We start from the raw sequence: 72,089 nt of genomic DNA on the forward strand, positions 1-72,089 counted from the left end.
TGGGTGCTCCAATGAGTACATACTATTAGTACATACTCAGTGCGCCCTGCGCCATTACGCACAGCGAAAGTGAAAGCAGAGGAGCAGACGGAGAGCCTCTGATGACAATCTCACGTCCTCAAACAAAGAGTGTGTAACTATCAGGATTGCTCCACTAGTTTGCATGTGAATGTTACTGGATAACTCTGTTGCTTTCTCTGCGTAAAGCACTGTTTACCATATCAATGGACAACAAAACGCATATATCATTTTGTATATATTGTTCAAAATGTGCATTTGTGTTTATGGTTTGAACCTTTTTGTTGTACAGTCTTTCACACAAGACCTCAAATTACCTTTATAAAGTGTCAAAACAGTTGTTTATTATAGTTTGCTGTGTCATTCACATTCATTCTTCTTCTACCGCTTAGTCCAATTAAGGGTCGGGGGGCTGGAGCCTATCTCAGCAGTCATAGAGTGCGAGGCGGGGTACACCCAGGACAGGACGCTAGTATGTCGCAGGGCCACAAACAGACAAACAAGCACAGACACACCCACACACACACCTACGGACAATTTAAAGAAAAAATTTATTTTATACCCATAATGCATTATACCCATTATGCATTATACCCATTATACCCATAATGCACTTGGCACAGCATGTCCACACTAAAACCTTAAAAATTAGCGCATTACTTTAAAACTAAAACATATATCTGATATTTTCACTTTATAAAACTTCAGACGTGACAGTAATTTTAAATAACTTGTCCGAAATTAGTTTGGTTAAAATTTGAACCATAAGTTAAAGGAGACCTGCATTGAAAAAAACGCAGTCAGATTTTTTGAACAAAAAATGACTTACATTTACACATAAGATCCTTCTGAATGTAGTAAAGTAAATCTGCAAGCCCAGATCTGTCATTCAACAGAGAAATCTTCATTTGAAAATGACAAATTTACAGCTAACATTTAGCCCTCCGCAAACTGTCCCTCTCATCATGGACACTGCCAAGACGTCACGGACAAGACCCTCTCCCAGCATGCACTGCGCCAATTGTAATTTGTGGATTTACATCAGTATGCATCTGCACCTTTTTCTTGTCTTATACGGAAGGATCTACTTTTTAAAAACTTCATATTGTCTTGCGGCACGTTTGGTGAGTACACATTTCTTTTATTTGTGCTTGAAAATTATTTTGGGGGACTTTTTCATACGCCCGTTTGATTGAATGGTGTCGCAATGAAAATCTGTCTTTCGCCTCCGGTACCATCGCGGGATATGGAGGCCAGACCCGCAAAGAATCCCAGTCATTAAAAATATATAAACCTCTCTCAGCATCCATGGAGCTCTGGGGCTCTGATTGCCGAGGCGTACGGTGCTGTGGATTTTGCCGCAAGAAGTCTGTCCTTGCAGCAACAGGTGTACCGGCCGCTTCGCATTAAAACAGCGAGCGTAATCTCAGGACTTGTGCCAAGTGTGCTGCAGCTCCATTCAGTAGACAGAGAGGTGATGCCGGTGTTGTGCGCTGAATCTGGCACAACACCGGCTGCAAAGCAGACACGGGCGGTGTGAGTGGCCCGCGTCGGCGGTTAACGAGCTCGTTAACGAGCCTGCAGACTTAATAAGCGCAGCGGAGGCAGAGAGCGAGAGAGGAAGAACGGCGCCCGCTGTCGATGTCGTTGCTGATCTGAGCACACAGATCTGTATCTCACATTCATTGCAGCGTACTTTTGGATGTTGAAACCAGGACGTGTATAAGTAACATTACTAACAGATAAAATCAATTTCAATGCGGATCGGACTGAAGGCGGGAGCGTCGTCTTGTCCCTGACGTCATGGAAATGATACGGACGTACAAACTGTTTTCACAGAGGGCTAAATTTCTCCGCTGAATTACAAATTTGGGCTTACAGATTACTTTACTGCATTCACAAGGGTCTTATAAATACATATCAGCTATTTCTTTCTGAAATCTGACCACATTTATTTCAATGCAGGTCTACTTTAAAAATGTATGCCTCTGGATGACTTGGGTGATATTGCCAGTGTATCAGTATGGGGTTAAAAGAAATGATTTTTTTTTTTTTTTTTTTTTTGATCAGGATGTGGACTGTCATTTGGAGGAGGTCCATAAAGTCCATGTGGGTCCAGAGAATCACCAGGATGAAGATGAACTCATGAGGCGGGTGGAGCTGGAGTTTCACAGCAGCATGACCTGTGAGCTCCAGGCTGAAAAAGCTGGGAAGGCTGTGAACGAGCACGACATCTTAAAGGACCAACTAATGGAGGTCCAGAGAAGGGAAGAACTGACACCGACAGCCATGGAGGAGAGACAGGAGGCGATCATGGAAGCTCGGAGAGCAGCGAATAAATGGATCCAGCAGCTGACGGATGAGATGGAAACTGATCTCATGGAAAAGGAGGCGAAGGTAGAACAGCTGGAGAAGTTGGTGGAGGAGCTTCAGCAAAAAGCAGCTGAAGCTGAGTCAAAAAACATGGTGGTAAGAGGATGATGACGGCTGGAGGCTCCATCCTGGTTGGAGTAGTTCTGGGCTTCCTGGGTCCCCTAATGGTTATCAGTGAGATGGTCTCTGAGGGTTCAACTCCATATTGTGGTTTTTATTAAAAGATCAAAACTATTATGACTCATTGGCTTTTTTCAAAAAAGCGACTGTGTAATCATACAAACCATGACACATATCAATCCTGTGTGTGTGACTTTGCCACGTTTGTCTGCTTCTCTGTATTTATTATATTTTTGCTACTGTATGTGAAGCCGAACATCTAGAACCTGCCCCAACACGAGAACACAGAAAAAAGATGAGGAAAAAGAAAATAAGACATTATTGCCTCACGAGATTGTAGTAGCAACACAGAAAAATTAAAAAAGCTAATATTAAGCTAGTGAGTCTCAATAATTTTACTGCATGATTAGATTTGGGTTTTTATTTTGTGTTCCCCTTTTTGCACTATATTGCTTTTATTAATAAATATACTTTATTTTTTTTATGTTTTATAGTATACATTACCATATTATACAAATATATTCCAATAATTAAGACAATATTCAGATTATTTACAATATAATACAATCAAATCAAATAATTAAAATACTATATTTATTTATTCATTTAATTATTTATTTAAAAAACCTGCAACAATCAACAATTTGATGAATATCGTATGTTAAAATATATAATTAATTATAATAAAAATGCAGTATTTAAAACGATGATTTATTTATTGAAACTAAAAACTGAAGCTATTTGCAGTATATGAAAATCGTAAATTTTATTTTTCTTATTGAAAACTGGTTGATTGATTCGTCGCCCTTACTGACCCCGCCCATTCAGCGCTATATCCTAGCAACGAGGATATCTCTGTTCTTCTTATTGGACGTTACCTGGATTTCCGCCATATTCAAAAAATAAAGATCCGTCCCTCCTGCGAGATTTATTGCTATTGTTTTAAGTCTTCTCATTTATACAAAACTCTTTGGTCTTCGGCATTTCAAATGGATCGAATCGGTGAAGAGTGCGGTCCCGTTTGGACGGCAGAGAAAGCGAAAAGCGCTCCGAACTCCAGGGCCCTGAAGAGGAAGTGTTCTGCCCAGGAAGAAGAGTCTCCTGTGGGGAGCAGCAGCGGCTTGAGACGGTGTGTCCAATTTTCCAATTTAGTCATTCTGAAGCTCACTAAAACTAAAACCTGAAGTAGATAATTTTTACTGTATTATACAGCAAAAATCTAAAATTCGATGTGCAGTGTATCACCGAATTTTAGAGTTTGTCTCTTAAACTTGCTGACTGTTGCTAATACGCTTTAGCAAGACAGCACTGTTTCAAATAAATGGCACTTCACGTCAAAAACGGGTTTTTTGTCACACACACAAAAAACTGAGTACTTGTATGTACATTAAACAAGCTATGAAATGCTGGAAAAGGTTTAAATATATGTTTGTTAAAAGTGTCATGTTGGTTGGTGTAGTTTTATAACATGGCCGCAAGGTGTCAGTAAAAGACTACTTAATTGCAAAGTGCAGTTAGTGTGATTTATTATTTATTTGTTACTACATAGTAATGGATGTATAATGTATGGGACAACTATTTTAACACTTGCTGTACTGTTTGATACCATCTTTTATGCTTCATGCAAAGACTATTTTATCTTTGTAGTATATTTTACTACCCAAAAATAGTTCTTTAAGAGTTACTGTTACTTTGAGAAAAATTAGTATCTGTGATTTAGAGACATTGCAGGTTTAAACGCTCGTGTGTGTGTGTGTGTATATATATATATATATATATATATATTATATGTGTGTGTGTGTGTGTGTTTTTAATGAATTCCAATTTCAGTTACAGAAGCAAAATAAGCTAATCAATAGAGTGCATGCCTGGACCTTTTATTCCAACCTGTTGACCTTTGAGCGTGATCTTAGTTTGTGAGTGTTGACCTCTCAAACTGTTGACTGACCTTCATATGTGATTGATGCTCTTTGATCCTAAATGCCGACCTTTGATTCTGACTGCTGATTGTATTTCTTGAAACACACCTTTGTCAATAACATCCCGCCTTTTGAAATGTATATTTCATTTCAGACTACCAGTCAGTTAATTTGTTGATTGCCAAACATAAATGACATTATGACTACTTGAATATGAGACTATAAATGGGGTGTTTTTATATGTATGTTGAGTCCCGCTCACAATCACTTCTCTTTGTCTTTTAAAAATAGTGTTCCTGACATCCTTGGCGGTACATTGAGAATATCCTGGTACATTTTCAGACTGGCAGCTAACACAATAATATTAATAATCAGTGTTTTGGGATAATAAACCCTTGGGGTTTTTGTATTGGACTCTTTTCAAAGCTTTTCCGTGTTGTGTGCCAAAGTCCCCCAACCCTGTCCAGTGCCTACTGTGTCTACAGACAAGCATGGAAAAACATCAACCAACATTTGACCTCCATAACTAGGCTGATGGAAAATAAAGTTTTGACTGCAAAAATAAGTCAATTTCCCCGCTGAGAATGTCATTAAATCCTGACCTGCCAGTGGAACTCTGGTTTGAGCAGTAGAGTTGCCAAGCATGTGCAGATTTAAACCAAGAGAAACGAACACAGAGTGTTCTAACAGTGTGCTCTTGGAGTGCTTGGTTCAGAATTTGTGTATCGTACCATTAGTGTCACACCAGGTGGGGTGGGCAATAGTTGTTTTAGCTGTTCTTAGGGTATAGCCTGCCCCATAACAATGCAATTGGATGTTTTTATTTATTTATTTTTTAAATAATGTGATATAGTTTAAGGGTGATTCTTAGACTACGGGCACTTATTATGTCCTTTGATCATATTGTATGCAAAACAGAAAATAGGGGAAATTTCACACTTTTATAGTTATCTTTACAATGAAAGTGTGCCTTTTCACCTTTTTTCAGCATCATTATATGCAAATATTGCCGTTTTGTGTTTGTCCCACACCCAGACTTTTGATCTTCAATGATAAAAATGAATGGTAAAAAAATGTTTTTTCTAATGTTTTAAAATATCTCTGAATAAAATATCAGTAAAATAATCAAAACATAATTGGGGTATTCAATGTCATACAACTGTTGTGATTTTTTTAAACAAAATGTAGTTGTCCCACACTACTGCCGTAATTTCCACCACAACACTGTAATGTCCCTTTAAACAGTTTGTGTGAAAGATTGTTTGGGTAGTTTCTGTGGAGATAAACAGTGACATCAGAGCACATGTATATAGTGCCAAATTACAACAAACAGTTGCCCCAAGGCGCTTTATATTGTAAAGCAATGGTGTGGTGGAAATTACATTTACAAGGCCAATAGTGCCCGTAGTTAAAGAATCACCCTTAAGTGTACATTCAAATGACAGACATCGTCACAGGTTCACCAGGATCTTAGGGTTCGCGTCCTGACCTGGAACCCCAGTTTGGTCGTGTCCAAATTTCAGGCCTTGTCGGTTTGCCTTATGTCTCAGATCTACGTCTGATAGCATAATCCAGTGATTCTCAACCGGGGTGCCGCGGCACCCTAGGGTGCCGTGATCGATCTTCAGGGGTGCCGTGGGTATTTTTCATATTCGCGATTACCGTGAATTATTTATTTTATCCACAAAGCATAAAACGACTCAGAATCTGATGTCAAACGTGCTGCAGCCTCGCTCTTGTCTTAAGGCGGGACAATAACAAGGAGGCTGACGGCCGATTAAAACAGTGCCGTCTCCTTCAAAAGCCGTCTAAAATGCGGAGCTGTCGGTGTGTGTGTCTGTGCCTGTGTGCGCGCCCGCAGTTAACAGGCTGCAGACTGCGAGGGAGGGGGTGGGTGAGGGAGATTCCTGAATGCAGGCGCGACACGTTCAGTGCGCAGCGAGCGCGGAGCAGAGAGGATTTTAACCCAAGTGAACGTTAACAAAACGGAAACATGAAGCTGCCTTTACTTCTCTCTGAACTTTCTCTAAAGGTGTGATTCTGCCGTTACCGTCCTGTTCTCACCATGTGCGCATCGTATGCTGAATTTATGAGATCTTGAGATGAAATAAATGGTCAAATATCTTTAAAAACATTTTTTTTAAAATGAGAATATATGAATGAACTGAGCCACAAAAAAAAAAACAATGTTCAGATGCAGAGATCACAAAAAGCAGGTGAGAACTCTGAACTTTAACAGCTGTTATTTTCCAAAGGTATTCATTTGTTCAATCTTGAGCTTAATGCAGTGTTGAAGCACAAAACGTGACTGATGAGAAGAAACAATTTCAGAAATGCAACAGAAACAACCACAAATCAGAAAAAGTTGGGACTGTATGTAAAATGAAGATAAAAATAAAAATGTTGCACCATTCCCAGTTTCTCCACTCACAGAAGCCAAACGTTCTTCCAGAGTTGTGTAATTATACTACAATAGTAGAATATAAAGAAGGGGAAAAAAAAGAAAAAATAGACAATATATTCGTCAATCGCAATTATTTGTCTGACAATTAATCTTCTCCAGAAATTCCTAATCGTGACAGCCCTACTTGAGATCAGAGCGCAAAATGCTTGAGGATTTTCAAAATGCATTGTTTTCTGTATCGATTTTCTATTGCGATAATTGGGTTTTGCGCAAAACCAGAGGTAATAGCATTATAATATTATTTTGGTTGGTGGTGTGCCGCAGGATTTTGTAAATATAAAAAGGGTGCCGCGGCTCAAAAAAGGTTGAAAATCACTGGCATAATCATCTGCACCTTTTTGAATCAGAGCTGTATGTTTGGTTCTTATGAGTATGTTCTGGGTTCTGAGACGGCCTCTATTGGTGATGCTTTGTCAACGCATGTATTTTTATGTAGTGAAACGTCTCAGGAGGATGTAGATGGGGGCGGGGCTGTCGAAGTTCAGTTTCAAAATTTGTCAGCCTCAGAAAACAAGGGCAGGGCAAACTGATGCTAATCCACTGAGTCACGAGCCACACTTTCTTAAATACCAATGTAACAGCTACATGAGAAAAATGGACCTTTGTCCCCTGCTTGGCAGCGGCGGCGGATGTTTAGCGAGTCAGTCATGTACTTGTTAGAATAAGCCCACATGTAGCAGTTATTAGATTTGAATATAGCTTATTGTGTGGGAAGATAAAATGGGAATTCCCACCAAGAAAATGTTTGACAGGAACATACATTCTATTAGGCAGTGAAAACCAAAGTCATAATCCACTGTAAATGAAAACCTTTATTTTTGTTCAATCCACAGTAACTGATTAGACAGAAGATTGTTTATATATGTTTTATGTGTGGAGCTTATAAAAATATGTTAAATATCTCATTGTATTGTAATTACACTGAATGTCTCAAGTTTGGTGTGTATTTTCAAATGTCATGTTTAGGATTTATGGTTTCTCTGAGTCAAACTGGCAGCATTCCCGGTTAATAGTTCACATCTTAAAGCATCTGTGGTTAAGCTGTGATGCAAATACCTGTCCTAGAAGGCCTGGTTACATTTAATTGTTGCATGCTTCCATTGCCTGAGAAGATTTACTCACATTTTGAACAGTGTGAGAATGTGCGTGATACTATAATAGTCATCAGATTGTTTATTTTGGTTAGTACAACTTCCAGGGGCTAATGTCTTTATGTGTGTCGATCACTCTGTTTTCCAGAATGACAGACTCTCTGGAAACGCTGCACATTCCATTCCAAGTTTCTGCTTTACCAATAGTACCCAGCTGTAATTCTCAGTAAACTGGTACAGTAACCCTGCATCCCGTTGCAGTGTAGTGCCGTGATGCCATGGATCATACTGTGCAGATCCACCTTGAGAACAGCCGAGGGGACATACTACTCTGATTGCCAGTATTCAAAGAATTACAGATTTTGAACAGGTGTGGGATTAACTCTTGGGACCCGATGTATGAGCTGTTGGAAACTTCCATCAATATGTGTGAAGTCTACATCTTGGGGAGAGGTTGGAGGTACATTTGGGGTGAGCTATGGGAGTTTGAAATACAGCATCAGTACAGTCACTGACTTACTCATGCAGTCTGTTTTACTGGGAGTCTAATCTACACCTTGTTGGCATTTCCACTGTCTTGTGCGATCAACGGATTCTATGTAATGATTTAGCTGAAAGATTTCTGTCAGTTAATGTTCTTTCATGCTTGTGCTGTGTCTTTTGTTTGGCTATAGCAGATGGTTACCCCACTGAGTCTGGTCTGCTTGGGGTTTCTATCTAAAACCAACAAACTGTGGTGGTGGGGGGGGGGGGGGGGGGGGGGGGGGGTTGTTCCGATATACTTACTCATGGAGTCAGTAGAATCTAAATCCTACTTGTGCATAGTTGTAGGGATGGAAAGCCTTGGAGATTTTAGTAATGGCACTATTGCATGGTAAGTGGAACACAATGGCAAATGGTACAAGTAATCCATGTCATGTGACATACAAACCGCCAATCAAATGACGAGGATCGATCCAGCCATTATATAATGGCAATGATTCCACATAAATTGAACTTGGATACTTCAAATACTTTGAGGCGTTATCAATGAGTGTAGAATAGTTTTATTGCAACATTTGGTCATGTTACGTAGTTAATATAACCCAAATCAGTTGTCCATCCATTTTCTAAACCAGATTATTTAGTTAAGGTTCACAGGTTTTGGGGGGGGTGGTTACACCCTGTACAGGCCACCAGTCTGGCAGAGGGCTGAGTCCGGCACATATAGACACTTGTAGTATGCAACAGTAAATAGTTAATATTGCATATGACCAATACTAATGATCACACAGACTACTGAGCTGTGAGTGTAGTTTGGTTATGAAGTCCTAACATAAAGGCTTGTGCGTACTGATCACCTCCCCTCTTCCTCAGACAGGTGCTTACATTTTACCCTTTGACACCAGGACACCCAAGGAGTGTCATGTTTGCACTCTGTCTTTAGCTGCTGCTGATATTCAACAACACATGTAGCATTTGTTGGATGTTTATCCAAAGCTCTGTGAGGTACAGCCTGGGTGGGCCTCTGTGGAGCTGGACCCTGTTACTGTGTGTGCACTTCACCTGTTCTCATCTTGTCAGCTTCTCACATTTTCCCACTCTTGTTACATTTTGTCTTCATGTCATCACTTGTTGTTTCCTGTCTTTGTCCTCGCATCACATATGACGTCTGTCATGGGAGAGGGATTCTTCGTCATTTTTCTTGTTAAATCCTTGGGTTTGGGGTTGTTGTTTTTTTTGTGCTCTTGATGAAGAGCATGCAGATAGTTGATATGACCGAGTGAGATGGGAATTGATGATCTGCTGTGGCAACCCCCTAATAGGACCAGGAAGAAATAGCAGCAGGGTCCGAGGACAGAATGTTTCTGCTGAGCATAGGCCTACACATGATTTGGGCCAATATAAACATGAAACAAAGTTCACCATTACTGTAGTGCACAGTATATTATTGTTCCCTGAAGAACAAGAGCTGCAGCTAATGCAGATTACGTAAAACATTCTTCTTGCACAGATACTATTTGGAGTGGAAGCATCATCTACGTACATGATACTTCGGAGAATGGGTCAGGATGTTTACACAGAATGTATGCGTTGCTGGAGAAATCATTTATGAAAGTATGATACACATACAGTAAATGCTAGGGATGTCCTGATCTGATTGCAGAGATCAGTACTACTCAAGTTTTTGAGTCATGGGAACCTGATTTATTAAACGCAAGTTTTGCACTCTGCCTCTGTGATCTAGAGCAGTGATTTTCAACCTTTTTTGAGCCGCGGCACCCTTTTTATATTTACAAAATCCTGCGGCACACCACCAACCAAAATAATATTATAATGCTATTACCTCTGGTTTTGCGCAAAACCCAATTATCGCAATAGAAAATCGATACAGAAAACAACGCATTTTGAAAATCCTCAAGCATTTTGCGCTCTGATCTCAAGTAGGGCTGTCACGATTAGGAATTTCTGGAGAAGATTAATTGTCAGACAAATAATTGAGATTGACGAATATATTGTCTATTTATTTTCTTTTTTTTTCCTTCTTTATATTCTACTATTGTAGTATAATTACACAACTCTGGAAGAACGTTTGGCTTCTGTGAGTGGAGAAACTGGGAATGGTGCAACATTTTTATTTTTATCTTCATTTTACATACAGTCCCAACTTTTTCTGATTTGTGGTTGTTTCTGTTGCATTTCTGAAATTGTTTCTCCTCATCAGTCACGTTTTGTGCTTAAACACTGCATTAAGCTCAAGATTGAACAAATGAATACCTTTGGAAAATAACAGCTGTTAAAGTTCAGAGTTCTCACCTGCTTTTTGTGATCTCTGCATCTGAACATTGTTTTTTTTTTTTTGTGGCTCAGTTCATTCATATATTCTCATTTTTAAAAAATGTTTTTAAAGATATTTGACCATTTATTTCATCTCAAGATCTCATAAATTCAGCATACGACGCGCACATGGTGAGAACAGGACGGTAACGGCAGAATCACACCTTTAGAGAAAGTTCAGAGAGAAGTAAAGGCAGCTTCATGTTTCCGTTTTGTTAACGTTCACTTGGGTTAAAATCCTCTCTCTGCTCCGCGCTCACTGCGCACTGAACGTGTCGCGCCTGCATTCAGGAATCTCCCTCACCCACCCCCTCCCTCGCAGTCTGCAGCCTGTTAACTGCGGGCGCGCACACAGGCACAGACACACACACCGACAGCTCCGCATTTTAGACGGCTTTTGAAGGAGACGGCACTGTTTTAATCGGCCGTCAGCCTCCTTGTTATTGTCCCGCCTTAAGACGAGAGCGAGGCTGCAGCACGTTTGACATCAGATTCTGAGTCGTTTTATGCTTTGTGGATAAAATAAATAATTCACGGTAATCGCAAATATGAAAAATACCCACGGCACCCCTGAAGATCGATCACGGCACCCTAGGGTGCCGCGGCACCCCGGTTGAGAATCACTGATCTAGAGGTTGAGACATCTGTAGTAGATGCAAGTAGACGACCTCTTTGGTGGAGGTAAATTCAAATTTCAGAAATATCAAGCCAGCACCTTGGACTTGTTCTGTATATGGTTTGATGAAGATTGTCAAAGTCCAGTTGTTATAGAATTTATTTGAGACACTTTGTTGCATGGAAAGCTTTAAAGCTGGCTGTTCTGGATTACTGCACAAGTATTTCTGCTATTGCTCTATATTGTTTTTCATATGTATAAATACTAAATTACAGTTGAAAATTTTAAAGAATTGGCTGTAGCCTTACACTGTTATTAACCAGGCATCAGGGCACAGAAGGGGAGAGCTGAGTGTAGATAAGCAGTTGTTATGTCACAGTAACAGGCCGACACGAGGACTTCAGTGATTCAGTCTTACGAGCAGCACTTGCCGGACTCACACAGACAGCAAGTGTTACTAAGCAACATTCTTGATGCTAATGCCTTTTTAGGTCCCACCATGTTGGACCCAAATAAATAAATTCTCAATATTATCAACTGTTTTGACATCATTTGTTATTTCTATAAACCAGAATTGGTTATGAAAGCTCAGCGGTGGAGGATTTGATTCACTGCGCTGAGTATGATTCATGATTGTTATATATTAGTTTCTTTAAACAATATTCCTTTTTGTCTTAACATTTCATCTTCTGTTTATGACCACTGTTGTATTCTCTACCTTTATTAGAAATGTTTGGGGGCACGGGTGGTGGCCAAGTGATTAGTGCACTTGGATTCAGTTCAAACCCCGCCCCTGCCGGTCTCTCCATGTCATATGGAGTTGCGTCAGGAGGGGCATCCGGTGGCTTGTGCCAATTCAATGAGCAAATCGACATCGGATCTGCTGTGGTGACCCTAAGTAAAAATAAAGGGAGCAGTTGAAGGGACTTACTATTAGAAATGTTTGGGCCCTATTCCCCCACCCCCCATGCATGTGTTTGAGAGATGGTATTCTAATTCAGTTACATTTTTCAGTGAATCTGATTGGTTCAGAGTGTGAGATTTCAGACCGTATAAAATCGGGGTAGCGGTGGCAAAATATTTGACCATTTCACATTAGGATGTATTACTCCGCGCCCTGACCAGTGTTCTCACAAGATGTCATTCCTGTGGAATATCATTCCTGTCCGCCACACAACTGCACATGCATGCGTGATTGTGCAGAGGATGCAACTGTGCACGCATGCGCAATATTGTCAGGACACGGAACTGTCGATTTATTGCAAAGCATTCTGGTAGAGAGAAATGTGGCCTATCTCTACAATAAAACACGATTTGCAAGAAAAAAATGATTCTCTTTTTAAAAGAATATAGTCAAAGGTGGCACAAAATTGCCAAAAGTTCAACTATTAAAATTTTAATGCTTCTTCGTGTTATCAAAATAACACATCAATAGAAATGAATGAGTAAAGTCACCAAAAGTGAACTTGAAGTGAAATATTTTTGTGTTTCAGTAATCAACACTGGGTCTCATATTTGTGAATCTACACAAACTATGGCAGGTGCCAAATAACTCTGCTGTAATCCTGCCTAATGTAAAGATGATAATGCTAAAAGAATTAGAAATTTGATGTCTCTGTTTTCAAAACTATATAAAGCTTTGCTGTGATGTTTGGGAGTGCTAAATGGCGTTTTGCAGTAACTCTCTGTCATCTACAACCCCTGGCAAAAATTATGGTATCACCGGCCTCGGAGGATGTTCATTCAGTTGTTTAATTTTGTAGAAAAAAAGCAGATCACAGACATGACACAAAACTAAACTCATTTCAAATGGCAACTATCTGGCTTTAAGAAATCAGGAAAAAAAAAAAATTGTGGCAGTCAGTAACGGTTACTTTTTTAGACCAAGCAGAGGGAAAAAAAAATATAGACTCACTCAATTCTGAGGAATAAATTATGGAATCACCCTGTAAATTTTCATCCCCAAAACTAACACCTGCATCACATCACATCTGCTCGTTAGTCTGCATCTAAAAAGGAGTGATCACACCTTGGAGAGCTGTTGCACCAAGTGGACTGACATGAATCATGGCTCCAACACGAGAGATGTCAATTGAAACAAAGGAGAGGATTATTAAACTCTTAAAAGAGGGTAAATCATCACGCAATGTTGCAAAAGATGTTGGCTGTTCACAGTCAGTTGTGTCTAAACTCTGGACCAAATACAAACAACATGGGAAGGTTGTTAAAGGCAAACATACTGGTAGACCAAGGAAGACATCAAAGCGTCAAGACAGAAAACTTAAAGCAGTATGTCTCAAAAATCGAAAATGCACAACAAAACAAATGAGGAACGAATGGGAGGAAACTGGAATCAACGTCTGTGACCGAACTGTAAGAAACCGCCTAAAGGAAATGGGATTTACATACAGAAAAGCTAAACGAAAGCCATCATTAACACCTAAACAGAAAAAAACAAGGTTACAATGGGCTAAGGAAAAGCAATCGTGGACTGTGGATGACTGGATGAAAGTCATATTCAGTGATGAATCTCGAATCTGCATTGGGCAAGGTGATAATGCTGGAACTTTTGTTTGGTGCCGTTCCAATGAGATTTATAAAGATCAATCAATCAATTTTTTTTATATAGCGCCAAATCACAACAAACAGTTGCCCCAAGGCGCTTTATATTGTAAGGCAAGGCCATACAATAATTATGTAAAACCCCAACGGTCAAAACGACCCCCTGTGAGCAAGCACTTGGCTACAGTGGGAAGGAAAAACTCCCTTTTAACAGGAAGAAACCTCCAGCAGAACCAGGCTCAGGGAGGGGCAGTCTTCTGCTGGGACTGGTTGGGGCTGAGGGAGAGAACCAGGAAAAAGACATGCTGTGGAGGGGAGCAGAGATCGATCACTAATGATTAAATGCAGAGTGGTGCATACAGAGCAAAAAGAGAAAGAAACAGTGCATCATGGGAACCCCCCAGCAGTCTACGTCTATAGCAGCATAACTAAGGGATGGTTCAGGGTCACCTGATCCAGCCCTAACTATAAGCTTTAGCAAAAAGGAAAGTTTTAAGCCTAATCTTAAAGTAGAGAGGGTGTCTGTCTCCCTGATCTGAATTGGGAGCTGGTTCCACAGGAGAGGAGCCTGAAAGCTGAAGGCTCTGCCTCCCATTCTACTCTTACAAACCCTAGGAACTACAAGTAAGCCTGCAGTCTGAGAGCGAAGCGCTCTATTGGGGTGATATGGTACTACGAGGTCCCTAAGATAAGATGGGACCTGATTATTCAAAACCTTATAAGTAAGAAGAAGAATTTTAAATTCTATTCTAGAATTAACAGGAAGCCAATGAAGAGAGGCCAATATAGGTGAGATATGCTCTCTCCTTCTAGTCCCTGTCAGTACTCTAGCTGCAGCATTTTGAATTAACTGAAGGCTTTTTAGGGAACTTTTAGGACAACCTGATAATAATGAATTACAATAGTCCAGCCTAGAGGAAATAAATGCATGAATTAGTTTTTCAGCATCACTCAGCAAGATGACTGCCTGAAGAGAACATGTAAATTTCCACAGTCATTGATGATATGGGGCTGCATGTCAGGTAAAGGCAATGGGGAGATGGCTGTCATTACATCATCAATAAATGCACAAGTTTACGTTGATATTTTGGACACTTTTCTTATCCCATCAATTGAAAGGATGTTTGGGGATGATGAAATCATTTTTCAGGATGATAATGCATCTTGCCATAGAGCAAAAACTGTGAAAACATTCCTTGCAAAAAGACACATAGGGTCAATGTCATGGCCTGCAAATAGTCCGGATCTTAATCCAATTGAAAATCTTTGGTGGAAGTTGAAGAAAATGGTCCATGACAAGGCTCCAACCTGCAAAGCTGATCTGGCAACAGCAATCAGAGAAAGTTGGAGCCAGATTGATGAAGAGTACTGTTTGTCACTCATTAAGTCCATGCCTCAGAGACTGCAAGCTGTTATAAAAGCCAGAGGTGGTGCAACAAAATACTAGTGATGTGTTGGAGCGTTCTTTTGTTTTTCATGATTCCATAATTTTTTCCTCAGAATTGAGTGATTCCATATTTTTTTCCCTCTGCTTGGTCTAAAAAAGTAACTGTTACTGACTGCCACAATTTTTTTTTTTCCTGATTTCTTACAGTGTTTCTTAAAGCCAGAAAGTTGCCATTTGAAATGACTTTAGTTTTGTGTCATGTCTGTGATCTGCTTTTTTTCTACAAAATTAAACAACTGAATGAACATCCTCTGAGGCCGGTGATTCCATAATTTTTGCCAGGGGTTGTAGTAGAGTATAAGCTCTTCTCTTCAGTGCTACTGATCTCCCTCCACTGGTACAAGTCTTTGACATAAGGTATGACCTTTCTGCTCCCTCATTAACACAGAGTGCCATAAATAAGGCAAATGATGGCAAGTAGCCTTTGTGTATTTTTGAAGATGATTGAGTTTTTTTTTTTTTTCTCAACAAAAATATCTATATTTTACCAGCATTTGGTCAACATATAATCAGCTATCTGCTACGTGCAGACCATATTACCTGAAATTAATAAGACTCATTTTCTGTGGTTTTTCACTATATGAAAATTCAGTAAGGTATATTTTATATATTATATTCCAATTCTAAGGTGGAACTATGCTAGTATATAAAGGTATATCTAAATATCTAAAAAGGAAGAGTAAAATAGGAGAGTAAAAAAAGAGTCGAGTAGAGCCTCTTGGGTACCTGGTCTTCAGAACCAGGGATGGTAGGTTGAAAAGCTTTTTTATCCCATGGGAACTCTCCCTACCCACCCAAGTGGCTCGAGAAAAAAGTATATATAATATTATAAATAATAACTCTTGCTCAAATAATAATCTTATTTGAGCAAGAGTATAACCTGGACCATTTTTACTTTCAAATTTTCAAAGTAAAAATCTGCATGAAAACCTGATTAAAAGATGTTTACATCTTTTTAATGAATTTGTGACTGTGTTTAGTTAATGTTTAATGCTTAACTGAGTGTGCAGGCAGTGCAAAAGTCCCCTGGTTCACACAAGAGAATCAGTTTTTGTAACCATTTCCATGACTGTTATGTCTTCATATGAAATTGTCTTTATAGCCAGTTACAGTTATAAGTAGTATTTCACGGGTGTTTTTGACTCACATGTGGAGCCTAGTAGAACAGGAGGGTGTTCTGCATTGTTCGAGGAGGAAAACTGATTTCTCACAGTGTTTACAGTATTGCACAATCCATGGTGTACTATCACACTAGTTATGACACTGGTGTATTGCCCAGAGAGAGCAGGCTGCTCAGTGGATAAGGAGCTGATCTGCCAAAGTCAAAGCTCACTAGTGATACCTGTCCGTGTCTTTGGACAAGACACTTTTTAATCTACATTCTATCAGTCCATCCAGTTGTACATGCAGATTGTCCTCCGCTGCAGAAGTAACCTGCATTGGACTGGCTTCCCTTACAGGGCGAGTCAGACTCTCATCTGATTGACTCTACAGAATTGGAAGATAAGAACCAGCTCCAACAGGCCTCAGGGCCTATTTAGGACATTCTACTTCTTTGATTTGCATGCTGACCCCCTGCCATTCTCCTTTGTCATCCATCTATTGGGCATCTGGAGTTCATCATGATTCAACTATACAGAATCACCAACAATATCGTTTTGACTAAAAGTGGCACTGTCAAGCTTCCGCAAGCGATTTCTGGGACCTACCTGAGAGGGATAAGTTTAATAACTGAAACATATTCTTCAGGATTTTAATACCTTATGGTCGCTTCCCCGTTGTCCAATTTCCATGATGTATTGTGCATCTTGAACCCATCATAACTCTACCATGCTCCTGCAAGCAGCACAGCTGTCATTGGATTTATTGCACATAATCAATGACATGTTGGTCTTACTGAAAATCTTACTGTTACTATCCATAAATGCTCAGTTCGGTAATTTGTGTCTGTAGTCTATCAAACATTATACTCACCTCTGTAGTCATCACTCTTGGTTTTGTAACTTGCTCATTTACGTATCCTTGTATGGCGTATGAGGTACACATATTCATGTGTGTGAAGTAAAGCTTCAATAAAATTTTTGATAGATGGTGTTTAATAAATGTTAACAGGAGACAGAGCTTAAAGCACTTCTTTGATCCTCCGTTGTGTACTCATCCATTCACTACACATGACATGTTGTGGCCTTTGCTGGCTTTACTGCGATGCTTTAAAAGCACAATGGTAACATCTTTGATGTAAGGATTTGCAGTATTGATTGTTGTTTGTGGGAGGGGTTAACACAAACAATCCTACTTTGGAGTCCCAAAAATGGTAAAGCTGTGTCCTTTAGCAAATCCCAGCAAAAATAGCCCTTGTCCAAATCTTTGGGTGGAGAAAGAAAGACTCCTCCTTCACACAAATGTGGCCGAAGACCTTGGAGAGCATTTTGGTTGGTGCAAGTGGACTTGGGGTCATGTTGCCATCCCTTCTTTGGCTTGGCGTGCCTTTGTCTCAGTCCTGGTCAGAGTTGGAGGACAGCACTGCTGAGGAGGCACTATGCTGAGGCTGTGGTAGGTACCGGGCAGACACCGCTGAACATTCATCACTTTTTAACTCATCAGCTTTACTCATCCTCTGGTTGGGGCCGGACAAACTGTTTCTTCTAGGTGTCATGGCTGGTTCTGAGTCACAGCTCTTCACAGAATAGTAGTGGAAGATTGTAGGGGTGACTTTTTGAAATGTTCAGGCACACAGGGGAAGGCCATGCTAAATAGGCCTATAGGTGTTTGTAGCTATCGTGCTGTAGTCATTTTGTCCATCTCTGATCTTGTGTATTGTCATTCTGTTGTAGGTCATTGAGAAGGGGAAGCTCCTTCACCTTCCTCACCCCAGGACCGCAATGGGACTTCACTTTGGTGAGTGCAGGTCTCGGTTTTGTCTTTTTAATATCATATATACTGATTATGTTTGGATTTATCTGAAACAACAAAATGACAAGATGTTCAAGAGGCAAGTTAGACATACACCAGCGTTTGCCAGCATTTTTTATACGGTCGGCATACGCAGGCTTAATCGTCATGGTATGACGGGGCTTTTACAAAGCAGGAGTTCATTTATAGTTACTGTATATCTTGTTGGAGTAGGACAAATCTGCTTTGAAAACATATGGACAAGCATGGACGTCAATTAATATAACACAAATCATTTGCAAAGCCAGTTGGCTTCAGATAAGGCAGGAGATGGACACAAGAACAGTTTCAAGTCTTTGAATATTTCCTGGGATATATCAGAGATAGAAATCATATGGCGCAGTTTGGTAGGGCTGTCCTCAAAAAGCTGAAGGACTGCAGGAAAGAGACTAGTGAGGGAAGCCACCAAGACACCCATGATAATCCTGACACAAACAAATGCTACATATATATATTTTTATGACCTGACGTAGGAGGGTCTTTGTTGTTTTTTTCCTGCTTTTTTTTTTGTTCATCTATACACATATTGAGTGTTATCATTGTCCTAAAGATTAAGATAAGGAAATGTATCTTATCAAGGTGTGGGGAATTGGATGCCAACGGCGATACAGCAGTCACTCAAGGATTTTAACATCTAACTCACAAGAGGACATTGAATTACAAGATTACTTCATTATTAAAGTTTTTTTTAAACTTTGAACTCCCACAAAACTGTTGGACAAAAAAACTGCAAAGAAGGTTGGTTGGTGCACTGAATATTCCTTTACTGGAGCACAACTCATCATTTAACTATTACAAATTTAAAACATCCTACGTAGAATAAGTGTCAATATTGCTTAAGAGTCTCTCCTCAAAGTGTGGTGTGTTTGAAACTGTATATAAGAAGGATGCTTCCTTCTTATGGTGTGGCAGACAGGCACACAGGCTGTACACAGAGCAGCACACCAGCTTTTACTGACCTGCTCCGACCCAAGTGTCACTGGGCATATGTTAGAACAGGTGCCATGGTGCAAGAAGGCTCACAGCTGAGCCCAAGTATAGTAATTGTACACCGCTCTGCAGCCACTGTGTTAAACTAATAATGTTCTTGTCGCTGTTGGTTAATAGATGTTTTAACACATGGAACAAAGTAGAAGTTACTTGTATGTGATTCAGTTTCTGTGTGTAGACTTTATACCGTGATGTGCAAAGATTTTCACAAGATATGAGGAGAGTAAATCACAATCACATTATTTCTTGTGTTCACATACATCATTAATGTGTGCATTAGGGGTGGGCGACATGAACGATTTAACCATTTCACTGTATAAATTTGGCCAACAGTAGAGATTTAGACTCTACCGACCAACCGCAATAATCCTTGTTGATGACGTCACTGTATCTTCCTCAGTGACTCTGAGCGACTGGAAAAGACTGCAGTTAGTGATTTGGTCACAGGCTCCATCTCCACTTCGGCAGATTAAAACTTCTCCTTGTAAGAGTGTGAAATTATAAGCTATTTTAACCCTCTGGAGTCACCTGACTGAATTCGATCATGTAAAAGTCACATGAACGAATTAAGCAATTGTCCCTTTAAAGTCATCAGACTGTCTCTATTTCAGTGCGTTTTAAAAGTGCACACTTGAAGCTTTATACGAGTTTTTAAGTTACGTTAATAGGCCTACTAGAACCTGAATTATGATTAATAATTTTCGCAATGTTTTTTTGTGAATTTTATGGTCATATTTGATGCGTGTATTTGCAGAAAGTCGCAGTAAACAGTCTCACATTTCCTCATTCAACTGCGTTGACAGCTCCGTCTCACCCAGGAGAGCCGAGGAAAAACAAAAACAAAAAAAAACAAAACACGCCTTCCACTCTATCATTGGTGGAACCCCACGACCTAAGCCAATCAGGATCATCAACCCATGTGGTGGCGTCTATGAGGACTTTCTGGACAAAATGCCACCAAAAGCAGACAAACCAACACTGCCTCCTGCTGGACAGAAGCAGGAATGGCAAAATGAGATTATTCCAATGCACAAAAATACATGTCTAACAAGTCAGAGAATCGGGTGCTCAAAATTAATATCTGTTTTTGTTTTTATTTATTTGTTTCTTTTAATGAGTTTAGCTTTGCAAAGGGACTATATGACCCATTTTCAGAAACACACTTCCATGATAACCTTTACACTTAAGTTTATATCGCGACATATACTGTTACCGTGAAGGGATTCAATTTATATCGTGATATGAATTTTATGTCATATCTCCCAGCCCTATTATCGTGACAGACGTCCTTATTAACAAACCTGAATTTGTGCTCTTGGAGAAGGCTGAAACTGCCGGCTGGCGTGTTGTATCAGCAGATGGTGCGTGCACATAATGCGATATGATAAGTGCTATTGATGCACGTATTTTGAATATGTTTGTGTTTTCTGCATTTGCTAGTGTTGTGGCCTTTTTTGGCCACTGTAGTTTGATGTTATTGGCACTAATGAGCACTTGTGAAGCCGTATTTACAGCCAGGCAGGCTGTATGCGACAGCTGTTGTGATCTATATTTGCATTGTTGTAACACGAGCTGATAGGTTGTAGTTCTGTGGTGGTTTGTACACATGTAAAGTCTCGGTCTTGTTTCACGAAAGGCTTCTTTATTCTTTTGAATGGCAGTTTTGGTATCGGTCACCAGCCTTGATTCTCACACTGTGGAGCCAGTGTTATCACCTGAGTACAAGCAGTAAAATTTGCTCTACATTCCGAGCCATCATTCCCATAATTTTGTCTGACTGCGTGTTGTCGCCTCTTTTATGACGGCCGCTACGTGGCTTCTTCAAGGCTGCAGCAGGGCCTGTTCTTGTATCTTCTGCACAAAGATGCTCTAATTGCTTTTACCCTCCAGCACCAGAAAAAAAAAAAAATATATATATATATTAAAAAAAAACCTACTGCTGTTCCTTATAGTCTCGTCTGCTTGTGGTTTCCAGTTGCTTTTAAATGAAACAAGCTGATTAGAAGCAGAAAAGAAAGACGAGATTAGATGGTGAGTACATCGGCATTCCAGGTTTACAGCTGCCCTGCAACGCAATCCATTGCTCATCTGAAGGCAGGAGGAGGGGAAGTAAAAGCAGACAAGAGACCAGCAGCGCTTTATCTCGTGCCAGGCTGCTGCCTCTGATTCACAAACCTGGCACTCTTTGCTCATCCATTCAAAACATATGGACCTTGTTTGCTTGCACTTTCGAATCACGACCCCTGCCCAATTTTATCCAACTTTTTATAAGTCTACCACAGTGCAAGCAGTAAAATAATCCTGGAAATGTCTTGCCATGTCTTGCTTACCCCTGTGATATACATGCTGCCATTTTATGCTGGAATGCTTTGCCATGGCTCTGAATAAAGTCTAGCCAGCTCTTTGATGTAATTAGGGGGATTTTTCTTTTCTTCACCCCTCCCCTGGCTGGGTGGGGGATGTGTTTGCCCTCAGGCGGTACTTGGAAGAAGGCAAGGCTAGCATTCTCCAGGTGCTTGGTGCGTTCTGACACTAGGCCTTGAGGGCTTTTTGTCACGGCAAGAATGGGAATCAGTTTTCCAGGCCACTGCCAATTTTGTGGAATGTGAAGGTGATTTTAAAAATACCAAGAATCAGATTCCGAGGTTTGTTTGTGTTTTGTTTTGGGTTTTTTTGTTTGTTTTTTTGCATTTTTAAGCAACATGTTCAGGTTCCGTCTGATAAGCAGCATTCCAGTTTAATCAAATGAGGTGATTTAATGTGGCTCTCCGCTACTAAACCGTGTTAGGTTTTTGATGCTAACATTGGTAATTACAGGGGGAAGGCCTCAACCACAGCAACAGAGATTCATAACCGCCCAACGTCTGCAGATTTGTCAGCATTCCACTGTGAGCAGGATTTATAATCTCTCAGTCGTAGATAATGTGTAATGTATCCAAGGCTCTGTATTTTCCCATGGCTGTTTATTCAGTTCAGCAAGATATCCCAGTCCAGGTGCAGATATGTTTTACTTTGATGTTGCCTTGCACCTGCATGCGGTGCCGTGGAAGTATGCTCATACTGGTCGAGAACACATGTTAACAAAAATTAAATATTTGCCTGTTATTTTTAAATGCTCCGTTTAGGTTTTTAACTGGCTTCTGGCACAGTATCATGAATGCAATCAGTAATCACTTCTCATTCCAGTGGGGAACCAAAAGCCAAAAACCACTCTCCCACTTAGATCTTATAGAATTTTTTTTTTTTTTTATTGTTTGACATCAGGTTACTTTGACATATAACACATTCTTTTATTGGCTTCTCCTCTTTTGCTTGGGGTTGCCTCTGATTGCTGAATTACTCTCCACCCCCCCAACGGGATGCCCTTCATGATGCAACTCCAAATGTACCTGGAAAATGGGGCAAGGGTGGCATCAAACTGGGGACATTCTTATGGGGGGGGGCAATTTATGCTAGCTGCTTCTGGCAGCTGCATACATTTATTAGGAATTAATTTGACTTAGCTTTTATATTAAAAGAAAGCAAATTGTTTTATTACATAAACAGAAGATATAACTTTTTGGGGCGGGGGGGGTAGGGGTTGTAGAGCAGGTACATTTGGCTCTAGTCACAATACCTGCATTTGTCCTATACAAAATACTTATCCTGGTTAATCCAGCTGTAAACTGGTTTAGGTTATAGCCTCGGCTGATGAAGGACTGACGTCGTCTTCACCTTTGTTATTGTGAAAAAAGCAACAAGTTTGAAAGATGTTACGTCTTTTTTTTTTTTAAAAGAGAGTTTAAAAAATAAAACCTTCAACTTATTGTGTGATTCAGTCAGGATTGTTCACTAAAGGTATTTTAAAATTGTTAATTTTTTAAAAATCTTTCTTTTTAACTAGTACAATCCTAATGTTAATATGAGGCAACAAAACAGAGACTCAATATTTGATTGAGAGTTGATTAATTGCGCCATTGGTCGATTCATTCATGTGCTAATTCTTAGATTGGCCATTTATCAATACGGTAATTTGTTGCAGCCTCAGTGCATCACAGTCCATAGAATAAAACACTGCAGTAATTAATTCCTGATTAAATAAAAGCATGTCTCAGTCTCTCTCCATAAGCTGTGGACATAATGAGTCTAATTTCTGCAGTGTTACGCAAGTGAAAAAGGCATTAATTCTGTAAATATTTTGGCAGGTATATTTTACAAGCAGACTGTGCAAAGCCTTTGAATGTTTTAAATTGCATGCACAACACTGTCTGTCTTTATCCTTCCATTTTTTCTCTCCACTTCTTTGTTTTGTACAATAAACATTCATTTTTTCCCCCCCTTTCTCCAAATACTCCAGCTGTAACTCTTAAATATTTCTTGGCTGTTTATGGTGGTGTCTAGTCCAGGTAACACTGGCAGGAAAACAGGTGGATTTTAATTTAAATATTTATATTTAGCCCATGAGTTCATTGTGTTATAAAACTGTAATTTTTTTTTTGTCACAGCAGGGAGCCCAACCAACAAGCTCACATCTAGTTATAAAAGCAAAGTGATCGCAACGTGCAACTGGATGTTTTTGGTCACATTGCCATCGTGTCGCTGGAGTAACATTAATTGTCCTGAATGGATTCCTATTGAACAAGTCTGAGCTGTTCCTTCCCCTGCTGACAGATTTGGACATTATGCGTGTTCTATTTTTATCTGGTGTATAAGATCAGAGCCCAAAGCAATATTATACTTGGAATGACTTTTTACTCTTGGCACACACACTTCATGGACAATGCCCGTCGATGTGTGCCAGCCACATCTATTCAGACTTTTATTTTAATTCATGCATATGTTTTGATGGACCTTTTTTAGCATTTTTTTTTCTTCTCACACTTGTAACAAAAAATACTGTCTTTAGATTCTTTTAGCAGAATAACTTGGCTAACTGAAATGGTGCAGCTTCGGTGACTGTCGCAGTGCCAGCAGCTAGTTGAAGCGATATTAGCTGTGTCTTAATTGAGGGGCTGGATCCTTCGAAGGCTGCATTTGCATCACATGTGTCATAGTGGTACCACTAGGTTGTTCGATTTGGAAGGCGTCTTGGAATGCAGCTGACAAACGCAGCTTTCTTTCTACAACAGGTGCATCCTTTGCAGCCCATATAGTCATTGTGTAGTTTTCCCCAACAAGACAAAATGGTTGGTAAATTTAAAACAATCAATTATCAAAATAATTGGCAATTAATTTAATGTTCCGAGTCACTGTTGCAGTGTCATGTTTGAAAAGTGCATGAGCAACTTTGCTGTGAACCAAATAACAGTGTTACAACTTCGTCAGTCCTCACGTCTCCAGTACTTTCTGTTGATGGCGTTTAGTAAGTAAAGTTCCTGCAGTGTTCTGGTTTCTGTATGTCTCAGTTTCAGCTCATTTCTATGTTAATCCCAGTGGTAGCTTTAAAAATGAGAGTCAGCTTTACTTGGATGTCTTGTTGTCTGAAGCTCTGCTATTTGTCGATTGTTGGGATACAGTTAGTGTGTTTTGTGTGTCTATTTGCATGGTTAGGTAACATCAGTCACAGGATTGTCCAAATTGCTTGCAGGAGATCCATGTTTAAATGCGCTTAAATATTTGCAGATGTGGGAAAACAAAGTTCATTTAACGAGGGAGGAAATGTCCCTCACTGAAACACTGCACAAGCAAACAGTGACCCCTGACCATTATATGTCTATTTGGACCATCCTCACAGCACTGGTCAATCAGGTCTTGTGTAGCCAGAAGCAATCTAGCCTCCACCGATAATGGACCACACTGATGAAGCCCTGAGGTTCAGGAGGGCCTCTGCTGCTCCTCAGGGTTTTATAACCATGAAGACCACAGGGAAGCCTACTGTTTTCACCTGCCGATTGACTGACGGTCCACATGTAGGTGGTAAAGTGACCTATTGCCTAATTAACCCTTTCCTGTTCCTTGTACGACCTCCAGCAGGGTCTGTTGTAATTCTACAATAGAGCTAAAGTTGCAATGCCAGTGTTCGTCTTGTGTGGAATGCAGTGGCTGTAAATTTCTCAACAGGCTCGTCTTAAGGCCCCCTGACACGAGCATGACTTCACTTGCACGCCCGTCGTTGTGACGATCCCCCCCGCTGTGTTCCCAGCTGAACGCCGTTCTTTGTTCCACCGCCTGCCATGCACTCTGCGCTGGACGTTGTGGATATAAAATAATTATTTTGTGTCAGATTAATAATTTTCTCTGCAAATTGAAAGTTGAAAACGGCTCTAATTGCTTGCTGAATCACAGAGGACCGCTTCGGCTTCAACCATTCACACACGTGCTCCTAACGAGCTGCAGAAAGCATTTGGAGCTGTTAAAGTGCGTTTTTGATAGATTTAACATCTTGTTATAATCGTTCAGACGAGCTTTGCTCTGATGCGACCTGCTGACATCACCACTCGCTCTGTTCACTTCTTTACTCGATTTGACAAGCTGCACGTCGTGTTGGCAATTACATCGTGGCACATAGCACGACATTTATGCGTGAAGGATTTTTTTGAACATTTCAAAATTCTCTTTGCGCAACTGCACATGCCGGCGCTCCTCTCACATTCAGTCTACACCATTTAAAGACGAGTTTAATCTCCTGCACAACACAGGTTGTGCAAGTGTGTGAATCAAAGTCATGCTAGTATCAGGGGGCCTTTATCAGACCAGACTGTGCATCGCGTCACAAAGCAACCGCGACCTCAATTCAATCAGAAGACCAGATCATCAATCCCAATCAGAGAATATAAAATATGAAATATGGATTTCTACTGTGCACTTATAGTAAAGCCTACAGAATACAGTGGTCCCTCGCTATATCGAGGTTCACCTTTCGCGGCCTCGCAGTTTTGCGGATTTTTTTTTAGTGCAATTTTGCATGCTTCTTTTTTTCAACAGCGCATTGTGTTCTGCGTCCTCATCAGGCGGGCCGGTCGGCATCACCGCGATTGCTCTCACTGCCTCCGATGCGCTTACCGAGCAGACTCAAGCGCTGCAGCGGGCCACTCACACCGCCCCCCTGTCTGCTGTGCGGAGTTACGGCCAAAATCTGGCAACAGGTCCAGAGACTACGCTCGCTGTTTTGATGCAGAGCGCTCCAGCAGCCCGCAAGGATAGAATTCAGCAGCGCTGCATGGTCTCTGTAACCGCAGCCGCAGAGCTCCGTGGCCACTGAGAGAAGTTTGTGTCTTTTTAATGACTTGGATTCTTTGCGGGTCCCGCATCCGTCACGCAATGGTAACACCGGAGCCAGTGAGCAAAGGGAGAGCACACGCATTGTGTTCTGCGTGTGTCTGTTTATAAGAATCTTCTCGCCCAGAAGAAAAAAAGAGTGCCAACAACTACCCATAACTGTGTTCTTCACTCGGAAAAAGACACCTGCACTGAGGTGTGACTCAGTGGAAAAAGAGCGGCGCCACGACAGAGAGGCGCGATCAGAGGAACTGTGAAATATTGGTCAGTCATTATTAATAATTTATGTGTCCAACATCATAGGTTGATCGTTAAAATTTAATTTGTTAGTTCTAAAAGCCATCATAATTATTTATAGGAAAACGTTCTATTTTCATTTCTCAAACAAATGTTTGGGCCTGAAACAGGTTTTGATCTTTGGTTTCATTTTATAATACTGGACTTATTTTTCTTTATTTTTTCAGGAGAGAAAACTGAGAACGTGTGTGTAGTGAGGGGTTTTACAGCCTTAAAACATCTATAATAATTGTAAAAAATAACGCTGACTACTTTGCGGATTTCACCTATCGCGGGCTATTTTTAGAACGTAACTCCTGCGATAAACGAGGGACCACTGTACTTCCCCCCCCCATTGCAAAGTATAACCTACAGGGGTTAGATTAATGCCAAATAATCCGTGCCCCACATCTTGTTGTTGATATCACACCTGCTGTTCAGATACATTTAACACCCTTGTTTCTTCTCATAATGTTCCACCATTACCATTATGATTGTGCCAGTTGATTTTCTTCTTTCAAAACGTACCGTAGCTGCACTGCGTCTTCAATAATTTCAGATATTTCAGCTAAAGGATGTGTCTCAAAGAGAAGTCTTTGATTGGAGGATATAGGCTGGCGGTTCGGTGAATTTATGGTTCCTCAGTGGATAAAAGCACCATTTTCTTTTTTTTTTTTTTTTTGGGGTGCGATTTCATGTCATTTTAGTTGAGCAACCAGGAAAAACAAAAAAAAAATATACTATTGCATAATTATTGATATGATTGTCTTTCTTTCTCTACAGAAGCGGAAGCACAGAGAGAAGGATGACAGTGACGCCGTCAGCCTGTGCAGCTTTGACTTCAAGGTAAAAATCCATTTATATATATATATATATATATATATATATATATATATATATGTGTATATATATATATATATATATATATAAAGGTCTGTCCAAAAAGTATCAGACTTTTTTATTTTTTTTCAAAAACCATATGGATTTGAATCATGTGTGCTTGCATGAGCCAACCTTGAACCTTCATGCGCATGCATGATTTTTTTCACGCCCGTCGGTTGCATCATTCGCCTGTGAGCAGGCTTTGTGTGAGCGCTGGTCCTCCCCTCTCGTTGGATTTTCATTGCGAGGTGGAACGATTTGGAGCTTTGCTGCATCAAATTTTTCCAGAAACTGTGAGAGACAGCCAGGTGGAAACCATTTGGAAGATTCAGACGGCTTTCGGTGACGATCCTATGGGCATCACACAGATTTAGGAGTGTTACAACCGGTTTAAAGACGGCGCACAATGGCGGAGGGTGCGCCGCGCTCCGAGAGGCCATCGACAGGCTGAAACGACCAGATCATTTCCAAAGTGAACGCTGTGTTGATCCGGGACGTCGTCTGACTACCAGAGAAATTGCAGAAGAGGTGGACATCAGCACTTTTTCGGCACATTCCACTGTTACAGGAGATTTTGTAATGAAAGACGTGCGGAAGTTGGAAGTCTCACAGCACATGTTGTGACATGTCCAGCTCTTCCACAATTCCTCGGATACTCACTCGACTGAAAAGCCACTGAAAGCCGTTTGAATCTTCCGAATCGTTTCCACCTGACTGTCTCTCACAGTTTCTGGAAAAATTTGATTCAGCGCTGCTTCAATCGTTTAGACATTTTCCTTGCAATGAAAATCCAACGAGGGGGGAGGACCAGTGGTCACTCAAAGCCTACTCACAGGTGAATGACGCAACTGACAGGGGTGAAAAAACTCACGCATGCACACGAAGGTTCAAGGCTGGCTCATGCAAGCACACGTGATTCAAATCCATAAGGTTTTTGAAAAAAATAAAAAGGTCTGATACTTTTTGGACAGACCGTGTGTGCGTGTGTGTGTATATATATATATATATATATATATATATATATATATATATATATATATATATATATATATATATATACACACACACACACACACACAGCACCAGTCAAACGTTTGGACACACTTTCCCATATAACTTATAATGCAGAATGATAGCTTTAAGTTTTAGGGAAAATACATCTATGTAACTTCGCTTGCAAAAATTATGCCATATTTTTGGATATGATCCTCCAGTTTTAAGGGTATTTCAGGACTGAGGTGTTTCACAGCTTTGTTATGTTTTATTACATCTGCTTATTCGTTTCTGCACCAAGCACAGCTTCATCATCAAATGACTGCGAAAGACACTGTAAAATCTATCCTAGGCTCTCTCTCTCTCACATGCCTTGTGGCAAACCAGAGCTTAGACGTGATAAAAAGTATATGGGTTTACTGACGGATCACACTGTTTCACAAAAAGAATGTGTTTTAAAAACAGAATTCTCATCTTATGGTCTCGAAAACAAATGTGAATCAAACCTTTTAGAATGAGTGTATTTAACTCTGGAGTTATCTTCACCATCCATTGCTTATCACAACTTGAGATTCAACTGTCTGATGTGGGACTGTCAAAGCACTGGTCACTGTGAGGAAAACATGAGGGTGGAGACCAGGCAGTGCTGGAGTGTCAGCCACATTGGGATCTACCAACGAACATGTCAGTGCATGTTACGAAAAACAAAACAAACCCTTGGTCTCACACTGCATATACCTTATTTATTTACAGCTTATATTGCTTAATGTCTTAATAATAGCCACAAAAAAATAACATATGCAGCCGTGTGTAGCTACAGTGCACGGCATGTTCCTCAGCTCGAATTTTTTCCTTAGCTGCACAGCACATTTATAGGCATCTATTAAATATGTTCGACAGTCGAACTGAATGTAAAATACAAAAAGTACGTTTATCCATTATACTGCCTGCTACTATGGAACATGTTTTTATTTTTATGTCGCAAAGCTAGCATTCCTGTGATTCAATCTAACGAGAGCATCACCCTGACATTTGGACTTTTAAAAGAGTTTGAAGACAGAAGTAGAGGTGAAACAAGATTAGTACAGCTGATTTTATAATGTTAAAATCGAGGTATCAACTAGTACATTTAGACTGAGTCTGAGAATCATTCATTCATCTTCTACCGCTTAGTCCAATTAAGAGTCGCGGGGGGCTGGAGCCTATCCCAGCAGTCATAGAGCGCAAGGCGGGGTACACCCAGGACAGGACGCCAGTCTGTCGCAGGGCCACAAAGAGACAAACAAACACAGACACACCCACACACACACACACCTATGGACAATTTAAAGATACCAGTCCACCTAACCTGCATGTCTTTGGATGTGGGAGGAAACCGGAGCACCCGGAGGAAACCCACGCAAACATGGGGAGAACATGCAAACTCCACACAGAAAGGCCATGGGAATTGAACCCATGACCTTCTCGGTGTGAGGCAACAGTGCTAACCACTATGTCACCGTGCTGCCCAGTCTGAGAATCAATGCAGTTTTATCTATTACTTTAAAATAAATTTTTGATTTGTATTGGTTAATTGTTGCACGCCTAGTCATTACATTAACCATGACAATAGTGAATCAATGTTGCAGACCTCATGGTTTTTTTTTTTTTAAATGATACACAGCCCCAGTATGGTATTTTGTAAAAAATATTGCAGATTTTGGGTTCATGGTTTATTGTTGAATGCCTCATACAGACATTTTGCTTAGTGACAATCATATTGAACTTTTATGGCTATAAAAAGCTTTTATTTTTAATTTTTTAAATTTTTTTTGGCTTTGTAATCTAAAACGTCATGGCTGCGAGGCAGTTCCACCTACTGCCTGTAGAGCAGTGTGCAGGAGCAGAGATGAAGCGAAACAAGACCCCCCCCCCCAACCCCATGGCCTGAAAGCATCATTTTCACATGGAAAAGTGGAAAGAGGCGTTTTACATGGAACCCACTTAAATGTGTACTTGACAGCAGTTCTAGCGTATTGCTGTTTACGATGGAATATTTTTAGCTCCAGAAAGCTCTGATGGCTTAACTGTGAGAACAGGGTTGTATCGGAACTCTGTATCTGATATTTGTGCTCGTTGTGTATATTTAGTGCATGTCACTGAGATGACTATCACTGGAAACCTCTAAACAAAGCCTCTGTTTGCTTCAAGGGTTAGAGACCCGACCGGCTGGATGAGCCAGGTTACAAATTACTCATTAGGTAGTTCGCTGTGTGGGTGTTAAGTGCACTCTTACAACACAGAGCAAAAGTTTTACCTGTCATAGAAATGTGAAGTCATTTATTTAATTTTGTTATTTTTGGAGTTTTCAAAAGCTCAGAACCTTGAACGTTTTCAAATCTGAATTGGAGTCTTAAAGTGTGGAAGTGTGGAGCAGCAAGCAGGAACACGTATAATATAGGAAATAGTTATACATTTGGGTCCATAAGTATTTGGACATTGACGTTTTTAGATATTTTCCTTTTGTACACCACCACAATGAAATGAATCAATCACAGTGTGCTTGTAGTGCAAACTTTCAGCTTTAATTTTCTTCAACAAGTCACAGGACAAATACGTGAACATTTCCAAGTCACTGAATATGTCTTGGACTTCAGTTCCATCAGTCATTAAGAAACACAAATAGTACAGTAAATCATCTGCAGGAAGCAGTACAAAAAAAAAACAAGAGAGACTAGTGAGGGAAGCCACCAAGACATCCATGTCAACTCTGAAGGAGTTATAGGCTTCTGTTCTGCATGTTCATGGTGGAGTGGCACAAAAAAGGATTTTCACTGAATAAAGCAGTTGTCCCATGTGTCTTCTGGCAAACTGCAGCTGATATTTCACATCATCTTTTAAAGAAACTCCTTCCAGTAATGGCTTCTGTCTCATTTGTTTTCACCTCAGGTTGGCTTCACTTTCTTTTGAAATATTTGTGTTTGCAACTCCTGTCATTCTTCTGGTGGCATCAAAACACCGAGCAAATTTTACAGCCGCCTATAACCAGTTGGATCAGTGGTCTGATTTTTAGCTAACAAAGCTGAGGTGGTGTTAATAGTGCCGCGGGCCACACCTTAAATCAAATCACTGTTTTACTCTTTTAATTTTTTAATTAAGTCACTTTCAGTGCGTTCCAAGCCCTAGGCGGTATGTTCCACTTACACGTTCAGCAGTTTGGAAAATGGAAAATCCCTTGTTGGCATACACGTTCTACAGCACTGATTTTAAAAAAACAAAAACATAGTCGCAGTGCAGAATCTGTGTTAAGATTGTTTGCTTCAGTAGTAGCACACTAGCCTGACCTAATACAAGCAACCCACACTCCTCCTGCTTTTGGCTGAGTACTTGTTTTTGTTCACATACTTAAACAAAAACATCACCTTGCCTCCCTCAGGCCTGGTCATACCTCCACGTTGCACCCTGACCTGTTTCACAGCCAGACATGATGCTTTTCCAGCGGGAACTTTCAGCACCTCAACTCTAACTGGACTCACCATTCCTTAGAGATCCCAGTGCTAAATATATATATATAAATAAATGGGACAGTCAGCCCATTTCCACCAAGTTGCAGGCCATTTTAGGAGTCTGACAACATTGAGAGTGTCTCCGCCGCAGGGACCAATGATGTGACTGGATGTTAGCCTATGTGGGAAAAGACAGCAACAAAAACAAGTGCCAAGCCAGACTTGTGAGACAAGAGTAAAAGCAGAGGTGACAGGTGGTCAGATGAAGAAGTACATGCGTTGTTGGCTTTGCTTGGAGACCGGCAGGGTCCAGTGAGTGTTCGAGTCCTCGAGGAGGAATAACAAAATCTACTTTGAGGCAGAAACTCTCACGGAATTATCATATCACTGTGTAGGTAGCTGCAAGATCCCAGTGGGTCGACTCCAAGGATACACACGGGTCACCTGACCAGGAATGGTTAGCCCAGCTCCTATCCTACTCTCCTCTCTGCTGTTTGATTATCCATAAGTCTTTTCACAACATCAGTCACAAGCCAAATTCAATGTGACAATAAAAACGGCTGTGATGATGATTTTTCAATTTCAATTTATTTTCATTCATATAGTGCCAAATCATAACAATGTTGCTTCAAGGCACTTAACACAAGTAGGGTCTAACCTTACCAACCCCTAGAGCAAACACACAGGCAACACAGCACACACACAGGAAAAACTCACTGTGATGAATTCAGGAAGAAACTTCAAGCAGACCAGACTCAAAGGGGTGACCATCTGCTTGGGCCATGCTATCGACACAATGCACAATACAGGAAATTATACAAGAGATCTTGGGAGTCCATGCTGGTGCACAAGACGGGAGGCCTGCAGAAGAAAACACATGATGGTGATGATGACTGGTCAAAACCCGAAAAGGGGGTGGAAGTGATGTGACTACAGTCCAATGAGCACACGAAAAACATGTTTTCCTGTTTTGAGATATTTTGGTCGAGTTTCTCTACAACAGAAAAAATCTGCTTTTGTTGATTCTTTGAGTTTGGGTGAGTTTGAGACCAGTTTTACACTGCTGGCCCACCAAACACTCTGGCACCGAAGTGCGGTCTTCATGCGGGACCGGCCCGAACAATACGTGCTAACGAGAGTCTTTGTCAATCTTAGGCAGGTTGTGGCCAACGAAGATGCTTCATTTTATCAGTTTACTCATCTGACAATTCGTTGTCTGGTTTCACTGTGGTTCTTAGTTACGTTTCTGTGTTTGGTAGCAACCACTGAGCGCAGCTGGGTGTGGGCACTATCAAAAAACTCTGAAATAACCCGAGGGTGACAGTCCTGTTATGAAACTGTGGGTTTTATTGTCTCTGCAGGCTGTTGCCAGATTAGATCTTAAAGCTTTTTCTTCAACTCCCGTCTCTCTTCATTTAATTGTAGCTGCAGAATAATGAAGGTATTTATAGAACCCCACAAGCATTACCACAGTGTATAAATCTGTTGGGTGAAGCTGTCAATCAACACTTATATATATATATATATATATATATATATTTTTTTTTTAACCTTTTGAAATGTGCTTTAAGAATCTGAGTCTACCGTTGTGGCTACAGGTAGCTTTCTGAAGATTATCTATGTGCACTCCGCAAGTGTGTGTGCAGCTTGTGGGTAACTGCGTTTAGTCAAGCACAGCCAGAAAAATGAACAAGCTGCTTTATTGATTATGAGGGCTGAAAAGAAATGTTACAATTTACAGATTTGCTAAACTATTTGCTTGACTATTCCACATGAATACATATTTCATATCAACTTCATGGGCTTTGACGGGTTAATTCCATGTTTAACGATCACCAAGTGTTTAGTCAAACACCCTCTTTTTTGCTGCTGCTGATCTCGATCAGCAGAGGGCAGTAGCACCTCCACTGTATTCTTGTGTCAGTACAGTCAGTCGGCACTCTGCAGAAACTTTCTTGCTAATGTCTTCCACAGAGCTGTAATTAGACCCTGCACACGGTCTGTGCTCACTGGTCCCGCTGCCCCTCAGGTCTCCAGACTCAGCCCAGCTCGGACACGGCTCATAGTATTACTCATCGAGGTCCGTCACAATGAGCTCAGTCTGGTTTGTAACGTGTGTCAGTGCGTGAAGCGCGGCTGTGCTGCAGCTGCAGCCTGGTGTGACTGTAGGTGAAGAGGCCAGGCAGGCCCAGCCATGTTGTGTTTAGAGTTTATAGCGGCTGGGCCAGACACACAGCTGGTTCAGCGCTCGGTCTCCCCATGCAGTGAGTAAGAGCACAACTGCAGAGTGTCTTCTGCAGGCACGCACAGTCTACACAGCAGATTCACTTTTTACTGGATTCTTTCTGACTCCTCAGAAGCATGAATTATTTGCCTTTTGAAAATCTAAAGCCGATTGATTCATCATCCCGCGCTGGCAGTTCTGATGAGATCCAGACATTACGCATCTGAGGTGTTAACCAAAGTGCACACGTAGATCAGCAGCAGCCTGTGTCCACTTTCACACGTCTGTGTTGACCCAGGAGGACACCCGGGAATGGTCTGCTGTCTTTTTGCACAAAATGTGCATATGCACATGAATTTTAACACTGGGGCCTCGCAGCTCCTCCACTTTACACCGTATTAAGCTGACCTAACACCTCTTCACTGTGCACTGCAGTTGTGCACCAGCTGTTTGGGCTGTTTCAGGTGTTGGGCTGTCCATCAGCATGTAGAGCTGTACGGGTGTGTGCACGACATGTTCATCAAAAAAACAAACCAAAAAAAGTTTAAAAAACAAAAAGGCAGCTTTAGTGTGAAACTGTCGAACACACATTTTTTCACCCTGCTAGACCAATCAGCTTTCAGGTGGAAGTTGCACCCAACCTCCACAAATGTATTAGCATTCAGCTCAAAGGTGTCACTGAGCTCACTGTTGATATTCTAATGAATCACCTCCTCCGAGCCAGATGATGAGGCTGATAACGGCTGCTTAAAGCAAAAAAGAAAAGAAAAAAAAATCACTCTACACAAACTAGAGAATGCTTTTGATTAACAATGACCGATTAAGTAATGAAACACTTAGTAGTTGATTGCAGATACAGATGGACCGATGGATCTGAGACTTTTTGGAGTTTGCCCCTCTCTCTCTCTGCCATAACAATGACATTGAAATGAAACAATCAAGATGCCCTTTTTGAGACACAATAACGAATTCACCAGGCCAATATAAGGAGTATTTTTTAAATACAAATCATTACTTTTACAGCCAGTTTTCATTAGACAAGTTAGGGGATCCATTTTTAATATGTCTGCTTCCATTGTTTTTGGGTATTTTCTTCTCTCTCTGTTTGACTTTTAGAGGTCCCAAGGGAGCATTAGCCGACTTCTTCCTTTGAGCTTGAACACATCAGACCCTTCTGCAGAAATGTTTTTGGAATAAGGCATGTTTGTGGGATTCTCTTCACTGTTTTCAGTACACTGACTGCATAACTTGTTGCTGTCTGCAGCCTCTCTCTTCCAAGTAAACCGATCCCACGTCAACTGCACCCATGTGGGCTGAGTTGAGCTCACTCCTCCCCTGGCACTCCCCGCCTATAAAGCTCCGCCGCTCTCAGTCTACCTCAGAACAAAGTTTACTAAGTGTATATGAGAGAGAGGGGGGGTAGCATCCAGAAAACCCTGTAGACCTCTAAAGGCGAGACATATTTATTGATTATATATATATTTTATTTTTTTGAAGCTCGCATTCAGCCTTGTTTTTCTTGAACTTTGATTTTTTTTTTTTCCATATGTGGATTACGTGGAAGTGACTTGTCTGGATTTAAAGAACAAAAAGAAAAAAAAAAAGGATTTTGTGTTTTTACTGAAAGCTATGGTGACTTACGATGAACTGGGTAGTTTGGTTCCTATCAAACGGACTCTGCAAGTGATAGACTATCAGAACCAAGCCAACAAAGAGTCAGAGGTAAGATGCGCACACACACACACACACACACACAAAAACCCTTCAATGAATCTTTGACCACAACTCATGAAGTTGAAGTCATAGCTTTGCGTCATGTGTGAGATTGTGAGTGAATCAGCACCCAACCCTGCTCTTATCACTGCTGAGCATATCGTCATGGCGTGTGTGTGTGCTTTGAGTTGCCCTTTGCTGGTGAAACTTTGAACTCTGCAGAACAATAAGATAGTGACTAATCACTGGAGTGTACGGCGCCCCCTTCAGCCTTACATAGGCTTTGTTTGTTTTTTTTAAGACACTATTTTTATATATGCAGCCCTGATAGGATGTTGAAAGCTCAAGAAGGTGGAGCGGTAGGGGGTGAAACTCTCAGGAAACATCCACTCACTTCATCACCATCGAGGTGGTGAACTCAAAACTTTTAGGTGTCGAGTTCAGCCAGTTGAACTGTGTTGCTGATTCAGCTCAGCAGTCTCAAACCCAATTAAAAAGGCTGCTGATCCTCACCCCTTCCGCTGCAAACCTACTTTGTTCCCATTTTAAGGTTTGCAAGGTTCTGTTTCGGAAGCGATGCGGTTCGACTGTCAGTAAACCCTTCGCGTGCAGCCTGGCTGTTCTATTCTCAGCTTATATCAAAGTGTTCCGTAAGGACTGACGGCACAGCGTGAGAGGTTCCACTGAAACACTCCTGGTCTTTGTTTGACAAACGGACAGTCCTGCTGTGGAAATGTGATCAGGTGTTCTGGTGGTAGTTATCTAAACCTGCAGCTCGTGTGGTTTTCAGTTCCCAGGTCAGTCTGCTCAGAATAGAAACCGTCTACAGTGTTCGACTTTGCAGCTGATAACGGACTGATACAGAGCAGGACTGGTGACCTTTTGTTAATCTAAGATCAGTTCCCAAAGGACAGGAAGTGCACAGTGCCCAGCACAAGTTTCCACTGTTGACACTGGGAACCTCCACCCTCCTCTGGTGATGGTCTGCAGGCATTAATGGAGTTAAATATTAAAAGCAGGCAGCCATCGCATTCTTCAGACCACCATCAGAGGGGTTCACAGGTGATGTCTGTGTAAACAAAGCCAGTCGACGGCTAGTTAAGTTCTGTGGTCTGGACTGGTGTTCAGACCCCGACTGCAGCTACTGCAGACTGAGTGGATCTGTTCCACAGCTGCGTCTGTCCCAGAGCTTCAATGACTGCTGTGCTTCGCAGTTTTGCTGAGGCGAAGCAAAATCCCATTTGACCTGAGTCAGGAGAAAGTAAAGCACAGGCAGCTTTTTAGCAACGCTGCGCTGGGTTTCAGTGAACAAGCCCCCATCAGGAAGAACTTCTTAAAGATGTTTCAAATTCTCTGCAAAGGAACTTTGCTTTGCAGATGCTAATTGCAGCGGAGGCTGTCTTAAAAGCATCAGTCTTCAGCGCTTTGATTGCTGCTGCTTGTTTCTGTTGGCTCGAGGCCCAGCAGCGCTCTCTTTCTCCTGGCCTCGGGCTGGGTGAGTGGGAGGGGAGGTCACTTTGCCCAGGTGTTTGCTGCTGTCACGCGAGGCCTGATGAGGAGCCTGCCTTGACTTGCAGCCCTGTGTTTACCGTTGCGGCTCGGTGGTGGTCCGTTTCCCTGAACGGTCCAGAAACACCCTCCTCCAGGTCTTGAACTTCCAGGTTCAAGACCTGCAATTATCTACACGCGTTTGTCTGAAGCATTCCGAATGGTGAAACACTAACATGAAGTGGCCGTTGTTCAGGTCATGTGGCTCAGTAACTGGTTTGTGTGTGCGGGGAGGGCTTTTGAACAGGTGACAGCATCATTCTTGGCATTCCTTCAGGGCCCCTTCCCTTCCAGATCAGCAGTCACAAAGGCTCTTTGTGCTCGGCAGGCGATGCACTTTTCACATGATGGAGCAAACAGCTGCTCAAGCTGCTTCCGCCTCCTCATCCCTGCCGAGCCATTGCAGTATCTCCGTCTGCTCGTCCGCCAGTCTGTCTGACTCTGACTCAAACCCGGCTCTAGTTACTCCTATTTTCAAAGCAGAAAGCAGGGAGCCAAGTCAATAATCAGGATTTATGGTTTGATGTTTTATGACGAGGAAGCTGCAAGGGAGCGACACACAGGCGGTGTTGCTGTTTAACGTTCATATGTACGTATAAATAACTTGAATGAAGAATTTTGTGACTAATCCTCACTTCTGTGCTTCTCGCCCACCTTCAGGAACCCAGCAACAAACGTGTCCGTCCTCTCGGCAGGGTGACGTCGCTAGCCAACCTCATCTCTCCGGTGAAGAATGGGGCCGTCCGGCGTTTCGGCCAAACCATCCAGGTGAGGACCCATGACCTCTCCAAAAAAACAAATAATAATAAGGCTTTACAGGCACCTGAATTTGACAGCTAGTGCATCCTCAAACATCACATCCCGATTGTCCAGCTTCCTATTGCAACGTGTCCTGTTTCTCGTGGGCAGGCCTCCTTCCGGAGCGATGGCAAGTCACCAGGCGTGCCCCAGAAGCCCTGCAGCAAGGCAGCTGCCCCCACGCCGCCTAAAAGGAGGAACAGTACACTATGGTCCGAGACGCTGGACATCCACCAGAAGGGAACCTTCTCCACCAGAGAGATCAAGAGACAGGAGGTGAGAAGCGGCACCACGGTACCACTTTTCTAGTCCCAGACAGGAACATCTCAGACTTGTTAAAGATTGAGTCTACATCAGTAATCTAGACATTCTGATATTCTCTCTATCTGCTGATGACATTCTTCAGCATTTAAACTAAGTCCACATGACCTTGTAGAATGTATCAAATGAGCTACATGGAGCCAGAATCCGCCCAGAGCTCATTTTCCTGTCTAAGAGCACATATACCTGACAAGCCATCAAACTGGCGCCCTCCTGCCCCGCTCTGTCCGCTCGCGCCAGACGTCTTAGCAAATAGTCAAAAGACATAAACTCACTGCAGTTTTTAACAAGGAAAGAAAAAAAAAATCAGGGCAGACAGAGGACAAAAAAAAAGCTAGAGAGATTTCAAAGCTGAACTCAGTCACTTGGCAAAGGAATTGACTTTTAGAATGAGTCTAAATAGGTTTTGGTTACAGAATTGTAAGAACATCCTGATTCATGTTCTTTTCTTAAAAAAAAGTGTTTTTTGTGTCTTTCCCCTCCTGTCAGGCCATATTCGAGCTGTCTCGTGGAGAACAGGATCTGATTGAGGACCTCCAGCTTGCACGCAAGGTTTGTACTTTTCAACCTCCACAGCCGAAACCGCGCATCCGCTGTAAAACAAACATATTAAATCAAAGCCTGGCAGCTATTCCAGGACCTATTCCTGGCCTTCTCTTGTCCTCTTAAAAAGCTCCATAAAAGCTATTCTTAGCATCCACTTTGTCTTAACCTGCAGGATAAAAACACGTGAGTGTGAAGGTTTGACCTTTTTTCTGTTTCTGCGCAGGCGTATCATGACCCGATGCTGAAGCTGTCCATTATGTCAGAGGAGGAGCTGACTCATATATTTGGGAACTTGGACGCGTACATTCCGCTGCATGAGGACCTGCTGGCTGAGTTGTCCAAAGCTACAGGTCCAGACGGAACAGTGGGCCAAATTGGCCGTATTGTCATAAGTTGGGTAAGTGTCCAAGTCGCCAGTTTAACCTGTGATTCTCAGCTGGTGTCAGACAAGCCCAGTTTAAGAATTCCGCTCATCCCTTGCAGCTGCCCAGACTGAACGCGTACAAAGAGTACTGCAGCAACCAGCTAGCAGCCAAAGCGCTTCTGGACCAGAAGAAGCAGGACCGACGGGTGCAGGACTTCCTGCAGCGCTGTCTGGAGTCACCCTTCAGCCGGAAGCTTGACCTGTGGAGTTTCCTGGATATCCCGCGCTCTCGTCTAGTCAAATACCCGCTGCTGCTCAAAGAGATACTAAGACACACGCCGACGGAGCATCCTGACTGCAGCAGTCTGGAGCAAGCGGTGAGTCGAGGACGCCCACGGGAATTAGTACGATACAGAGTTCGACGTGGTTCCTGAGTCCACTTTACATGAAGGTGCAGTGGAATGAAATACGATGCATTGTTTGTGTGCGCAGATCGCCATCATTCAGGCCGTGCTGACCGACATCAATATGAAGAAAGGAGAGTCTGAGTGCCAGTACTACATCGACAAGCTGGAGTATCTGGACGACAGACAGAGAGATACGCGCATCGAGCAGTGCAAGAGTCTGTTGTGTCACGGAGAACTTCGCAACAAGAGTGGCACGGTGAGCAGATCTGCAGCTTCCCTCACATCCATCAAAAAGTCACGTGACTCTGCATCCTGGGCAAACAGTTCTGACATTTGTGTTGGTTTTTGTTGCAGAAGCTGCACGTGTTCTTGTTCACCGAGCTTCTGGTTCTGACCCGACCCGTCGTCAGGAACGAGCGCCAGTGTTTCCAGGTTTACAGACAGCCAATCCCGGTTCAGGATTTGGTGCTGGAGGACCTGCAGGACGGAGATGTCAGAATGGGCGGCTCCTTCAGAGGTGCCTTCAGTAACGCAGACAAAGGTGATGATTATTTCTGAGCTCTGTGTTGCTGTAAAAGTTTAAAGTTTCTTTGTCACAGTGTTTTGGAGCTAAAGGCGAGTTTTAACATGAGGAAAATTGAAATCGGGTGCACAGTGATGGAATCACAGCATTTTTTGTGTGTTGTCCACCAAAGGCAATTGGACAGTTTGTTACTGAATCATTTGGTGGCTTCCCTCACTTCTGTCCTCACTGACTTGTGTCTAACTCTAATATACTTTGATAAATAATAAAAATCAAATGTATCAGTTTGCTCACTACACGTTTCACTTTTTTCCTCATGACAGCCAAAAACATCTTCCGCGTGCGCTCCCAAGACCCGAGTCACGGCCAGTCCCACACGCTGCAGGTCAACGACGTCTTCCATAAGCAGCAGTGGCTCAACTGCCTGCGTACCGCCATTTCCGTCCACCGGCCCCTCACAGAGCCTGACACGCCCACGCCGCCAACAGCTGACGCCCGCTCCAAACGACGCCCTTCCTCCGTCTCGGCAATTGTCCACATGGAGGAAGTGGACGAGAACTGCGCGCTGTCGTGTTCGCAGTCTGCCCCCAGTTCCCCGTGCAGCAGCGCGACCCCCAGCCCCACCACGGCCTCGCCCTCATCCCTCTCCTCCTCGTCTTCATTGTCTTTATCGATGACATCGTCGTCGTCGTCGTCACCGCTGTCCTCGCCGATGTCAATGTTGCACAAAAGCAAAAAGGAAAAGAAGTCCTTAGGGAAGAGAAAAGAGACGATGGTGTGAATGGAGGCAGCAGGAGAGAATGGACTCCTAGCAGACTTTTTTTTTTGTACATAAATGTTAAAAATAAACATGGAGGAGGGACACTGAGGTTCTCACCTCGCTCAGATGGACTTGTATTTATACATGAGTGCATATTAGTGCTACAGTGTTCTGTGTTACTGTCCTCTTTGGCAGCTATTTATCCTAAACCCCCCATCCGTCCCTTTGGTTCCAGTCCACTGGGGGGCAGCGCAGTGTTTCTGTGGCTGAAAAAAAGGGAAGCATTACGCGAAACATTCTCATATTGTGTGGGGGAAAAGAGGTGGTGCATCAAATCCTGTTTACCAGTAATTTGTTATTTAAACACTATTTTAAAGTTTTTTTTTTATTTTTTTTATTATTATTTTAGTTGTGGGGTAATGAAAGTTTTACATTTTATTATTTTACTCTTTTTAAGTAATCATAAGGCAGCACTCTTAACGATTAAGTGACGGCAACATGTTAAGAATGGAGGAACCCCAAAAATGTTTGAAAGCTCCAAATTTCTCTACAAATGTATTTAAAAACAGATGTCTTATTATGATTACTATAGTTTTTTTTTTTGTTTTGTATACATCATTCCTTTGACAAAAGTTGTTTGAAGCTGGCCACTTTTTTCTTTTTTTGTGCTGCAGTCACGGGCGTTAATTAAAATTAAATTTTCGCTGTATCTGATCAAAGACTTCGCTTTGGACTGCAACGATGCAAACCATCGAATGTCAAACTCGTGCAAAAGAACAGATGAGATGTTTTATTCAACATCAAACTGTCAATTTATGAACTGAGCCATGTTGGCTTTCACAGAGCTGACTTTTACCGAGTAAAACACTTTTCAGTGTAGCATCTTGCACGGAGCTTTAATTATGGCCACCGGTCGAGGCGGCAGAAGGTATTTTACTGTCCTGAGGAAAAGAATTTGTATGTGTAAAGTACTTGTTGATGGAAAAGAGAAAGTGACGTGATGGATTGAGAAGCAAGTGTGTGTTGGAACAGAGCGATGCAGGTTGTGTAACTCCCATCAGCTCGTTGTGTCAGCTGGTGGAGTGAGAGGAGGTGCCTTGCTCATTAACATGAGCATTAATGGATGGAAATAGTATGTAGGGGGCGGCAGACAAGAAGGTTTCTGTATGTGTGCACAAGGGATAATGTGACAGAGAAAAAGGGGGCAAGTTTATGCCATGAACTGTATGTAGTTAAATGAACAATAAAGATCTGTGTAAGATTTGCATCTGACCTTTTTCGTTTCATGTCATTTATTTTTTTCCCCTCTTCAGTTGTACAAGTTTAAAATAGATTTGAAGGTTGATGCTCGTACATCTTGTTGATTTGAAAAGAGGAGCTCTCTGACTGAATGGAAAAGGAGGCGACGACGTCCGAGTTAAAACACTTTTGGTGCCGCGTCGTTGCCAAGAAAAACATTTCCAGGGAAGGATTTACTTCAAGTTGTGTTTTTTTTTTTTGTGCACGTCATCCCTTTCTGGTCCCTGTTATTGGCAGAAGGTTATTTGTTGATAAAGTTTGGCGGCATCGCCTTTTTTCCTATCTCTCCACACCGGTGTGCACTTTCATGATGGAAGATGCCTAAAGCGAGGAAGAAAATAACTTCCTTTTAAATTTAGATGCTCAGCCTTCGTTGGAATGAGACGTTTTTTCTTTTAATTTGTCTGCTTGGCAGAACCCAGACACTGCTTGGATTCTCTTAAATGATGGCCTCACGTCTGAGAAACTTCGAGAGTTCTCCAAACATTGGCTCATGCTCTCCCGCTGGCTCGCCCGCCTATTTACTTTAATGGAAGTTGGAACCCGACGCAGTGGCACAGTTAATTAAATGGATGTTGTACGTTTATGGCCAGGGATGGAGCCCCGAGCGTCACAAAAACACAAGACGGTTGTGTAGCACATGTGAATTAATAGCAGTTGTGGGTGTAATTCTACCTCTGGGCTCATTGATTAGATCCAACATTTAGACATTCAAAGTGGTGGCCTGAAAGATGGAGTAGCAGCCTTTGTGACTAAAGGGATGTAGGTTCAATGCCAAGATTAGATGAAAATCACTGGTTGCATCCAGAGTACCACTACTGCGGTGTCCTTGAACAAAATTTTGAAAATGCTCACCTTGACTCAGTTCCATCTGATCCAGTTGGGGTCTTCTGGGATTCCTGTTTCTGTAAAGGGAGGTAGGGATTACTGCACAACTGACCAATCAATGGATTAATTTTATGTTAGATCCCCTAAATGCAGGTGAATCACAAATAGTGAAGCTTTCACGGAAAAAAGGCAGATTGATTTGTGTAGTGAGGTGACATTCCACGTCCCAACAGCCAGGGGCTGTGAGCGCGGACTGGGCCGCCGGGCCACCCACCCTTGACCGCCACCCAGTCCTCTCTCAAGTGTCCTTGCCTCAAGTGGAGGAGTTTAAGTATCTCGGGGTCTTGTTCACGAGTGAGGGACGGATGGAGCGTGAGATCGACAGACGGACTGGTGCAGCATCTGCAGTGATGCGGTCACTGTATCGGACCGTCGTGAAGAAAGAGGTGAGTAGGGGGGCAAAGCTCTCGATTTACTGATTGATCTACGTTCCGATCCTCACCTATGGTCAAGAGATTTGGCTCATGACCGAAAGCACGAGATCGCGAGAGATGAGTTTCCTCCGCAGGGTGGCTGGGCGCTCCCTTAGAGATAGGGTGAGGAGCTCGGTCACTTGGGAGGAGCTCGGAGTTGAGCCGCTGCTCCTCCACGTCAAAAGGAGCCAGCTGAGGTGGCTTGGGCATCTTTTCCGGATGTCCCCTGGACGCCTCGCTGGAGAGGTGTTCCGGGCACGTCCCACTGGGAGGAGGCCCCGGGGAAGACCCAGGACATGCTGGAGGGACTATGTCTCTCGGCTGGCCCGGAGGAGCTGGGGCAGGTGTGTGTGGATCGGAAGGTCTGGGCGGCTTTGCTTGAGCGACCCGACTCCGGATAAAGCGGAAGAAAATGGATGGATGGATGGATTTGTGTAGTTTGTCTCATTAAGTAAATGCTGGTTTTAATGTGTTTGCCTTTAAGCTTGGTTGCTGGAGATTTTATCTCCTGACCGTCATTTCAATCCGCTGCTGATGGACACGTTCAGATTTTTTTTAAATCAGGTAAAATAATTCTACCATTCAGCAGAAACGAACAAGCTCAGAGGTTGAATTATTGACAGCTGAGTAATCCTTTGACACTCCCTCCAACTTAAATAAATAATAAAAAAAAAATTTAGACAACCCGACAGCTCCGAACTGCCTGGAGCTCCACTATCTAAACTGTGCTGTACAACCAGGTAGAACAAACAGGCCAGCAGGGACTACATCAACCCTCGGAGACACAACCTTCCCTAACTGGTCTGACTCCGTCATCCGGTTTCTTTATGACCAAGAACAATGTGGAAGTGGCGCCTAAAGAGGGGAAATTATCAATTGTGTCAATAAACTGAGATGGCAGAATTCACCTCTGAGTGTTCAGACACTCGCTGAAAATAACAGAAATAACCAGAATATCTTCTTTTTTTAATAGTTTTTCTTATTTCTGACACAGCAGATTACAAAGATGCAGATGAGAAATAAAAGGGGCCAGGAGGAGTCATTCCAACAAATTGAGTGTATATACAGAGTCCTGATGAGGCTGATGCAGGAGAGCAGTCGGCAAAAAACCTTTACCACATAAACCAAGTTTATTTCAGCCAATCCTGCTTACCTCAACCCTACAGGTTAGGGTTTATCCTTCTGTCGGTCACCGGTGGTGCAATCGGCAAAAATCAACCCAGAATACATTGTGTCATCATCATCCAGGACTTTTTACAGTCACCCGAACTGCCAGTTGTTTTCATGCAGTGAACAGTTTTGAGGGACGAACCCACGCAAACATGGGGAGAACATGCAAAGAGAAAGACCACAGGTGGGAATTGATCCCATGACCTTGTTGCTGTGAGGCAACTTTGCTAACCACTAAGCCTGCGCAAGTTTATCTGATTTTGGACGAGTGTGACCAAGTCCATGAAGGCATGGAGAGGAAGCGGCGGTGGGTGACTACATCGGACACGAGACATGGAACGGTTACCCTTCCTTCATATTAATGATGTCTATGCCAACCTGTTTTTGACTGCGGTTGGACAAGTGAAAGCATCGAGAACCAACCATCATGTCGAATTCGTAGCATAGCATCAAAGTTTATGAAGCATACAAAGCTGTGTGACGCCCAAACAGCTTCGTACAGCTGTATGACACTATGTGGTTGCTGTGCGCCACTTCAGGAGAAGTGCTGTGAGGCAAAAATCGGCCAAAGGAACTGGAAGGAGCAGGGGAGCAAACAGACATTCAAACATTTCTCAAATTGTGGTTAAAAATAAAAAAGAATCTCGTAAAACAAGGGGAAAAGATGTAGATGTGATGTAGGCTGCAGCGCACAAAGCCACACCACAGGGCGAATTTGCCACGTGGGTGACGGGTCCATTTAGCGTGCATCGTGCATAACAAAAAGGCCATACAGCCCCACGCAGAGTCAGACAACAAACGCACTGTGTGCGGTTAACATGCAAATAATTACAATTTGCGTCGCGGCTGTGTGTCACATACATGTAACATCTCCGTTCCGACTGGTGCGTTCAGTGCTAGAAGTCTGCGGAAACTCCCTGAATGTGAAGCTTTAAGATCATGTTACCAGATCCACACCCACAACCAACAACACAAAAACAGCTAAAGACAAATCTGACCAGCAGAAGAGCAGCTTAAGGGCAAAAAGGCTAGAGGTCAAAGGGGGTTCACGACACTCCTCGATCAAAACCCGGACTGTGTGTTTCTGTCAAAATACACAGCGCTGTTCTTGTCGGGACAGACCGGGAGCGTGTTCAGTCATTATTCACACAGCGCTGAAAGGAGCTGTCACCTGCGTCAGCTTCTCTCAGACAAATAATCGCCGCGTCTCAGGGGTTTCTTTTTTCACCTGAGGGGATGACATGTGAGGGTGGAGGGGAAAAAAAACAAAACAACAATGCCGACTCTGTAAAACGACGGAAATGTTCACCTTCAGGGCTGCTGGAGGCCTGTAGAGCAGGTTGGAGATCTATAAGAGCTTGTTTTTCATGTAACACAAAGGCCTGTAATTTACTGACAGAAGACGATTGTGATGTCATAAACATAAGGAAAGAGGTTAAAGGAGAGATTTTAAAATCAGGCCAGCTCTTCCCTGCTGAATATTTTTTCTCAATCCATCCTTCAGTTTTGAGTTTACAGGCAGGCCCATAAGTAATTGGACAGTGACTTTTTGGGGGGGGGGGGGGGGGGGGTCCCATTGCTTCCTGTCAAAAACATTTTCACTAAAACATGAAATTTTTGTTAGTCTGCCAGAATGCACATGGAAGACCCAATTCTAGATGTGACCTATTTTCTTGCATATTGTAGTCTGCGCCACTCCAACATGAAACTGTAACTGGCAGCGCAACAAAAAGTTGTACTACCAGTTGGACTAATATTTGTGTAAAAGCAGAAAAGAGCTCATTATGTAACTGAATAATTCTGCTTAAAAGGGAAGCAAAACTTTGTTTTTCTGTGTTAAATGTCTTTTCAACTTTAGATTTTTGTATAGTGCTCATGTTTTATTTACTATTATGAAATAATTTGAATATTACTTAATTAGAAACTGAAACACGAAGAGGAAATATTTAAAATAAGTACAATGCAAAACAAAAAAAAACTAGAGGGAACAGAATACTAAAAGTGATGACTCACAGGCAGAGTTATTGCAAGACTTAAAGTAGAACATAGATTAATTCAATATTTTGACTGGATTTTTGTTGAAATGTTTGGATAAATTTGATAAAATAAAAAGTGAAAAAAGTGTTTTATATTCTCAAGATACTGATGAACACTGAAGAACAGCTACCACACCAAAGAAGGTTCAAATTAAAACCAAAATGCTTCAAGCTAACAAGCTAGCCTCAGCGCACAGAATGAAGCAGATAAAAAACAAAAAAAAACATTGTCCTAGTTAAAATAAAATGTGAAACATATGGTTATAAGTGTTTATGTTTGCCTGAAATGGAGTTTTCGCTGACATATTGCTTTCTGTGTTTGGAGGGGATTCAAGTTTTCTTTCATTTCTTGTTGAGAAGATGTGACGATGTACGTAAGACAGAGACCGCTAATTCGGGGTATAATGGAGATTTCCTTGGACTTGACTAAGACCAAATTTTCCCTGTGTATTCTGTGTCTTGAGTGTGTGTGTGGGGATGAGTCATCGCTCCTTATATGCTGACACTAGCACTGCTAACAGCTAGTAAACTCCTACGGCACTGATTTTTCCGTATTACGCTGAGTGAACGCAAACAGGTTATATTTAGGAAGCATGCCTGTTCTTCGATTTAGCTTCTCCTGTTCTCGGGAGAGCTATCAGGAAGGAATGTGCTCCACATAACACACATTCACTTTCAGATGAGGAAAAGATGAAAATAGCCTCTTGGCAAAGTGCTACCTTGTCTCACCAAATCGCTTCAGCCTGTCAGATATGAACGTTATTTGACTGTTATTAAAAGGCATCACCGGACTGTTTACTTATTCTTTTCCTCATCCAAGCCTCTGAGAAATTAGGTGGAAGAAAAAGCTAGCTGATGGAGAGAAAACCTTAGCATCACAGATTGTCAGATTATGCTTTGTATTTGGTGCTATACAGTCTATCCAGAAAGTATTCTCAGTGCTTCACTTTTTCCACATTTTGTTATGTTATAGCCTTATTCCAAAATGGAGTAAATCCTTTTTCCCTCAAAATTCTACACACAATACCCCATAATGACAACATAAAGTTTTTTTGAAATTTTTGCATATATATATATATATATGTATATATATATATATAAACTAAGAAATCACATGTACATAAGTATTCACACCTTTTGCTCAACATTTTGTTGATGCACCTCTGGCAGCAATTACCGCAAGTGTTCTTGAATATGATGCCACAAGCTTGGCACATCTATCTTTGGGTTGTTTTGCACATTCCTCTATGCAGCACCTCTCACCCTCCATCATGATCAGTGGAAGCAGGATGCAAACTGTTATGAAATGATGACCGACAGTTGTGTGAACAACATAAATCTTAATCATTACCTTGGCAAAGCAGGTAATTTTGTGTCCAGCTTGCAACTGGGTTTTAGCCTCCTTGTGAACGCATTAGACAACCTTTGACCTCAGAGGTCAAGAGTTCAAACCCATTTTGGGACTGAGTGTTACATTTTTGGGCATGGGCCCTATCTTGACAAATAAAAGCATGTGGTTTAAAGGACTGAGTGCAAGTCCCTTTGCAGAGTGTCAAATGCTATCTTGCTATTTACACAGCGTGTAATCTGTGCGCTAAATAAGACGTAGGTCTCTGAGGGTAAATATTTAGTGTCTTAGGTGTCTTTTGGGCATGACATGAATGGCTCTGTCTTACCTTTAAGAATAGTAAACAGTAAATTGCATTGCACCAGTAAACAACATTATTAAACAGCAGTGCACCAGTTTCCGCTCAACGGAAACTGGTGCACTGTTGTTTAAACATGGCAGACTGAAGTGAGAGGTTTTCTAGCGAGGAAACAGCATTAAAAAGGCATGACTGGAGCAGCCACTAAAGCTGCCTGAGGTGAAGCAGTGAAGAATAAAGTTTAAGTATTGCATTTTTTCCCATTATCGTTTACTTTTATTTCATTTTTTATTTCTTGTAATCTCAGTTGAATTGTAGTTTGATGAGTTGCGTGTGCAAGCAAAGTGTATGCATCTGTGTAAGTTGAATATGAACATTATGCTGTATAAATAGCAGAAAAACTTTGCGCTCGACTTTGAATCCAGTTTTTGGTGATCTATGGAGCAACCGCTTTCTGCTGACTCACCATGATAAGGCACTACTACTCTTGCTACTTACACAACGTGGGGGCAAAAATGACAACTACATCAGTTGGAAATTAGCATCAACATGCTCCCTGTGCTATCAGAATAAACATACCAAACAGGCTAAGTGTGCAAACACACAGATATTTGCTGTCGCGCCTTGAAAAAGTCAAACTATATTAAAAATATAGTAAATAGAGCCCTACATCCAAAATACCAAAGTGATGGAAGTTAAGAAAGACATGCTAAAAGACGCCTTTCACACCTTTTACCAAAACACCACGATATGAGTTTACATATAAATGTGAATTATTAAGTCTTTCTCCAGACCACACAGATCGATATTTATGGACTTGGTCTTGGGAGGAAAGCGGTGTTGTTTCTCTAAAACTGAAATCTTTAACAAAAACACTGACTATCATAATTACGATCTAAGATCAACGCTGATCCTCTGCCTGATCCCTCTCCAAACTGGTGTCAGAGGTCCATGGAAGCTCGGAGCCTTTTAAGGCTGAAGCAGCGAGATGTGTGCTGGCTGGAATCCTGCCCCAGGAGGTTTGACGGTGCTGCACATGGACACCCTGATGTCTGGATACTCCCACTGTCACCTGCTGAATTAAGATGGTGGTTATGATGAATTTGTGGGCTGCATCCGTTTTTTTCCACTAGCGTGGGAACCTAGTCTGAAGTGTAGATTTAAAATTCCAGCTGTCAATCAGCAGCTCGTTGAAGGAACATACTTGAATGTGACGCCTGTCAGTTTGTCTCAAACATTCCAGGTCAGAGCAGCTCCACCTGCACAGTGTCCAATCGGTTGGACCGATTCACAAAAATTGACCTGCACGCACATATTTCGTTTATTGCTCCAGGTGACGACAGACAAAGAACAAACTGGCAGCTTTTATGTTTCATAATCAGAATTGACACAACAAGCAAACACTTGACAGTTGGACATTACGTATTTTAAGACCAACTCGTAATGGATGAAAAGAAAATCATTTATCCTGAGCTCTCAGAACTTTCCAAGATCACTTCAGATCTTACCCTGAGGTCATCAGAAAGTTCCAGCTGAGTGGATCAGATCTGAGATGAGACAGTAAATATCACCTGTACATATTTAATACTGACTTATTTCTGTTTGAAGTCCAAAGATGCACCGCAGTGATGAAGACGGACACCACAAAGAGCGTGAAGTGTGTCAGATGAAGACCTCACATTCATTTATTTTAAATTTCCACCTCCAGGGGTGTTCATGTGATCGTCCCTCTTTGAGTTTATTGCTTTCCCCGATTCTTCTTCATTATGAGAGATTTCCCTTTTATCTCTTGTAAATTAATTTTGTTTCCATCTCCCTTTTTACATACGATACAGACGCTCAAAGTGCTTTATAAAAAAAACAAAAAAAACAAAAACGCCTCACATTCACCCATTCACACACATACTCACACACTGATGTCGGCTCAACTGCCCACTACGAGCAACACAGCGATTAAGGACTTTGCACACAGGGCTTTTCTCACCAAAATTCATCTGGTCTTGAGCCTCAAAATCAGTGATTCCCAAAGTGTGGGCTGTGTCCCACCAGGGGGCCATGAAGGTAATATAGCTGGACTATTAAATAACGGTAAATAAATATACTGTATATACAGTAGTGTTCACAATAATAGTAGTGCTATGTGACTAAAAAGATTAATCCAGGTTTTGAGTATATTTCTTATTGTTACATGGGAAACAAGGTACCAGTAGATTCAGTAGATTCTCACAAATCCAACAAGACCAAGCATTCATGATATGCACACTCTTATGGCTATGAAATTGGGCTATTAGAAAAAAGAAAAGTAGAAAAGGGGGTGTTCACAATAATAGTAGCATCTGCTGTTGACGCTACAAACTCAAAACTTTTATGTTCAAACTGCTTTTTTAGCAATCCTATGAATCACTAAACTAGTATTTAGTTGTATAACCACAGTTTTTCATGATTTCTTCACATCTGCGAGGCATTAATTTTGTTGGTTTGGAACCAAGATTTTGCTGGTTTACTAGTGTTCTTGGGGTCATTGTCTTGTTGAAACACCCATTTCAAGGACATGACCTCTTCAAGTATTTTGACATATCCAAACTGATCCAAGATACCTGGTATGTGATATATAGGCCCAACACCATAGTAGGAGAAACATGCCCAAATCATGATGCTTGCACCACCATGCTTCACTGTCTTCACTTTGAACTGTGGCTTGAATTCAGAGTTTGGGGGTCGTCTCACAAACTGTCTGTGGCCCTTGGACCCAAAAAGAACAATTTTACTCTCATCAGTCCACAAAATATTCCTCCATTTCTCTTTAGGCCAGTTGATGTGTTCTTTAGCAAATTGTAACCTCTTCTGCACATGTCTTTTATTTAACAGAGGGACTTTGCGTGGGATTCTTGCAAATAAATTAGCTTCACACAGGCGTCTTCTAACTGTCACAGCACTTACAGGTAACTCCAGACTGTCTTTGATCATCCTGGAGCTGATCAATGGGTGAGCCTTTGCCATTCTGGTTATTCTTCTATCCATTTTAATGGTTGTTTTCTGTTTTCTTCCACGCGTCTGTTTTTTTTTTTTTTTTGTGTCAATTTTAAAGCATTGGAGATCATTGTAGATGAACAGCCTATAATTTTTTGCACCTGCGTATAAGTTTTCCCCTCTCCAATCAACTTTTTAATCAAACTACGCTGTTCTTCTGAACGTCTTGAACGTCCCATTTTCCTCAGGCTTTCAAAGAGAAAAGCATGTTCAACAGGTGCTGGCTTCATCCTTAAATAGGGGACACCTGATTCACACCTGTTTGTTCCACAAAACTGACGAACTCACTGACTGAATGCCACACTATTATTATTGTGAACACCCCCTTTTCTACTTTTTTTTACTAATACCCCAATTTCATAGCCTTAAGAGTGTGCATATCATGAATGCTTGGTCTTGTTGGATTTGTGAGAATCTACTGAATCTACTGGTACCTTGTTTCCCATGTAACAATAAGAAATATACTCAAAACCTGGATTAATCTTTTTAGTCACATAGCACTACTATTATTCTGAACACTACTGTATGGCCCATAGACTATTGTCTATTTTTAAGACTTTGATTTTCAAGTTTGTAATAAAATTTCAATTACTATTACTTCTAATAATGATAATAACAACAACAACAAGAATAATAAAGCCATGGGGTGTAAATTATGCATCTTTATCTGACCTATTTTAATACTATTATGAATAAAAATATTTAATCTTAATCTCATATGTTAATTTACATCATGATAAAAGGTTTGCTTGGGCTCCAGATGATTTTCAAATTTCAAAGTGGGTCCCTGATGTTCTTATGTCACCTATGATATTTGGTCCATGTGGCGCATTTCTCTAGGTATGACCCAGAACACAGGTGCCTCAGTGTTAAGGACCCAATACTGGAGAAGGCCAAGGACACGTCCATGGTACGCCCAGCTGTGCCAGATAGATGGTTACAGACTTGTTGTCTGCCTGGGTGGTTGCCATCCAGGACCTGAGGTGGTTCAGCAGTTTGTTGGATGGATCTGATCGTGACCTGACCAAATGTATAACATGGCAACAGACGGAATCACTAAAGAAGAACGCACAAACAGCAGTTTATTGACAGTGACCTCTCGTCTTCCCAAAACAACAACATGTGGGAGTGGACCATTTTTACAGGAGCCTGGAGGACTCATAAAATAAAGGGGATAAGAAAATCTGATGTACATTCATTTGGTTTCCGACTGCGTAGATACTCTTGTTTCTCATTAAATGGTCATTAGATGAAGTCATGGCTGTAATAAGAGTTAAATGTAAGTCCGGTAGTCATTGTTTATGTCCTCTCTGCTTACTGTAGCCTGGGAGGAACACTGGCAGCGCTGGCCTGATTTGGTTTTCAGGAGAACAATGTGTAATAACATGGGCATGTCAAATAAAGCATACACGCCCACACCACGTTACATCATCATCGCTTTGTGATGGAACGAGGTGCTCAACTGCTGCACCTCGTGAGGTTCTGCTTCTGCAAGACATTTGTTTGCACATGTTGACACTTTGCGGAGAGACACATATCCTAGACAGAAAACCTCTCACGTCTACCATCTACAGAGTCATTCATCAAAATAGCAAAGTACACACACACACACACACACACAATGACAGATGGGAATCTGATCAAAATACACCTATGATTAAACTATTAACTTAATTCAACCCCTTTTTGCCCTGTACCATACTTTGTGCTCAGATTATGAGCAGTGCAAATTCTGGAGGTGTAACAAATCATCGATATGAATCAGAAATTGATTTTACTGTAAAAGATACAACTACAACTTTGAATCTTTTACTGTAAAAGATACAACTACATCAATACTGGACCTTAACTGACCTAAATGTACCACTTACTGGGCAATGGCTTGATTTTAACGAGATAAATCATTTAAGGTGTTGCAATTCCGCATCTTCAAACACTTCTGAAAGTTCAAATGTTGACTGTTCACAGGGATGTGAACTTTGCAATGTAGAAACAAAATCAACATGTAAGTGATATACCGGATAAATATACCTATTTGAACTTTACATTCGGGTCACAATTTGTTAGTACTGTCATACTGGTTTGTAACACGAAAGTCAAGCTATACTAACATTCTAAAACACATGGCTTCTTCTATGCTGTTATTTCTGTCGGCTGTTGTCGTGCTGCCCCCACTGGGGGGCAAACAGAAGCAGTGCGAATGTGCTACAGCACAGTAGTAAAAACCTAAAGAAGGTGCCTGGTCTTTTATGAAATGTGTACATGAAAGCAGGCAATGCCACATTTGACTTATTCCAATTTATCATGGGAAAAGGAATGTCTACATTAAACAAAGAATTACATTGAATGGGAGTGTTACATAATAAAAAAGTATCATCTTTGAACCGTATAGTACCTCATGTACTGTGCATCTACAAAGTATTCACAGCACTCCACTTATTCCACTTTTATATGTTACAGTGTTATTCCAAAAAAAAAAAAAAAAAAAAAAATGCAATTAATTTGTTTCCTCAAAATTCTACACACAATACCCCATAATGATAATGTGAAAGTTTATTTTGTTGGTGAGATTTTTGAAAATTCATTAAAAAACAAACAAAAAACAAGAAATCACAGCCTTTGCTATGAAGCTCAAAATTCTCAAAAGCTCGCCGTATCTAGATACGTATTGCTTCGTAAGGGAGCAATGCATGCCCTGAATAATAAGTGGACTTGGACATGCTCCAAATAGAACTGTGCCATGCATTTTAGATTGCGTACTATGCATCATCAACATATTGCCCAATATCTTCTCCTTAACTGCACTGGTGTCTCTGCGATCTACAGCCACAAACTGACACGCTAGCAGTTCTTTGTTCTGAATTCAATGTGAAAATCAAGCAGTGATTGATCGCTGCAGCTGATCTGGAGTCTGAGTCAAAGGTCTGTGCAAACGGATCCTTTCTGCTGTGGATTTGACACCGTGTGAAAAGAGACGGGAAAAGTCCCGTTTCTCTTTCAGCTTTAGGAGCTACTCGTTTTAGCCCTGCAGCAGACATAGACATACCCCAGCAATAGGACAAAGTCAGCCTATTGTTGGGCTGATAAGGATTGATTGTGGATACGTTGTCAGCAGTAGGATATTGTGTCGACAATGTTTGACTTAGCTTTGAAATAGCTTCAACCAGAACACCTCCCACCCCACCTCCCCAAAAAAGATATGCTATCTTCTGTTCAACTTTATCCATCCAAAAGGTTCACAGTGAAGTTTTGGGTAAGCTTTACTGGCTATCTTGTTTTACACAACGACACCATTTATTTGTTTGTCTGGGCCACCTGTCAGCAGTTGTTCTGGCTTCACAAAGCAAGAGAATGACTGTAATCTCAATTTTCTGCTGCCCAGGTAGCTGTAGGTCAAAATCATTGAACCGATTTTTATCATCATATTTCGCTCCCTCACCAAGTATTGTAGTAACTCTAGAAATGTGCACCGTCCGTTCGTGCACATTTGTAGGCATGAATGCATGCATGACCGATGTGTGATTAATAGACACCAAATCATCATAGATCGGAGATACTTGGGATATAAGTTCACCTCATAATTCTTGTGTACAAGTTGAGGGAGTGACTTACTTTTTTCTGGGTCAAATCCAGGCCACCGCATAAAAGTAGGCTGTTCATGTGGGCATGTGGCTGTAGTTATGCTACATCAAACAATCACAGACCCAAGATGTCTGGGATATAAGTTCATTTTGCAACAATCTTCAAAGGCTTTGCAATGGTCCTGGTTCAAAACTAAGATCCAGACTTTCAGTGATGTTCCGGGACTCATCAGAAGCATGTCTGTTTGTGGTTAAAGTATTGAATTTGTAGAGAGATTTGAATTTTGGCAGTCATGGTTATGTCTCTGGGTCTACAGCGTTTGTGTTTGAGAGAAACGCCCATGGAGCCTCTGAGGTCCGTGGACAGTAGGTGTTTGGTCTTTGCTGGAGAAATAAAGTCCAAATCCTTAGGGTCCTGGTATTGAATGTCTTACTGTGTAACCTAAACTGATGATTAGATGTACTAGGTCTCCTCTGAGGATCCTTGGGTACCCCTGGAATGCTTGGACCCAGTCCCAGTACTCTCCCTTCGCCCTTTCCCGAAGGGGAATGTTAGTCATGACATTTTCAACATATGGTATGTTATTTTGAGGGGGAGCAAAACGCAAGACACAGGTATCTCTGTGTTGTGGACCACATCACCTGGAAATCGGAGGTGGGTACATGGGTACGTAGGGAAGGACTGGGTGTCTGCTTGCTTGGTTGCCATCCAGGACTCAGAGCAGTTCCATAACATAATGGACCTGACCTGACCTAGGCATTGCATGTGTTATTTTTTTGAACGTAGATTTTTTGCAAACAGACCAATAGTCAAAGTCAAGTAGTGCACTTAGAGCCTTCCTTGCTGACAATGTTTTAATGAGAGTTTGGTGCAGAATATGATTTTTTTTTAACCTGCATTTAAAGATTTACTTCATTACATGTAGCTCATTGTCAAAATACTGCAAGAGATTTGAATCTGCCACTGCCGGAAACCCTGATGTCGTATATTAGAAAATGTTATACGATATAAATTTAATGTTCAGGGACAATGAAAAGTGAATAAGGTTCAGGTTCCTCTGATCTTGTTTTCTTGCTCTAACTGTCACTGAATCTTGGAATCTGATATTTTCACTTCTTGATGAGCTTTTTGATGTGGCAGGACATTTTTTTCTGAACACTGTCTTAGAAGTTGTCTAACACTTTTGTCTCCAAGTCATTGTTGACAAGCTTCATTCCGTGGTGCGTGTCACGTAGGCAAGAAATGATTTCCACCCCAGGCCATAGGCGTGTTTCTTGACAAGCATCTACGTCGACTGAGTGAGGCGGTGGAGGCGTGGCTACTACAACGTGGTGTGAGTAATGGCTTGCATAATGTGGCACGATCTTCAGGTGGTGGATGAGGTCTCGCTTTTTTACACGCAACAGATTGCAGCGGCAAATGCGGCTCCGATGAGGTCACCTGTATGGGAGGTGTGACATTACTGCTCTCATACGTCATAAACGTGTTGGCATATAGGACACATGCACGCAAACAGTTTATTTTAAATCTCCTGTTGCACTAAATAGCTGCACGTCTCCTTTCAGCCAAACTGTCCTGGGATTTACTCGGCTGTTTAAGTGAACTGCTGAGTTCATGTGCTGCAGCACTGCTTTGGACGTTCTGTTAAAGTGCAACACAAATCACAACAAGCACCACTTTTTTATGTTTTTTACACTTATGTCATGTCAAATATACATTTTTTAAAAAAATCTTTCTAGGTGCACCAGAAATGTTCTTTTAACTAGACGTGTTCGACAGCAATTCCTGCAAATTCATTCTTCGTGATTTGGTTTTACAATGGATGTGGCTACAAGGGAGCAGTCAGAATGCAAGTGACATTTCTCAAGTAACTATCCATTTAATATGAAGTCAGTCCAGCAGTACTCAAGGATCTTATGAAGAGACATAGTACCAAAGTTAGCATCCAAGTCTCACAACCATACAGTAAGACAGGAATCACCAAAACCCTAAACACTTGGATCTTCATTGTCCTGCAAAGGAATCTGCGTCACCAAACACCTCTGCCCAATGACCTCATGACTCAATAAACTTGACCCCGGCATCTGTTGACCCCCAAGGCCAATTACACAGAAACATTTGAGACCTGTTGATGTTGGCATGAAGTCACTGACCTTGTTACATCCTGATGAATGCATATTCATGTATTGGACTGGGTTTTGAGTAGGGGTGTGAAGTTCAGCCACTTAGGTGTCTTCAGTGGTGGGCACAGCTAACCAAAAAGTTTCGATAACCATTAATCCAGTTAGTTATCTTTTATAACGCTAAATTGATAAACTGCTAAAAAACTGATCGGAAGTTACAGCCAACCGATAACTTTTAGTATTATTCCGGACGCGGCCACATCAGATTACACTGTCGGCTTCTGATGAACCAGTTTCACTTTAAGCACCGCAGGGGCTGCTGGGTAAATTCAAGGATCAAGTCATTCCCAGGCAGGATCACAAACACAAAAAGAACGCACAAAAAATAAGTGAATAAAAAAATAAATAAAACCGCAAATACTGACATCATCTTTCAAAAGCAGTAAAACACAGTATTAGAAGTAGGGTTGGGTATCAGTTTGGTTTTATCCGATACCGGTGCCTACTCGGTATTTTTTAAACGATACCAGTGCTTAAACGGTTCTCGAACCGGTACTTTTAAAAAATACATAGCCAGGCGTTAGACACACGCTGTTAAAATGCAACAGTACTTGCTAATGCTAACCTAAGACACTTAATAATCAAGATTTGTGGTTGGCATTAAACTAAACTTACCTGAAGAGGAACGGCTGCTGTCATCGTCATCATCGGTGATGTGCAACGCCACACCAGTAGGGCTGGGAGTGGGACTTTCTTCAATTTGCCCTGCAGCTCCTGCTGCCGAAGTGCTGGGCCGTGAAACGTCGCGCAGTTTATCAAACACCGTGCATTGTTCAGCTTTCAAATAAACTCCGTGACTGGCCAGATGCTTCATCAAATTTGATGTGTTACATGCAATTGTTTTATGACATCTGTGGCCCGTCGCAGAGTCGTTGCCCTTGGGTGTGAAATGAAGCCAAACTTTGGAGCATTTCGCCTTCGGCATTTTTACTGATCCTCTCGCTATCAGTTCTCATCAGCTAATGCGGCGCTGACGTCACGCAGGTTGACGCCGGAACACCGTGGTCGGTCGCCCCCTTTCGGCTCATGAAAAAAAAAACGTCAGGCACCGAAATGAGGCACCGAAATTTTCATTCTTATTCGGTCTTGTTACTACCATTTACGTCGGAACCGGTGCTCTATTGGCACCGCGTTTCGATACCCAACCCTAATTAGAAGTCACAGTTACACAACCGAAATACATCCATTAATGCATTGATTGGCAGAGTAAAAGACACGTAGTAAATATAAATTCTTATCTGTTATAGTTTCAGTGAGATTCATTAAATTCTGAAGAAAAGTAATAATCCACATAAAGCATCCCGATTATCCAAAAGTGTCTAAAGGGTGAAGAAAAGCTGCGCTGTGAGATCTCCTCTCTCCCACTGAGTCTTGGCGATTAAATTATCCCATCAGCCACAAAGAAATAAAATACAATAATGTTAAAATTAGTCGGTTTTGTTTCTGTGTCGAGCGGACTTTAACACTGTAACCTCCAAAGTGAACCTGAACTACACTACCCACAATGCTCCATGCGTCAACCGGCCAATCATGTCTTGCGCTTAATGATGTCATCAGCAAGCGTCAGGCAGCCAGTCTGCCACAAACACACGACAGGGACTAAAATGTATGATTTTAGGGTGAAAGAGTTAAAGTTATCGGAACTAAATTTATTGGAAGATAATTGGTCCGCTGATGCTTTTAAAAGTTATCTGAAAAGCTAATCCGCTAACAAAAACATTAGCTTTGATAATTATCGGTTAGCGGATTAGCTGAACTGTGCCCATCACTGGGTGCCTTTATCGATGAGGAAAGGTTCACAGATCTTGACTTTGTGGAGTCAATGGAAGGCCTGACTGCAGCATTAGAAAGGTTGAGTGATGAATCTTTGGGGTTTGCAACTGTCTTGCATCAAGACTGCTGATTCTGATCTACTATCTGTTGTCAGCGGTCAAACAAATGCAAGTGGGTTTTCTGATTACTAATATGTAAATGCAGCTTTAAATATAACTACATAGAAGCAACCCTGTGTGGTTCTTCAGCATGGAGCAATATGGGCATGTCTAGTTATGTACAGAGGCTATTGGCACACATTCTGGAAAAATCTTCACACCCATTCCTTTGTTTGTCTCATCATTCAGCCAATTGTCGATCAGGGTGCATTTGTGTCACTGGCAACCGCTGTTGTATTGCTGTTTCCAAATCCACGTAAAAGTTTAAAGTCGCCTCCAAACAGACAGGTGAGAGCGCTTCGTGAGCAGTGTTACTGAATAAAAACCACGCCACCATTCAGCTTCTGAACTGAGCGGACGTGACTTTTAGAATAGCGTTTGGAGCTGTTCAGACAAGTTAATTACCCAGTCTGCAAGGCCATTTTAATAACGTACTGTAGCAATTCGAGTGGGTGTTTGCAAAGACATTTTTCCATCTACACAAGCAAACAACAGTCTGACTGATGCTGCAGAAACACTGGGCACCACTTAGTGAATATTATCCCAAATCAGAGCACATATAATTTTCACAGCAAGTCAATATGCTTTAGGAGGGGAAAAATGTAACTTCATTTGAGTGGAACTTATAAAATATACATAATTCCTGGGCTTCGCAAAAATGCACCGAGTAAATGAGGTTATTCCATCCAGACTGTTAACACAACAAATAAAAGTGATTAAAACTGGGTTAACTTCGATGCTTCAAATAAATGGTTTGTTTTGCTTATTTAATAGACCTGTAGACCTGTTTTCCACCTGCTGGACATGTTTGAAATTGTTGCAGGAACTAATCTTATCACATGCATGATAGAGATTAGGAGCATGTATGGTTGAAGGTATCAGGAAATGAGCCCTTTTTGGAAAAAAAAAAAAACTCTCTTCATCTTTCTTTCGGTCTGTCTGCACATGGTGGGATATGTAGACAATCAGATGTTTGGATGAACGGGGAGGTTTTGCAAGGGGCACTACAATGCTTCACTTCAGGGAGCTGTGGTGGATGACTGCTGCTCCTGCTTGCGCACTTGGACTCATTATGTGCAGAAACCTTTCCTTGCCAGAAAACCTCTCACTTCTCAGTTTGACATCTGAGAAAACAATGCACCGGGTCCTGGTCGGGTCCTGGTGCATCAATGATAGGTGACATTTTGATTGGATTATGACTGACTAAATGCAACCCGATGCCCCCTGTGGCTGACTTCGTGCACAGATTATACGCTGTGTAAATGGCAAAATGGAGTTGGGCGTGGCCAAAATGCACTCTCACTATGCGCTTTAGACCATGTTCTATAGTTTGACAAGATCAGATCCTGGACCTTAGTGGTGGGTGGTGATGAATGTAATTCACACTTTTTGAAGGAGATTTGATCCTGCAATCAAGCACCAGGAAAAAAATAGAACTTTAAGATATTTATTGAAAACGAATGGAAAAACGTTATATTTTGTAGGTTTTGAGAGGCTTTACAGTACAACAGTACAAGGGCTTTTTGTGCAGGTGTGCACTGGTTTCATCCACTGATACCGCTGACCTCATAAGTGTTGCAAAATACTTTTTGGAGGACAAGGGAGGATTTTATGCCATGTCTAACACGTACGCACATGGGAGACTATGTTGGGAAACAGAAAATTTGGGTTGTTGAAAACTCTCCCACTCTGGGTAGAAACACAAGCGTCTTAGTTACTTGTGTAGATGATACCTACATAATCAGTGTTATGTGTCAACAGTCGCCACAGCCTGATATTTTTACTCAAGAAGAATTCTGGGAATGTTCCTTGTTAACCTGCGGGAGCTTTTCTCAGGAAGCAAAATTCCATCTATTGTTTGGGCATAAACAATTCAATTCCACGTTTTGGCTCTTCAACCTTCCAATGGAAAATTTTTAGGTTGCATCAGAAATGGCATTGTGCATGGACAATGTAGCATCTGGACCCCGATCTTCAGGAAACGCACAGATCTGCCCAAACATTAAATGTCAGAGGGAATGAATTTGATCATATGAAGAAGGCTGATCCAACAGAGGAGGTGTTGGATTGATATTATACTTTGTTACACAACATGTCAGATTGTTGAAGAGTTTTGAAAACCGTGTGCTTCGAGGTGTAATTTGTAACCTTCCGACTGAGATTCTTCAACAGCTGTGACGTCTCCCTAGTGATGCTGAACACCTTCATCCTTTTCAGAAATGTGTCACACTTAATTTTGACTATATTAATTGTGGAAACGAGACATCAACAATGAAAACAGGATCACAATGATGAAAAAACCCGATAGCCATTAGGCTTAAACAAAACCTTTTGTTGTTACTGCAAAGTAGTGATAGTTATCTTGAAACATTTTAAAAATACACAGCTTGAAATACACAGTTTTTGAGAAACATTCCGGAATCCAAGTGAAAAGGAAGACATGCTGTGCTGCCACCTGCTGGACGTTTCAAGAATGTGTATCCATATCAAATTATGATTTTCACACTTAAAAGCAATAGTCAGTGCACTGTCTACATATGTACATCCCTTCAGTGTCAGTTTTATTCCAAGCTAAGTGTGCTGGAGTTCTAAGACAATAAAACATGAAAGTGTCACATGGTGTTACTTTCTGTCAGACACTGTATATCGTTGCTCTGTCAGGGGGACGGGCGGTGCTGCTCAGCTTTTGAGTCTCACCAGTGTGAAAGAGGCAGACGTGAAGACATAACAACAACGACAAGCGAAGGCCACAACCTCCATATGAACAGATAAAATAAATACATGTCAGCATGTTACATTACCATCGCACAGAGAACAGAACAGACCGAATGCAAACACGCCTCAGAATGTCTGTGTGGCTGTGACTCTGTCTGAATGTGTTGTGGTGATCCATACCGGGTCGCACATGTTCTGTCAACGTTAGCATGTGATATGGTAAAAGAAGCTGGCGATCGATAAAGAATCTTTGTTGTTTTCAACTTTATCTTGTTAAACTTTGCAACAACAAGCACACAGTCACCTTTGGTCCTGGTGATAGCCGTGGGAGCTGGTGAAAATACTTTTATTGTTGCATTGAAGGACTGTAGAGAAAAGATTGTGGGGGAAAAAAAACAAACACCATGTGGGACGAGTAGTTTGGTTATATATCGGGGGGGGACCAGGTAGAATTCTGTTTCTGTGCTGTTCACATTAAATTCTGAGGCACTAACTGTCTACATATATGTTGCTAGTAAACATTTGCATCCGCAATTCACTGAAAAATCATCCATTCTGGGCAAAACTAATGGCACCCATGCAGGAAAAGAATGAAAAATTGGGATTCAAAAAGAAGTAACAGGATGTCAGTTGTGCCCCCTGGTGACCAGCAGCACGCCAATGGTGCCAATAAAAAATTAAATTTTTTCTTTAAAGTGTGTGCTAAGTTTTAACATGCTTAGGCGTGACATCTACAACCATGACATATGGATCACCAAGATGAGGAAAGTGCGAAGGATGAGATGGGTCTTAGAGAACAAGTTAATAAATCACGCTCTCAAACTGAAAGACTACACTCTTGAATAAAGAAAAGGAATATAACCTTCGTACTACTCTGCACCCCATTTGTTTGGACTGTGTGGGACAGTCAGCACAGCAACTAGGTAGACCGCTATTCTGAAGTAAGGCTAACTATGATGTTTTAAAAGTGTATAGGACTTTTAAAACATTTAATGAAGAAAAGAGATGTTTTACGCCACAGAAATCAATGCAAGCTCTGAGAGATACATTATGTCTTCCAACCAACAAAAAACCTGCACCCACTAGGGAAGAGACTGCTGGACGATTCCTGCAGCAAAAGAGTTCTGGGTATATTTTAAGAAGAAGGAAAAAAAAAAACCCTATGGTCAAATCTACATAATGAGCAGTTAGATAAAATGCAAGTCACAAACATGGACATCAACCACTTTCGCTGATTTTCACTGATTTTGCTGATGGGTTGTTTAAACCAGTACAAAGGGTTAAATTCTTGCATGCATGTCCTGCAGCTTTTATGCAGCGTTCTGACTAAAGTGTAGTGACTAAAGTGGATTTTTTTTTTAAAAAGCCCTTGGCCGTTTATGTAAAAGCAAACACTGGCATAAATGCTCAATAACAGAAAAAAGACTTCTTTTGTATCTGAAGCTTCTGTCAGCCAAAACACTGAGTCTCCAGCAACAGCTGCTGGATGTATTAGTCTTCTCTCTCACTCTCAGTTTCTCAGACAAAACAAAGCAGAACAGGAAGCCTTGATTAAACCACTTCCTGCCTGACTGGCACAGAAGATCAAGGAGTCTGGTGGTGGCTTGCGTATTATTTTACCCCTGTGGATGCCTCTTTGACCCCCAGTCAAGTTTTCAGCTGAAATGGGAGAAGAGGCTGCTGCAGAGATCTGTGAATGAATGCACACTCATGGTACTGTGATTATGTAGGAGAGGAAAAGTTGTGATTGATTGATTTAGTATTTTAAACCAAACTACTCTGTATTGAGTAGCCGCTGGAGAATTGGACACCGCCTTATCCTCAAGATGTGGACTACTACACGATGGACTGGTCAGGGTTGAGCGCATGTGCAACTGCCAACCAATCAAGCAGACCTCTAGACCATCTTGATCTCTGCGAGTGGGCATCTCACTGGCCTGGTCCAATCAGCAGCGAGGCATATGCATGTTGTATCTCAGGAAAACTATGCATTCACAATTCCTAGTAACTGCACGATTTTCTTGAGTGGCATATCTTCCAGTCACCATCTCTGTTGACACTTAAAACTTGGACCTTCATGATTCTACAGAAACATCAGCATCGCTCCATGACTCCATTAAGTCTTCTCAAACCCTATTTGACCTCAAAGTTGCCAGAGGCCTCAATGACATTGCTGAGTCCAGGAAGTCACTAAAACATCTGTCTGATCCAACAGCATCACCAGGATAGACCTTCCCATTTTCAAAGAGCTTATCGAGTGCACCAATCAGTATATCCATTGATTCCTCAAAAAATCATAGCTAAGGATGTCTTAATCAGGTTTGTGCATGTGCATCTCCCAATCCAATCCAAGTCTTTAAGTGTTTAGTATCGGCAAATAAAAAGTCCTGCACTAAACAAAACACTCATTTTGAGATGAAACTTGAGAGTACAGCAGCCTTGCAGAGATGTAGCAAAAAAGAGAAAGTAAGCTGAAATACTCAGTCTAATGTGGCTCTGTTCTACTCACGCCTCAGAGGTTTTGTCACAGCGCAGCGGAGAAACTCTTTCCGACAGCTGGAATGTCTCATGCAGAACACAATCAGGAGCAGATCGAGGGCAACAATGGTGTTGCTAATACTTCAAAAACTCAAGTATCAGCCCAAAATATCAAACCCTCAAACTGGTATCAGTGCATCGCTAATTATAGAATCATCTGCAAAGTCAAGTTCAGTTCATTTCTCAGCAAAGATTAAAGTCCTTACAGTACACAAAGTATTCACCTTCTTAGGCTTCTACATCTTATTGTTTTATGGATACCCTACAGACAGACGACTGTCGTGAAATGTTGTGCAGGTTTGATCTACAACAGTAACTACACAGTAACACAGCAGTCCAGAGGAAACAGACTATGCAGGGAGTACTTTTGGTCGCACTCCAAATAGCGTTAAATCAACTGTATTGACAAATTACAACTTTGTTCCCCTACAGCTCCCAGGTTCTTTGGCTGATTATCACCAAACAATATGTGAATGACAGCCAACCCCAGAACGGCTCTTAATGGATCTGATTTGGCAAAGGTCAAGTTCACTGGGTTCAATGGCCAAAATGTTTTATTCCCACTCTAATATCCACCAAAGTTGTCTCATGTACAAATAGGTGGGTTCTGGAATCGCTCAGATGAGGTACAATTTGCCAAAAGGTCAATGGTTCTCCCACACTCCTATTTGTATCACACTTGGCACACATGGAGGTGGATTCCAGAAATGCCCAGCAAGGTCAAATTCATGGGGGTCCAAGTCATGTCTGCTTGTCTATTTGTTGTCCTACTCCTCCCGGTTCCTTTATATGATGTCTACCAAAATTGGTATGTCAATGAAAGTTGCCCCTGAAATTGCCCTGAAAAAAATATATTTTTGCAAAAGTCAAGGAATTTGGTTTTTAACCCAATTCCAACCAAATGTGGCACTCAATTAGGTGATCACAGAACTGCTCTGGCAAGGTCAGCCAACGGTCAATCATATGGGTGAAGGCCAAGGTCACTGGGGTCAAATGCCAGACTGCTGTAGCCCTTACTTCATGCCCCCCTACCCCTCCACCTCCTACGCCTATGGTACCTAGTACCGTTAAATTAACTCTGTCACACTGTTATCACTTTGAACAGATGATGGGGTTGATTTGACACTATGATATAGATGATTTAGCACAATTTACAAAGTCTACTTTACTCTTCACAGAGTACTTTGTCCGACAAACATAGAAATGTGTTTTTTGATCAAACCAAGTTAACTGGTCTTCCCAAGTCATGTACTGTATAACTGGAATATACCTGTGATATGTATTCTCTTTTTTAACATTACTGTTGTTATCATTATACATGATAAGGAATGTAAGGCCATGTTATAAGAGTATGAAAAATGTAACTTTAAAAGTCAACTGTATTTCTTTGGATAAAAGTCTTGAGCAAAAGATGCAACAGTATACAGTAACAAACACAGGCATGCATATTTTAATAAGATGCGTGATTATAGAACCATGTGGTTCCACGTTGCCCCTCGCTGTTTACAAACCACATCTTATGTAAGAGCTGAGATTATCTCCTCTGACGGCTTTAATTAAAGTTTGTGGGGGAGTGTGGGAAGAGACAGAGTGGGCTGCTTTCACACGTCTATGTTTTCTCCTCACCCTCTGAGTCAGCAGAGGAGAACGTGGCTGCGCCCTCCGCCAGTCTGCGGCGATGGCACACTTTTATGTAAGCCGTCTCACTCCCCTAACAGACATCCAGCCTGCAGACGCGACAGCTGCCTGCGTCTGCGTCACACGGACGGTATCATTAAAGTGTTTCATCCCAGCATCTCAGTGCAAACTGTGAATATATTCAAAATGTTCTGGAACAGACATGCTAATAATTACCTTCATAGAAGTGTATGTGAGAGTTACAGTGCCCTCCAAAAGTATCACAGTACTTGGTATTTCACACATTTTAATTTGTTTATGCCATGTCACATAGAAAACCATTACTTATGCAACCATCTTTGTGGCTTTTATATTTTTAATTAATTTATATCAAGTTGTAGAGATTTGCTTTCAGTTTGAGTTTAAGGAGGATAACTTTAGAAATGTTTATTTTTTGTATTTTTTTTTTTGTATTTGAAATGGCATAAAAAAATTAAAATGTTCCAATACTTTTGGAGGGCACTATATGTGATCATGGCATGTCATCAGTGTGTGCAGCCAGGAGCCTCATTCATCAAACTGCATAGAAAAGGTATGAACAAAAGTTAGTATGAATATAAGTGCAAAAAATAAATAAATAATTTTTTTAAAAAGGCACATGCCGGTCATACGCATATCAGTAGGTATCGCTGTTGATAAATCCCGTCTGTTCTAAAACACATGCTTGTGCACATTCAAGGTCATTTGCATTTAGAAATTAACCAATCTTTGTTTGCTGCTTGTGTACCTTACCAAAATAATGGCTAAAAGGGTGTTAAAAATCAAGTGTGGTGAAATGGAGATTGAGGTGCAGCGGGTGGTAATGCAAGGTGGCAACGTCATTTTGAACCCAACCATTCAGTTACGGTGTCATGTTGATTCTTAATTCAGGCATCATAATCCCTTGTGGACATAATTTTAGCAAGCTTTAAGAAGCTTGAACACACTCATCACAACAGCTATCTTGAAACTTTGCAATTAACAGAGTAGGTAGACAATTATTGATCATTACAGTCATCCCAGAATCCTTTGCACCTCTGTGATGCCACTGCACTGTGATGCCACAGATAAAACCTCTTCTATTGAAATTTTTAATATAAAAGTGCAGGAGGGAAACTATTTGATTGATGCCTTGTAGTAGCAGGTGGCGATCGAGGTGTTTTTGTGCTTTAATGATAGTCAAAAGTTCCTGTTTCGATCACACACATCTGTTTCTAGAATGTACGTGGATGAGGTCACATGTTGCGACAACAGCAGTGCTTTCTAGTTGCAGTTTCCCTGGCCTACCACTAGATGCTGTGTATACAGTATGCATGATCAGAGCTGTGTGCATATTTACACGCATTTTTAAGTTTAAGTTGGTAAATTCTACTCATTGCATAGAAATGTTTGCACACATGGTTTAAGTACAAATGTGTGCGTACAAGCGGTTGGTAAATGAGGCCCCTGGTGTTGAGTCTACCATATACCTTTTGGAACATCATTACATGCTCTTGTGCTTTTTAAAACCTCCCCAAACATTTCAGAAATAACACTACTCTGCCTGGTTTAAGTGTAATTCCAGTAGGCTGCAGGTTTTTTCATCACTGGATCTTTTTAAATTACACTCGTTGTTAGGGGTTAGTTATATAACTGTACTTCTCAGCATCCCTTCCTGGCTGTCTGCACATCATGACGCTCTATTTTATTTTTTTTAATGTCTGAATGCTGATCTTTTGTGCCAAGTGACTCCAAAGCTCCATTCAGACACGTACTTCATGCTGACAGTTTTATCCCACATTTACTTCAAATATCTGAGCCCCATTTCATCATAACTGCAAAACGTTAATGAAAAGCAAGTTTTCGCCACATTACAGTCCACTTAATTTTCATTGGTGACTGTTAATACAAGTCTACATACAGCTGACGGTGGATGAGCGTGCACATGCATATGCATGCGAAAGAGGTCAGGAGGTCAAACTACCCTGCAGAGACGGCACATTTCATCCAGCGTAACAACCGTCAGTGAGTCAGCCCGCAGGAGGCTTAACTTCTGCAAGACGTGAACGCTAAAACAAGGCCAAGTCAAATATTGGTTTTATTTGAGGCCGAGACTGAACGCTCACAGAAATGGCCAAAGCTTTAGCCTTCCATACCGTCATACTGGTGTTATTTACTGGTGCTGCTACCCGAGCAGCCACTGCGGTTTGGTGATTAACACTGGCAGAAAGCAGAGTGCATACCGTTCTTTGCCCACACTGACATCAGCACGCCGTATTGCCAGGTAGAGACACAATTCTGAAGTATCTGTCAAGGAAATCCAAATAAATAAATAAATAAAAATTCATCCATTTTCTATGCCCGTTTATTCCAAACAAGGGTCACAGAGGGGCTGGAGCCATTTGTGAAAGCTCATTTTAACACCAAAGCGCCCACCAAATCCAATATCCCTTCAAAACGTTGCATTTTTCGAGTACAGGTTTAAGGGTTTTACGTTTGCCCGAGTTGAAAAGCTTTTAAAAACACAGCTGAGAGCATCACAGCTCAGGAGAACTGTCCGCTGAAATCTGGACTGATGAAACCACTTCAGGCTGAGCGGCTCTTTAAAGCAGAATCACCGTGTGGATTGAATAAAGTGTCTCGGGAAAATGAAATTTCATTGTAGGGTTTATGGCGTGCTTTTGTAGCAGAGCCTTATTGGGTTAGCATCGGTTAAGTTTCCCAAAACTTCAATATCTGATCAAACTGATACCCGAGAACCAATAAAGGATTCTAAGCCTGTTGATTCCAACATGTTTGAACAATGTTTGTTATTTTAGCGTTACATCAGGATATAATTAGTGCTGGTGGCAAAGATATAATATGCGATCTCTTTGGGTTCAGTTAAATCTACAATAAAGAAATGTAAAGAGTATGACAGTGTGATAAACCTGGCAAGAGCAAGCTGTCCTTAAAACTGAGTTAAAGTACTAGAAGAGGAGCCTCTTCAACCACAGACTGCTCCTTCCCAAGTGCAGGACCAAGAGACTAAAAAACTCCTTTGTCCTTCAGGCCATGTGACTGTATAACTCCTCACTCGGGGGGAGGAGGGGTAACAAGAAGACAAAGGACAGGAAGGAGAGGAACAGTAGTAGCCAGTAAGCCAGTAGTGGGCAGTGTGCATGTATAATTCAGTATATTTGTATTTACATTTTATAAATGGTTTATTTTTACTTTTGATACTCTGTGTGCTTCTTACCCCGTGTGCTACTATATAATGCTGCTGGAACCCTAATTTCCCTGAGGGAGTCTTCCCAAGGGATTAATAAAGTTCTATCTAATCTATACACTATGTACTAAGGAGACAAATGAGGGAAGCCACCAAGGCAGGGGCACTCCTATTTTTTGGGTCAGAACATAAATTGCAGGACCTCCCAAACTCTTAAAAAAAAAAAAAACACACCCTTGGTGATTTACAGTCTGGAAAATGCGGAAAAAGCCTGTAACGTATTTTATATAGGACTTTTTTTTTTATGTGTTAATGCTGGGAATAATAACACCTCAAATTTCTAATGCCAAATTACAGCTAAGCTCAAATCTCCCAAGTGTGTTTTGGCACGCACGTCTTGGTTTCTTATTTCATTTGTTGCTCTTGCCTTGGTGGCTTCCCTCGCTAGTCTGGACTACATATTTATTAACTGCTGTCAGCTGTAATTCACATGCTGTGGTAACTAAAAAAAAAACAAAAAAAGTTGCAGATATAGTCTTAACATTCTAAATGCTTGGCTTTTAGGCTGCTGGGCTTCAAACCTATTTGCAGTTCAGTTCCATTCTTTAGCAACACAAATATTATATTACTGTATCATTTTGGAATTATGACTCTCCCTCCAAACTGAGCACATACACCTCATACGCTATTTTAACTTTGCTGTGTAAAGCACACCGAAAAGTACGCATGTACTGGATTGTGTGTGGTGATAAGTAAAGCTTAAAGGACGTGTTCTTAAAAACCGCACATGCTCAAACATTGTGCACAATAACAAACTTTATGTTACTTCATAGTTTATAAATGGACTTTTTGTCCTCTGTCACCAGGCAGGATGTCTTTCAGCACCAGAGCTCACCCGCCCTGTTTTCTGTCTCTTATCTTGCCCTCCTATCGTTCTGCTGTCTGCCACTTTACAAATGACCTGCTGTTGACTCTGTCCCTGCAAAGCGCTCGCTGCAGCTGCTGGTACAGTTTGTCACTAAGGGTAGCCATCATGCTTCTGCGCTTCTGTCATCTAGGTGCCAGTAAACTATAATAAGTGGCGTCTGTGTTGGGGGGATGAGGGCGACATCAGGGATTTGTCACCTGAGATCATCACTCAAGACAAAAGCACACCACACAGGCGGCGTGACGAGACGTGTACTTCTCTGTGTGTCGTATGTTGGACTGTTGCCAGGTTTTACACTGTGTGCTTGTTTCAATTAATCCAAGACAATATATTTGCATTGTTTGACTGCTTTACAGGGCTATTCCACAGTGCGCCGTTCCTTCCCGTTTAATCCCAAATGGCAAATTGGGGCACGTTTTGAAGTACCAAGGTAACTTCTTGATCAAACCTTGGCAATCTCAAACAAATGTCATATACATAGTAGTTACGGCCATCATCGGCCCCAGGTTTGAAATCGGGATCCAATTTTTGAACTGTTCAAAAACTGTTCAAAAATTGGACGCCATCCAGTAGATGGCAGTGTTCTATGCATTTTGACCCAAAATGCACAGAACACTGCCCCATCAATGAGGTGCAAAAAACTGAACATGGCTGCATTTTAATATTGTCACATAATTTATCAAATGTGTTACCTGTACCTGAAGTAGACTGGCGTGAGTGTTTGTGTGTGTGTATACATACGACAGAGAGAGAGATAAAAAATGTTAAATATGACAGGGTATTTTTCTCCATCTAACTATAGTTACCATAATATGCCATCATACTAATACACTGATGCATGTAGTTGGTGATGATATGTACTGGCAAACAGGGTGTACGTATGTTGTGAACCCACTTATGTAAGGCACAGCTGAGTGTAAATACAGCGCGAGACAAACACTGGATTTTAGACCTAGTTTTTGATCACAAAAGCTTTCTATGATGGACGATATCAATGCAACAAGCCTCAAGTCTCCCCTGTGCCACCCTACCCTAAAGTTGTACCTGCCAAAGCAACACACAAACTACGTGACCACACACCACATTAATTTTATTTATTACTACTGATTAATTTGATGAACTCCAAAAGATATTCAGTGATGAAGTCATTTTTTTTGGTGTGCTATAAGAATATACACAATTGTGCTGACATTTTTTGTCTTGATTTTCAACTGAGGCCAAAATATGGCCATCTGGCATTGTGAAGACTTACGTCCATCCGTGCATCTGTCCATCTGTCTGTCCTCAGCATAACTCCAGTCCTATTACTGCCAGGGTCTTCAAATTTACAGAGACCATTCTTGGTACAGAGACATTGGCCAAGTTCAAAGATGGCTAACCTTGATCTATTCGAAGGGGTCAAAAGGTCACATTCTTTCTACACACTCTTTCATTGATTACATGCTCATACAGGCGAGGGTACTTTAGCATTGTGTTCTATA

At 41.5% G+C, this 72,089-nt stretch overlaps 1 protein-coding gene across 2 annotated transcripts; it reads left to right on the plus strand.

Annotated features, from left to right (window-relative positions):
• The first annotated feature begins 3,276 nt into the window (after positions 1-3,276).
• On the plus strand, positions 3,277-42,678 carry net1 (neuroepithelial cell transforming 1). 2 transcript variants are annotated; one of them, XM_034162944.1, is made up of 11 exons: positions 3,277-3,640; positions 18,262-18,325; positions 27,626-27,688; positions 38,348-38,455; positions 38,597-38,761; positions 39,296-39,358; positions 39,576-39,749; positions 39,836-40,093; positions 40,209-40,379; positions 40,478-40,664; positions 40,970-42,678. In XM_034162944.1, the coding sequence occupies exons 1-11, from the start codon at positions 3,501-3,503 to the stop codon at positions 41,425-41,427; spliced, it is 1,851 nt and encodes a 616-aa protein (XP_034018835.1). In that variant the 5' UTR covers positions 3,277-3,500; the 3' UTR covers positions 41,428-42,678. The 2 variants fall into 2 exon arrangements, with proteins under 2 accessions (XP_034018835.1, XP_034018836.1); XM_034162945.1 differs by lacking the exons at positions 3,277-3,640; positions 18,262-18,325; positions 27,626-27,688 and adding an exon at positions 35,852-36,148.
• Positions 42,679-72,089: the final 29,411 nt, after the last annotated feature.

Source organism: Thalassophryne amazonica, chromosome 22 (assembly GCF_902500255.1).
Source record: "Thalassophryne amazonica chromosome 22, fThaAma1.1, whole genome shotgun sequence".
NCBI classification, from domain to species: domain Eukaryota; kingdom Metazoa; phylum Chordata; class Actinopteri; order Batrachoidiformes; family Batrachoididae; genus Thalassophryne; species Thalassophryne amazonica.

Coding starts and splice junctions, on each gene's coding strand:
- net1 (XM_034162944.1), top strand. CDS start 3,501: ATGGATCGAATCGGTGAAGAGTGCGGTCCCGTTTGGACGGCAGAGAAA. Junction 38,762..39,295: donor GAGAGATCAAGAGACAGGAG/GTGAGAAGCGGC, acceptor CCCTCCTGTCAG/GCCATATTCGAGCTGTCTCG. Junction 40,380..40,477: donor TTCGCAACAAGAGTGGCACG/GTGAGCAGATCT, acceptor TTTTTGTTGCAG/AAGCTGCACGTGTTCTTGTT.